Here is a 72,089-nt window from a genome sequence, read left to right as displayed (position 1 = left end):
ATCATGTTTATTTATTCAATTGCATTTTTAACCTAATTTGTGCATTGTATTAATATTTTCCATCATCAAAAGAAGTGCATTGCAGTCAATTAATGGATTAACAGTGTAGCGCATTGAAATCATACAATCAGGTGTTGTGGCTTACAGATTTGACTAACAAATGCCCTTTTGAAAACCAGGAAGCATTGGTGGTATAGTGGTGAGCATAGCTGCCTTCCAAGCATGACCCGGGTTCAATTCCCGGCCAACGCATAGTTTGTATTCAATTTTTAAGATCATAAACTCCTTAGAGAATTATTCTTGTTTTGAAGGAATTAGGAATACACTGACCAAGAAATGCCCTTTCAAAAAACGGGAAGCTTTGTTGGTATGTGTAGCACTGGCCAACGCATGATTTTTCTTGTGTATTCTTTTCATTTTTTAAGATCATAAGCTCCTTAGAGAATGTTTCTTGTTTTGAAGAAATCAGGAATACACTGACCAAGAAATGCCCTTTCAACAAATGGGAAGCTTTCTTGGTATGTGTAGCACTTATGGGGTATGGACAGAGTCATGGCTTTGTCATTCACAGAATACTAGATTTAAGGCATCTTAAAAATATCCAACTCTGAATAGTCTTATGTAAATTAGGCTATTAAATATATTTTCCTATTATCTGCTTTAACATGTGATTCAAATTCTCTTTTCCAAAAGTGCCAAAAAGTGGACTTCAGTGTACATCATGTTTATTTATTCATTTGCATTTTGAACCTAATTTGTGCATTGTATTAATATTTTCCATCATCAAAAGAAGTGCATTGCAGTAAATTAATGGATTAACAGTGTAGAGCATTGAAATCATACAATCAGGTGTTGTGGCTTACAGATTTGACTAACAAATGCCCTTTTGAAAACCGGGAAGCGTTGGTGGTATAGTGGTGAGCATAAGCTCCTTTGAGAATTTTTCTTGTTTTGAAGGAATTAGGAATACACTGACCAAGAAATGCCCTTTCAAAAAACGGGAAGCTTTGTTGGTATGTGTAGCACTGGCCAACGCATGATTTTTCTTGTGTATTCTTTTCATTTTTTAAGATCATAAGCTCCTTAGAGAATGTTTCTTGTTTTGAAGAAATCAGGAATACACTGTCCAAGAAATGCCCTTTCAACAAATGGGAAGCTTTGTTGGTATGTGTAGCACTTATGGGATATGGACAGAGTCATGGCTTTGTCATTCAGAGAATACTAGATTTATGGCATCTTAAAAATATCCAGCTCTGAATAGTCTTATGTAAATTAGGCTATTAAATATATTTTCCTATTATCTGCTTTAGCATGTGATTCAAATTCTCTTTTCCAAAAGTGCCAAAAAGTGGACTTCAGTGTACATCATGTTTATTTATTCAATTGCATTTTTAACCTAATTTGTGCATTGTATTAATATTTTCCATCATCAAAAGAAGTGCATTGCAGTCAATTAATGGATTAACAGTGTAGCGCATTGAAATCATACAATCAGGTGTTGTGGCTTACAGATTTGACTAACAAATGCCCTTTTGAAAACCAGGAAGCATTGGTGGTATAGTGGTGAGCATAGCTGTCTTCCAAAGCAGTTGACCCGGGTTCGGTTCCTGGCCAACGCATAGTTTGTATTCTATTCATTTTTTAAGATTATAATCTCCTTTGAGAATTTTTCTTGTTTTGAAGGAATTAGGAATACACTGACCAAGAAATGCCTTTTCAAAAAACGGGAAGCTTTGTTGGTATGTGTAGCACTGGCCAACGCATGATTTTTCTTGTGTATTGTTTTCATTTTTTAAGATCATAAGCTCCTTAGAGAATGTTTCTTGTTTTGAAGAAATCAGGAATACACTGACCAAGAAATGCCCTTTCAACAAATGGGAAACTTTGTTGGTATGTGTAGCACTTATGGGATATGGACAGAGTCATGGCTTTGTCATTCAGAGAATACTAGATTTATGGCATCTTAAAAATATCCAGCTCTGAATAGTCTTATGTAAATTAGGCTATTAAATATATTTTCCTATTATCTGCTTTAGCATGTGATTCAAATTCTCTTTTCCAAAAGTGCCAAAAAGTGGACTTCAGTGTACATCATGTTTATTTATTCATTTGCATTTTTAACCTAATTTGTGCATTGTATTAATATTTTCCATCATCAAAAGAAGTGCATTGCAGTCAATTAATGGATTAACAGTGTAGCGCATTGAAATCATACAATCAGGTGTTGTGGCTTACAGATTTGACTAATAAATGCCCTTTTGAAAACTGGGAAGCGTTAGTGGTATAGTGGTGCGCATAGCTGCCTTCCAAGCAGTTGACCCGGGTTTGATTCCCTGCTAATGCATAGTTTGTATTCAATTTTTAAGATCATAAACTCCTTAGAGAATTATTCTTGTTTTGAAGGAATTAGGAATACACTGACCAAGAAATGCCCTTTCAAAAACGGGAAGCTTTGTTGGTATGTGTAGCACTGGCCAACGCATGATTTTTCTTGTGTATTCTTTTCATTTTTTAAGATCATAAGCTCCTTAGAGAATGTTTCTTGTTTTGAAGAAATCAGGAATACACTGACCAAGAAATGCCCTTTCAACAAATGGGAAGCTTTGTTGGTATGTGTAGCACTTATGGGATATGGACAGAGTCATGGCTTTGTCATTCAGAGAATACTAGATTTATGGCATCTTAAAAATATCCAGCTCTGAATAGTCTTATGTAAATTAGGCTATTAAATATATTTTCCTATTATCTGCTTTAGCATGTGATTCAAATTCTCTTTTCCAAAAGTGCTAAAAAGTGGACTTCAGTGTACATCATGTATTTATTCATTTGCATTTTTAACCTAATTTGTGCATTGTATTAATATTTTCCATCATCAAAAGAAGTGCATTGCAGGCTATTAATGGATTAACAGTGTAGCGCATTGAAATCATACAATCAGGTGTTGTGGCTTACAGATTTGACTAACAAATGCCCTTTTGAAAACTGGGAAGCGTTGGTGGTATAGTGGTGAGCATAGCTGCCTTCCAAGCATGACCCGGGTTCAATTCCCGGCCAAAGCATAGTTTGTATTCAATTTTTAAGATCATAAACTCCTTAGAGAATTATTCTTGTTTTGAAGGAATTAGGAATACACTGACCAAGAAATGCCCTTTCAAAAAACGGGAAGCTTTGTTGGTATGTGTAGCACTGGCCAACGCATGATTTTTCTTGTGTATTCTTTTCATTTTTTAAGATCATAAGCTCCTTAGAGAATGTTTCTTGTTTTGAAGAAATCAGGAATACACTGACCAAGAAATGCCCTTTCAACAAATGGGAAGCTTTCTTGGTATGTGTAGCACTTATGGGGTATGGACAGAGTCATGGCTTTGTCATTCACAGAATACTAGATTTAAGGCATCTTAAAAATATCTAACTCTGAATAGTCTTATGTAAATTAGGCTATTAAATATATTTTCCTATTATCTGCTTTAAAATGTGATTCAAATTCTCTTTTCCAAAAGTGCCAAAAAGTGGACTTCAGTGTACATCATGTTTATTTATTCATTTGCATTTTGAACCTAATTTGTGCATTGTATTAATATTTTCCTAAATCAAAAGAAGTGCATTGCAGTCAATTAATGGATTAACAGTGTAGCGCATTGAAATCATACAATCAGGTGTTGTGGCTTACAGATTTGACTAACAAATGCCCTTTTGAAAACCGGGAAGCGTTGGTGGTATAGTGGTGAGCATAAGCTCCTTTGAGAATTTTTCTTGTTTTGAAGGAATTAGGAATACACTGACCAAGAAATGTCCTTTCAAAAAACGGGAAGCTTTGTTGGTATGTGTAGCACTGGCCAACACATGATTTTTCTTGTGTATTCTTTTCATTTTTTAAGATCATAAGCTCCTTAGAAATCAGGAATACACTGTCCAAGAAATGCCCTTTCAACAAATGGGAAGCTTTGTTGGTATGTGTAGCACTTATGGGATATAGACAGAGTCATGGCTTTGTCATTCAGAGAATACTAGATTTATGGCATCTTAAAAATATCCAGCTCTGAATAGTCTTATGTAAATTAGGCTATTAAATATATTTTCCTATTATCTGCTTTAGCATGTGATTCAAATTCTCTTTTCCAAAAGTGCCAAAAAGTGGACTTCAGTGTACATCATGTTTATTTATTCATTTGCATTTTTAACCTAATTTGTGCATTGTATTAATATTTTCCATCATCAAAAGAAGTGCATTGCAGTCAATTAATGGATTAACAGTGTAGCGCATTGAAATCATACAATCAGGTGTTGTGGCTTACAGATTTGACTAACAAATGCCCTTTTGAAAACCGGGAAGCATTGGTGGTATAGTGGTGAGCATAGCTGTCTTCCAAAGCAGTTGACCCGGGTTCGATTCCTGGCCAACGCATAGTTTGTATTCTATTCATTTTTTAAGACAATAAGCTCCTTTGAGAATTTTTCTTGTTTTGAAGGAATCAGGAATACACTGTCCAAGAAATGCCCTTTCAACAAATGGGATGCTTTGTTGGTATGTGTAGCACTTATGGGATATGGACAGAGTCATGGCTTTGTCATTCAGAGAATACTAGATTTATGGCATCTTAAAAATATCCAGCTCTGAATAGTCTTATGTAAATTAGGCTATTAAATATATTTTCCTATTATCTGCTTTAGCATGTGATTCAAATTCTCTTTTCCAAAAGTGCCAAAAAGTGGACTTCAGTGTACATCATGTTTATTTATTCATTTGCATTTTTAACCTAATTTGTGCATTGTATTAATATTTTCCATCATCAAAAGAAGTGCATTGCAGTCAATTAATGGATTAACAGTGTAGAGCATTGAAATCATACAATCAGGTGTTGTGGCTTACAGATTTGACTAACAAATGCCCTTTTGAAAACCGGGAAGCGTTGGTGGTATAGTGGTGAGCATAAGCTCCTTTGAGAATTTTTCTTGTTTTGAAGGAATTAGGAATACACTGACCAAGAAATGCCCTTTCAAAAAACGGGAAGCTTTGTTGGTATGTGTAGCTCTGGCCAACACATGATTTTTCTTGTGTATTCTTTTCATTTTTTAAGATCATAAGCTCCTTAGAGAATGTTTCTTGTTTTGAAGAAATCAGGAATACACTGTCCAAGAAATGCCCTTTCAACAAATGGGAAGCTTTGTTGGTATGTGTAGCACTTATGGGATATGGACAGAGTCATGGCTTTGTCATTCAGAGAATACTAGATTTATGGCATCTTAAAAATATCCAGCTCTGAATAGTCTTATGTAAATTAGGCTATTAAATATATTTTCCTATTATCTGCTTTAGCATGTGATTCAAATTCTCTTTTCCAAAAGTGCCAAAAAGTGGACTTCAGTGTACATCATGTTTATTTATTCAATTGCATTTTTAACCTAATTTGTGCATTGTATTAATATTTTCCATCATCAAAAGAAGTGCATTGCAGTCAATTAATGGATTAACAGTGTAGCGCATTGAAATCATACAATCAGGTGTTGTGGCTTACAGATTTGACTAACAAATGCCCTTTTGAAAACCAGGAAGCATTGGTGGTATAGTGGTGAGCATAGCTGTCTTCCAAAGCAGTTGACCCAGGTTCGATTCCTGGCCAACGCATAGTTTGTATTCTATTCATTTTTTAAGATTATAATCTCCTTTGAGAATTTTTCTTGTTTTGAAGGAATTAGGAATACACTGACCAAGAAATGCCTTTTCAAAAAACGGGAAGCTTTGTTGGTATGTGTAGCACTGGCCAACGCATGATTTTTCTTGTGTATTCTTTTCATTTTTTAAGATCATAAGCTCCTTAGAGAATGTTTCTTGTTTTGAAGAAATCAGGAATACACTGACCAAGAAATGCCCTTTCAACAAATGGGAATATTTCTTGGTATGTGTAGCACTTATGGGATATGGACAGAGTCATGGCTTTGTCATTCAGAGAATACTAGACTTATGGCATCTTAAAAATATCCAGCTCTGAATAGTCTTATGTAAAATAGGCTACTAAATATATTTTACTATTATCTGCTTTAGCATGTGATTCAAATTCTCTTTTCCAAAAGTGCCAAAAAGTGGACTTCAGTGTACATTATGTTTATTTATTCATTTACATTTTTAACCTAATTTGTGCATAGTATTAATATTTTCCATCATCAAAAGAAGTGCATTGCAGTCAATTAATGGATTAACAGTGTATTCTTTTCATTTTTTAAGATCATAAGCTCCTTAGAGAATGTTTCTTGTTTTGAAGAAATCAGGAATACACTGACCAAGAAATGCCCTTTCAACAAATGGGAAGCTTTCCTGGTATGTGTAGCACTTATGGGGTATGGACAGAGTCATGGCTTTGTCATTCACAGAATTCTAGATTTATGGCATCTTAAAAATATCCCACTCTGAATAGTCTTATGTAAATTAGGCTATTAAATATATTTTCCTATTATCTGCTTTAACATTTGATTCAAATTCTCTTTTCCAAAAGTGCCAAAAAATGGACTTCAGTGTACATCATGTTTATTTATTCATTTGCATTTTGAACCTAATTTGTGCATTGTATTAATATTTTCCATCATCAAAAGAAGTGCATTGCAGTCAATTAATGGATTAACAGTGTAGAGCATTGAAATCATACAATCAGGTGTTGTGGCTTACATATTTGACTAAAAAAATGCCCTTTTGAAAACCGGGAAGCGTTGGTGGTATAGTGGTGAGCATAAGCTCCTTTGAGAATTTTTCTTGTTTTGAAGGAATTAGGAATACACTGACCAAGAAATGCCCTTTCAAAAAATGGGAAGCTTTGTTGGTATGTGTAGCACTGGCCAACGCATGATTTTTCTTGTGTATTCTTTTCATTTTTTAAGATCATAAGCTCCTTAGAGAATGTTTCTTGTTTTGAAGAAATCAGGAATACACTGTCCAAGAAATGCCCTTTCAACAAATGGGAAGCTTTGTTGGTATGTGTAGCACTTATGGGATATGGACAGAGTCATGGCTTTGTCATTCAGAGAATACTAGATTTATGGCATCTTAAAAATATCCAGCTCTGAATAGTCTTATGTAAATTAGGCTATTAAATATATTTTCTTATTATCTGCTTTAGCATGTGATTCAAATTCTCTTTTCCAAAAGTGCTAAAAAGAGGACTTCAGTGTACATCATGTATTTATTCATTTGCATTTTTAACCTAATTTCTGCATTGTATTAATATTTTCCATCATCAAAAGAAGTGCATTGCAGTCAATTAATGGATTAACAGTGTAGCGCATTGAAATCATACAATCAGGTGTTGTGGCTTACAGATTTGACTAACAAATGCCCTTTTGAAAACTGGGAAGCGTTGGTGGTATAGTGGTGAGCATAGCTGCCTTCCAAACATGACCCGGGTTCAATTCCCGGCCAACGCATAGTTTGTATTCAATTTTTAAGATCATAAACTCCTTAGAGAATTATTCTTGTTTTGAAGGAATTAGGAATACACTGACCAAGAAATGCCTTTTCAAAAAACGGGAAGCTTTGTTGGTATGTGTAGCACTGGCCAACGCATGATTTTTCTTGTGTATTCTTTTCATTTTTTAAGATCATAAGCTCCTTAGAGAATGTTTCTTGTTTTGAAGAAATCAGGAATACACTGACCAAGAAATGCCCTTTCAACAAATGGGAAGCTTTCTTGGTATGTGTAGCACTTATGGGGTATGGACAGAGTCATGGCTTTGTCATTAACAGAATACTAGATTTAAGGCATCTTAAAAATATCCAACTCTGAATAGTCTTATGTAAATTAGGCTATTAAATATATTTTCCTATTATCTGCTTTAACATGTGATTCAAATTCTCTTTTCCAAAAGTGCCAAAAAGTGGACTTCAGTGTACATCATGTTTATTTATTCATTTGCATTTTGAACCTAATTTGTGTATTGTATTAATATTTTCCATCATCAAAAGAAGTGCATTGCAGTCAATTAATGGATTAACAGTGTAGAGCATTGAAATCATACAATCAGGTGTTGTGGCTTACAGATTTGACTAACAAATGCCCTTTTGAAAACCGGGAAGCATTGGTGGTATAGTGGTGAGCATAGCTGTCTTCCAAAGCAGTTGACCCGAGTTCGATTCCTGGCCAACGCATAGATTTTATTCTATTCATTTTTTAAGATTATAAGCTCCTTTGAGAATTTTTCTTGTTTTGAAGGAATTAGGAATACACTGACCAAGAAATGCCTTTTCAAAAAACGGGATGCTTTGTTGGTATGTGTAGCACTGGCCAACGCATGATTTTTCTTGTGTATTCTTTTCATTTTTTAAGATCATAAGCTCCTTAGAGAATGTTTCTTGTTTTGAAGAATTCAGGAATACACTGACCAAGATATGCCCTTTCAACAAATGGGATGCTTTGTTGGTATGTGTAGCACTTATGGGATATGGACAGAGTCATGGCTTTGTCATTCAGAGAATACTAGATTTATGGCATCTTAATAATATCCGGCTCTGAATAGTCTTATGTAAATTAGGCAATTAAATATATTTTCCTATTATCTGCTTTAGCATGTGATTCAAATTCTCTTTTCCAAAAGTGCCAAAAAGTGGACTTCAGTGTACATCATGTTTATTTATTCATTTGCATTTTTAACCTAATTTCTGCATTGTATTAATATTTTCCATCATCAAAAGAAGTGCATTGCAGTCAATTAATGGATTAACAGTGTAGCGCATTGAAATCATACAATCAGGTGTTGTGGCTTACAGATTTGACTAACAAATGCCCTTTTGAAAACTGGGAAGCGTTGGTGGTATAGTGGTGAGCATAGCTGCCTTCCAAGCATGACCCGGGTTCAATTCCCGGCCAACGCATAGTTTGTATTCAATTTTTAAGATCATAAACTCCTTAGAGAATTATTCTTGTTTTGAAGGAATTAGGAATACACTGACCAAGAAATGCCCTTTCAAAAAACGGGAAGCTTTGTTGGTATGTGTAGCACTGGCCAACGCATGATTTTTCTTGTGTATTCTTTTCATTTTTTAAGATCATAAGCTCCTTAGAGAATGTTTCTTGTTTTGAAGAAATCAGGAATACACTGACCAAGAAATGCCCTTTCAACAAATGGGAAGCTTTCTTGGTATGTGTAGCACTTATGGGGTATGGACAGAGTCATGGCTTTGTCATTCACAGAATACTAGATTTAAGGCATCTTAAAAATATCTAACTCTGAATAGTCTTATGTAAATTAGGCTATTAAATATATTTTCCTATTATCTGCTTTAGCATGTGATTCAAATTCTCTTTTCCAAAAGTGCCAAAAAGTGGACTTCAGTGTACATCATGTTTATTTATTCATTTGCATTTTTAACCTAATTTGTGCATTGTATTAATATTTTCCATCATCAAAAGAAGTGCATTGCAGTCAATTAATGGATTAACAGTGTAGCGCATTGAAATCATACAATCAGGTGTTGTGGCTTACAGATTTGACTAACAAATGCCCTTTTGAAAACCGGGAAGCGTTGGTGGTATAGTGGTGAGCATAAGCTCCTTTGAGAATTTTTCTTGTTTTGAAGGAATTAGGAATACACTGACCAAGAAATGTCCTTTCAAAAAACGGGAAGCTTTGTTGGTATGTGTAGCACTGGCCAACGCATGATTTTTCTTGTGTATTCTTTTCATTTTTTAAGATCATAAGCTCCTTAGAGAATGTTTCTTGTTTTGAAGAAATCAGGAATACACTGTCCAAGAAATGCCCTTTCAACAAATGGGAAGCTTTGTTGGTATGTGTAGCACTTATGGGATATGGACAGAGTCATGGCTTTGTCATTCAGAGAATACTAGATTTATGGCATCTTAAAAATATCCAGCTCTGAATAGTCTTATGTAAATTAGGCTATTAAATATATTTTCCTATTATCTGCTTTAGCATGTGATTCAAATTCTCTTTTCCAAAAGTGCCAAAAAGTGGACTTCAGTGTACATCATGTTTATTTATTCATTTGCATTTTTAACCTAATTTGTGCATTGTATTAATATTTTCCATCATCAAAAGAAGTGCATTGCAGTCAATTAATGGATTAACAGTGTAGCGCATTGAAATCATACAATCAGGTGTTGTGGCTTACAGATTTGACTAACAAATGCCCTTTTGAAAACCGGGAAGCATTGGTGGTATAGTGGTGAGCATAGCTGTCTTCCAAAGCAGTTGACCCGGGTTCGATTCCTGGCCAACGCATAGTTTGTATTCTATTCATTTTTTAAGACAATAAGCTCCTTTGAGAATTTTTCTTGTTTTGAAGGAATCAGGAATACACTGTCCAAGAAATGCCCTTTCAACAAATGGGATGCTTTGTTGGTATGTGTAGCACTTATGGGATATGGACAGAGTCATGGCTTTGTCATTCAGAGAATACTAGATTTATGGCATCTTAAAAATATCCAGCTCTGAATAGTCTTATGTAAATTAGGCTATTAAATATATTTTCCTATTATCTGCTTTAGCATGTGATTCAAATTCTCTTTTCCAAAAGTGCCAAAAAGTGGACTTCAGTGTACATCATGTTTATTTATTCATTTGCATTTTTAACCTAATTTGTGCATTGTATTAATATTTTCCATCATCAAAAGAAGTGCATTGCAGTCAATTAATGGATTAACAGTGTAGAGCATTGAAATCATACAATCAGGTGTTGTGGCTTACAGATTTGACTAACAAATGCCCTTTTGAAAACCGGGAAGCATTGGTGGTATAGTGGTGAGCATAGCTGTCTTCCAAAGCAGTTGACCCAGGTTCGATTCCTGGCCAACGCATAGTTTGTATTCTATTCATTTTTTAAGATTATAATCTCCTTTGAGAATTTTTCTTGTTTTGAAGGAATTAGGAATACACTGACCAAGAAATGCCTTTTCAAAAAACGGGAAGCTTTGTTGGTATGTGTAGCACTGGCCAACGCATGATTTTTCTTGTGTATTCTTTTCATTTTTTAAGATCATAAGCTCCTTAGAGAATGTTTCTTGTTTTGAAGAAATCAGGAATACACTGACCAAGAAATGCCCTTTCAACAAATGGGAAGCTTTCTTGGTATGTGTAGCACTTATGGGATATGGACAGAGTCATGGCTTTGTCATTCAGAGAATACTAGACTTATGGCATCTTAAAAATATCCAGCTCTGAATAGTCTTATGTAAAATAGGCTACTAAATATATTTTACTATTATCTGCTTTAGCATGTGATTCAAATTCTCTTTTCCAAAAGTGCCAAAAAGTGGACTTCAGTGTACATCATGTTTATTTATTCATTTACATTTTTAACCTAATTTGTGCATAGTATTAATATTTTCCATCATCAAAAGAAGTGCATTGCAGTCAATTAATGGAATAACAGTGTATTCTTTTCATTTTTTAAGATCATAAGCTCCTTAGAGAATGTTTCTTGTTTTGATGAAATCAGGAATACACTGACCAAGAAATGCCCTTTCAACAAATGGGAAGCTTTCCTGGTATGTGTAGCACTTATGGGGTATGGACAGAGTCATGGCTTTGTCATTCACAGAATTCTAGATTCATGGCATCTTAAAAATATCCCACTCTGAATAGTCTTATGTAAATTAGGCTATTAAATATATTTTCCTATTATCTGCTTTAACATTTGATTCAAATTCTCTTTTCCAAAAGTGCCAAAAAATGGACTTCAGTGTACATCATGTTTATTTATTCATTTGCATTTTGAACCTAATTTGTGCATTGTATTAATATTTTCCATCATCAAAAGAAGTGCATTGCAGTCAATTAATGGATTAACAGTGTAGAGCATTGAAATCATACAATCAGGTGTTGTGGCTTACATATTTGACTAAAAAAATGCCCTTTTGAAAACCGGGAAGCGTTGGTGGTATAGTGGTGAGCATAAGCTCCTTTGAGAATTTTTCTTGTTTTGAAGGAATTAGGAATACACTGACCAAGAAATGCCCTTTCAAAAAATGGGAAGCTTTGTTGGTATGTGTAGCACTGGCCAACGCATGATTTTTCTTGTGTATTCTTTTCATTTTTTAAGATCATAAGCTCCTTAGAGAATGTTTCTTGTTTTGAAGAAATCAGGAATACACTGTCCAAGAAATGCCCTTTCAACAAATGGGAAGCTTTGTTGGTATGTGTAGCACTTATGGGATATGGACAGAGTCATGGCTTTGTCATTCAGAGAATACTAGATTTATGGCATCTTAAAAATATCCAGCTCTGAATAGTCTTATGTAAATTAGGCTATTAAATATATTTTCTTATTATCTGCTTTAGCATGTGATTCAAATTCTCTTTTCCAAAAGTGCTAAAAAGAGGACTTCAGTGTACATCATGTATTTATTCATTTGCATTTTTAACCTAATTTCTGCATTGTATTAATATTTTCCATCATCAAAAGAAGTGCATTGCAGTCAATTAATGGATTAACAGTGTAGCGCATTGAAATCATACAATCAGGTGTTGTGGCTTACAGATTTGACTAACAAATGCCCTTTTGAAAACTGGGAAGCGTTGGTGGTATAGTGGTGAGCATAGCTGCCTTCCAAACATGACCCGGGTTCAATTCCCGGCCAACGCATAGTTTGTATTCAATTTTTAAGATCATAAACTCCTTAGAGAATTATTCTTGTTTTGAAGGAATTAGGAATACACTGACCAAGAAATGCCTTTTCAAAAAACGGGAAGCTTTGTTGGTATGTGTAGCACTGGCCAACGCATGATTTTTCTTGTGTATTCTTTTCATTTTTTAAGATCATAAGCTCCTTAGAGAATGTTTCTTGTTTTGAAGAAATCAGGAATACACTGACCAAGAAATGCCCTTTCAACAAATGGGAAGCTTTCTTGGTATGTGTAGCACTTATGGGGTATGGACAGAGTCATGGCTTTGTCATTAACAGAATACTAGATTTAAGGCATCTTAAAAATATCCAACTCTGAATAGTCTTATGTAAATTAGGCTATTAAATATATTTTCCTATTATCTGCTTTAACATGTGATTCAAATTCTCTTTTCCAAAAGTGCCAAAAAGTGGACTTCAGTGTACATCATGTTTATTTATTCATTTGCATTTTGAACCTAATTTGTGTATTGTATTAATATTTTCCATCATCAAAAGAAGTGCATTGCAGTCAATTAATGGATTATCAGTGTAGAGCATTGAAATCATACAATCAGGTGTTGTGGCTTACAGATTTGACTAACAAATGCCCTTTTGAAAACCGGGAAGCATTGGTGGTATAGTGGTGAGCATAGCTGTCTTCCAAAGCAGTTGACCCGGGTTCGATTCCTGGCCAACGCATAGATTTTATTCTATTCATTTTTTAAGATTATAAGCTCCTTTGAGAATTTTTCTTGTTTTGAAGGAATTAGGAATACACTGACCAAGAAATGCCTTTTCAAAAAACGGGATGCTTTGTTGGTATGTGTAGCACTGGCCAACGCATGATTTTTCTTGTGTATTCTTTTCATTTTTTAAGATCATAAGCTCCTTAGAGAATGTTTCTTGTTTTGAAGGAATCAGGAATACACTGTCCAAGAAATGCCCTTTCAACAAATGGGAAGCTTTGTTGGTATGTGTAGCACTTATGGGATATGGACAGAGTCATGGCTTTGTCATTCAGAGAATACTAGATTTATGGCATCTTAAAAATATCCAGCTCTGAATAGTCTTATGTAAATTAGGCTATTAAATATATTTTCCTATTATCTGCTTTAGCATGTGATTCAAATTCTCTTTTCCAAAAGTGCCAAAAAGTGGACTTCAGTGTACATCATGTTTATTTATTCATTTGCATTTTTAACCTAATTTGTGCATTGTATTAATATTTTCCATCATCAAAAGAAGTGCATTGCAGTCAATTAATGGATTAACAGTGTAGCGCATTGAAATCATACAATCAGGTGTTGTGGCTTACAGATTTGACTAACAAATGCCCTTTTGAAAACTGGGAAGCGTTGGTGGTATAGTGGTGAGCATAGCTGCCTTCCAAGCATGACCCGGGTTCAATTCCCGGCCAACGCATAGTTTGTATTCAATTTTTAAGATCATAAACTCCTTAGAGAATTATTCTTGTTTTGAAGGAATTAGGAATACACTGACCAAGAAATGCCTTTTCCAAAAACGGGAAGCTTTGTTGGTATGTGTAGCACTGGCCAACGCATGATTTTTCTTGTGTATTCTTTTCATTTTTTAAGATCATAAGCTCCTTAGAGAATGTTTCTTGTTTTGAAGAAATCAGGAATACACTGACCAAGATATGCCCTTTCAACAAATGGGAAGCTTTCTTGGTATGTGTAGCACTTATGGGATATGGACAGAGTCATGGCTTTGTCATTCAGAGACTACTAGATTTATGACATCTTAAAAATATCCAGCTCTGAATAGTCTTATGTAAGTTAGGCTATTAAATATATTTTCCTATTATCTGCTTTAGCATGTGATTCAAATTCTCTTTTCCAAAAGTGCCAAAAAGTGGACTTCAGTGTACATCATGTTTATTTATTCATTTGCATTTTTAACCTAATTTGTGCATTGTATTAATATTTATCATCATCAAAAGAAGTGCATTGCAGTCAATTAATGGATTAACAGTGTAGAGCATTGAAATCATACAATCAGGTGTTGTGGCTTACAGATTTGACTAACAAATGCCCTTTTGAAAACCAGGAAGCATTGGTGGTATAGTGGTGAGCATAGCTGTCTTCCAAAGCAGTTGACCCGGGTTCGATTCCTGGCCAACGCATAGTTTGTATTCTATTCATTTTTTAAGATTATAATCTCCTTTGAGAATTTTTCTTGTTTTGAAGGAATTAGGAATACACTGACCAAGAAATGCCTTTTCAAAAAACGGGAAGCTTTGTTGGTATGTGTAGCACTGGCCAACGTATGATTTTTCTTGTGTATTCTTTTCATTTTTTAAGATCATAAGCTCCTTAGAGAATGTTTCTTGTTTTGAAGAAATCAGGAATACACTGACCAAGAAATGCCCTTTCAACAAATGGGAAGCTTTGTTGGTATGTGTAGCACTTATGGGATATGGACAGAGTCATGGCTTTGTCATTCAGAGAATACTAGACTTATGGCATCTTAAAAATATCCAGCTCTGAATAGTCTTATGTAAAATAGGCTACTAAATATATTTTACTATTATCTGCTTTAGCATGTGATTCAAATTCTCTTTTCCAAAAGTGCCAAAAAGTGGACTTCAGTGTACATCATGTTTATTTATTCATTTACATTTTTAACCTAATTTGTGCATTGTATTAATATTTTCCATCATCAAAAGAAGTGCATTGCAGTCAATTAATGGATTAACAGTGTATTCTTTTCATTTTTTAAGATCATAAGCTCCTTAGAGAATGTTTCTTGTTTTGAAGAAATCAGGAATACACTGACCAAGAAATGCCCTTTCAACAAATGGGAAGCTTTCCTGGTATGTGTAGCACTTATGGGGTATGGACAGAGTCATGGCTTTGTCATTCACAGAATTCTAGATTTATGGCATCTTAAAAATATCCCACTCTGAATAGTCTTATGTAAATTAGGCTATTAAATATATTTTCCTATTATCTGCTTTAACATTTGATTCAAATTCTCTTTTCCAAAAGTGCCAAAAAGTGGACTTCAGTGTACATCATGTTTATTTATTCATTTGCATTTTGAACCTAATTTGTGCATTGTATTAATATTTTCCATCATCAAAAGAAGTGCATTGCAGTCAATTAATGGATTAACAGTGTAGAGCATTGAAATCATACAATCAGGTGTTGTGGCTTACATATTTGACTAAAAAAATGCCCTTTTGAAAACCGGGAAGCGTTGGTGGTATAGTGGTGAGCATAAGCTCCTTTGAGAATTTTTCTTGTTTTGAAGGAATTAGGAATACACTGACCAAGAAATGCCCTTTCAAAAAATGGGAAGCTTTGTTGGTATGTGTAGCACTGGCCAACGCATGATTTTTCTTGTGTATTCTTTTCATTTTTTAAGATCATAAGCTCCTTAGAGAATGTTTCTTGTTTTGAAGAAATCAGGAATACACTGTCCAAGAAATGCCCTTTCAACAAATGGGAAGCTTTGTTGGTATGTGTAGCACTTATGGGATATGGACAGAGTCATGGCTTTGTCATTCAGAGAATACTAGATTTATGGCATCTTAAAAATATCCAGCTCTGAATAGTCTTATGTAAATTAGGCTATTAAATATATTTTCTTATTATCTGCTTTAGCATGTGATTCAAATTCTCTTTTCCAAAAGTGCTAAAAAGAGGACTTCAGTGTACATCATGTATTTATTCATTTGCATTTTTAACCTAATTTCTGCATTGTATTAATATTTTCCATCATCAAACGAAGTGCATTGCAGTCAATTAATGGATTAACAGTGTAGCGCATTGAAATCATACAATCAGGTGTTGTGGCTTACAGATTTGACTAACAAATGCCCTTTTGAAAACTGGGAAGCGTTGGTGGTATAGTGGTGAGCATAGCTGCCTTCCAAACATGACCCGGGTTCAATTCCCGGCCAACGCATAGTTTGTATTCAATTTTTAAGATCATAAACTCCTTAGAGAATTATTCTTGTTTTGAAGGAATTAGGAATACACTGACCAAGAAATGCCTTTTCAAAAAACGGGAAGCTTTGTTGGTATGTGTAGCACTGGCCAACGCATGATTTTTCTTGTGTATTCTTTTCATTTTTTAAGATCATAAGCTCCTTAGAGAATGTTTCTTGTTTTGAAGAAATCAGGAATACACTGACCAAGAAATGCCCTTTCAACAAATGGGAAGCTTTCTTGGTATGTGTAGCACTTATGGGGTATGGACAGAGTCATGGCTTTGTCATTAACAGAATACTAGATTTAAGGCATCTTAAAAATATCCAACTCTGAATAGTCTTATGTAAATTAGGCTATTAAATATATTTTCCTATTATCTGCTTTAACATGTGATTCAAATTCTCTTTTCCAAAAGTGCCAAAAAGTGGACTTCAGTGTACATCATGTTTATTTATTCATTTGCATTTTGAACCTAATTTGTGTATTGTATTAATATTTTCCATCATCAAAAGAAGTGCATTGCAGTCAATTAATGGATTAACAGTGTAGAGCATTGAAATCATACAATCAGGTGTTGTGGCTTACAGATTTGACTAACAAATGCCCTTTTGAAAACCGGGAAGCGTTGGTGGTATAGTGGTGAGCATAAGCTCCTTTGAGAATTTTTCTTGTTTTGAAGGAATTAGGAATACACTGACCAAGAAATGCCCTTTGAAAAAATGGGAAGCTTTGTTGGTATGTGTAGCACTGGCCAACGCATGATTTTTCTTGTGTATTCTTTTCATTTTTTAAGATCATAAGCTCCTTAGAGAATGTTTCTTGTTTTGAAGAAATCAGGAATACACTGTCCAAGAAATGCCCTTTCAACAAATGGGAAGCTTTGTTGGTATGTGTAGCACTTATGGGATATGGACAGAGTCATGGCTTTGTCATTCAGAGAATACTAGATTTATGGCATCTTGAAAAAATCCAGCTCTGAATAGTCTTATGTAAATTAGGCTATTAAATATATTTTCCTATTATCTGCTTTAGCATGTGATTCAAATTCTCTTTTCCAAAAGTGCTAAAAAGTGGACTTCAGTGTACATCATGTATTTATTCATTTGCATTTTTAACCTAATTTGTGCATTGTATTAATATTTTCCATCATCAAAAGAAGTGCATTGCAGTCAATTAATGGATTAACAGTGTAGCGCATTGAAATCATACAATCAGGTGTTGTGGCTTACAGATTTGACAAACAAATGCCCTTTTGAAAACTGGGAAGCGTTGGTGGTATAGTGGTGAGCATAGCTGCCTTCCAAGCATGACCCGGGTTCAATTCCCGGCCAACGCATAGTTTGTATTCAATTTTTAAGATCATAAACTCCTTAGAGAATTGTTCTTGTTTTGAAGGAATTAGGAATACACTGACCAAGAAATGCCTTTTCCAAAAACGGGAAGCTTTGTTGGTATGTGTAGCACTGGCCAACGCATGATTTTTCTTGTGTATTCTTTTCATTTTTTAAGATCATAAGCTCCTTAGAGAATGTTTCTTGTTTTGAAGAAATCAGGAATACACTGACCAAGAAATGCCCTTTCAACAAATGGGAAGCTTTCTTGGTATGTGTAGCACTTATGGGGTATGGACAGAGTCATGGCTTTGTCATTCACAGAATACTAGAATTAAGGCATCTTAAAAATATCCAACTCTGAATAGTCTTATGTAAATTAGGCTATTAAATATATTTTCTTATTATCTGCTTTAACATGTGATTCAAATTCTCTTTTCCAAAAGTGCCAAAAAGTGGACTTCAGTGTACATCATGTTTATTTATTCATTTGCATTTTGAACCTAATTTGTGCATTGTATTAATATTTTCCATCATCAAAAGAAGTGCATTGCAGTCAATTAATGGATTAACAGTGTAGAGCATTGAAATCATACAATCTGGTGTTGTGGCTTACAGATTTGACTAACAAATGCCCTTTTGAAAACCGGGAAGCGTTGGTGGTATAGTGGTGAGCATAAGCTCCTTTGAGAATTTTTCTTGTTTTGAAGGAATTAGGAATACACTGACCAAGAAATGCCCTTTCAAAAAACAGGAAGCTTTATTGGTATGTGTAGCACTGGCCAACGCATGATTTTTCTTGTGTATTCTTTTCATTTTTTAAGATCATAAGCTCCTTAGAGAATGTTTCTTGTTTTGAAGAAATCAGGAATACACTGTCCAAGAAATGCCCTTTCAACAAATGGGAAGCTTTGTTGGTATGTGTAGCACTTATGGGATATGGACAGAGTCATGGCTTTGTCATTCAGAGAATACTAGATTTATGGCATCTTAAAAATATCCAGCTCTGAATAGTCTTATGTAAATTAGGCTATTAAATATATTTTCCTATTATCTGCTTTAGCATGTGATTCAAATTCTCTTTTCCAAAAGTGCCAAAAAGTGGACTTCAGTGTACATCATGTTTATTTATTCAATTGCATTTTTAACCTAATTTGTGCATTGTATTAATATTTTCCATCATCAAAAGAAGTGCATTGCAGTCAATTAATGGATTAACAGTGTAGCGCATTGAAATCATACAATCAGGTGTTGTGGCTTACAGATTTGACTAACAAATGCCCTTTTGAAAACCAGGAAGCATTGGTGGTATAGTGGTGAGCATAGCTGTCTTCCAAAGCAGTTGACCCGGGTTCGATTCCTGGCCAACGCATAGTTTGTATTCTATTCATTTTTTAAGATTATAAGATCCTTTGAGAATTTTTCTTGTTTTGAAGGAATTAGGAATACACTGACCAAGAAATGCCTTTTGAAAAAACGGGAAGCTTTGTTGGTATGTGTAGCACTGGCCAACGCATGATTTTTCTTGTGTATTCTTTTCATTTTTTAAGATCATAAGCTCCTTAGAGAATGTTTCTTGTTTTGAAGAAATCAGGAATACACTGACCAAGAAATGCCCTTTCAACAAATGGGAAGCTTTGTTGGTATGTGTAGCACTTATGGGATATGGACAGAGTCATGGCTTTGTCATTCAGAGAATACTAGATTTATGGCATCTTAAAAATATCCAGCTCTGAATAGTCTTATGTAAATTAGGCTATTAAATATATTTTCCTATTATCTGCTTTAACATGTGATTCAAATTCTCTTTTCCAAAAGTGCCAAAAAGTGGACTTCAGTGTACATCATGTTTAATTATTCATTTGCATTTTGAACCTAATTTGTGCATTGTATTAATATTTTCCATCATCAAAAGAATCGCATTGCAGTCAATTAATGGATTAACAGTGTAGAGCATTGAAATCATACAATCAGGTGTTGTGGCTTACAGATTTGACTAACAAATGCCCTTTTGAAAACCGGGAAGCGTTGGTGGTATAGTGGTGAGCATAAGCTCCTTTGAGAATTTTTCTTGTTTTGAAGGAATTAGGAATACACTGACCAAGAAATGCCCTTTCAAAAAACGGGAAGCTTTGTTGGTATGTGTAGCACTGGCCAACGCATGATTTTTCTTGTGTATTCTTTTCATTTTTTAAGATCATAAGCTCCTTAGAGAATGTTTCTTGTTTTGAAGAAATCAGGAATACACTGTCCAAGAAATGCCCTTTCAACAAATGGGAAGCTTTGTTGGTATGTGTAGCACTTATGGGATATGGACAGAGTCATGGCTTTGTCATTCAGAGAATACTAGATTTATGGCATCTTGAAAAAATCCAACTCTGAATAGTCTTATGTAAATTAGGCTATTAAATATATTTTCCTATTATCTGCTTTAGCATGTGATTCAAATTCTCTTTTCCAAAAGTGCCAAAAAGCGGACTTCAGTGTACATCATGTTTATTTATTCATTTGCATTTTTAACCTAATTTGTGCATTGTATTAATATTTTTCATCATCAAAAGAAGTGCATTGCAGTCAATTAATGGATTAACAGTGTAGCGCATTGAAATCATACAATCAGGTGTTGTGGCTTACAGATTTGACTAACAAATGCCCTTTTGAAAACCGGGAAGCATTGGTGGTATAGTGGTGAGCATAGCTGTCTTCCAAAGCAGTTGACCCGGGCTCGATTCCTGGCCAACGCATAGATTGTATTCTATTCATTTTTTAAGATTATAAGCTCCTTTGAGAATTTTTCTTGTTTTGAAGGAATTAGGAATACACTGACCAAGAAATGCCTTTTCAAAAAACGGGAAGCTTTGTTGGTATGTGTAGCACTGGCCAACGCATGATTTTTCTTGTGTATTCTTTTCATTTTTTAAGATCATAAGCTCCTTAGAGAATGTTTCTTGTTTTGAAGAAATCAGGAATACACTGACCAAGAAATGCCCTTTCAACAAATGGGAAGCTTTCTTGGTATGTGTAGCACTTATGGGGTATGGACAGAGTCATGGCTTTGTCATTAACAGAATACTAGATTTAAGGCATCTTAAAAATATCCAACTCTGAATAGTCTTATGTAAATTAGGCTATTAAATATATTTTCCTATTATCTGCTTTAACATGTGATTCAAATTCTCTTTTCCAAAAGTGCCAAAAAGTGGACTTCAGTGTACATCATGTTTATTTATTCATTTGCATTTTGAACCTAATTTGTGTATTGTATTAATATTTTCCATCATCAAAAGAAGTGCATTGCAGTCAATTAATGGATTAACAGTGTAGAGCATTGAAATCATACAATCAGGTGTTGTGGCTTACAGATTTGACTAACAAATGCCCTTTTGAAAACCGGGAAGCGTTGGTGGTATAGTGGTGAGCATAAGCTCCTTTGAGAATTTTTCTTGTTTTGAAGGAATTAGGAATACACTGACCAAGAAATGCCCTTTGAAAAAATGGGAAGCTTTGTTGGTATGTGTAGCACTGGCCAACGCATGATTTTTCTTGTGTATTCTTTTCATTTTTTAAGATCATAAGCTCCTTAGAGAATGTTTCTTGTTTTGAAGAAATCAGGAATACACTGTCCAAGAAATGCCCTTTCAACAAATGGGAAGCTTTGTTGGTATGTGTAGCACTTATGGGATATGGACAGAGTCATGGCTTTGTCATTCAGAGAATACTAGATTTATGGCATCTTGAAAAAATCCAGCTCTGAATAGTCTTATGTAAATTAGGCTATTAAATATATTTTCCTATTATCTGCTTTAGCATGTGATTCAAATTCTCTTTTCCAAAAGTGCTAAAAAGTGGACTTCAGTGTACATCATGTATTTATTCATTTGCATTTTTAACCTAATTTGTGCATTGTATTAATATTTTCCATCATCAAAAGAAGTGCATTGCAGTCAATTAATGGATTAACAGTGTAGCGCATTGAAATCATACAATCAGGTGTTGTGGCTTACAGATTTGACAAACAAATGCCCTTTTGAAAACTGGGAAGCGTTGGTGGTATAGTGGTGAGCATAGCTGCCTTCCAAGCATGACCCGGGTTCAATTCCCGGCCAACGCATAGTTTGTATTCAATTTTTAAGATCATAAACTCCTTAGAGAATTGTTCTTGTTTTGAAGGAATTAGGAATACACTGACCAAGAAATGCCTTTTCCAAAAACGGGAAGCTTTGTTGGTATGTGTAGCACTGGCCAACGCATGATTTTTCTTGTGTATTCTTTTCATTTTTTAAGATCATAAGCTCCTTAGAGAATGTTTCTTGTTTTGAAGAAATCAGGAATACACTGACCAAGAAATGCCCTTTCAACAAATGGGAAGCTTTCTTGGTATGTGTAGCACTTATGGGGTATGGACAGAGTCATGGCTTTGTCATTCACAGAATACTAGAATTAAGGCATCTTAAAAATATCCAACTCTGAATAGTCTTATGTAAATTAGGCTATTAAATATATTTTCTTATTATCTGCTTTAACATGTGATTCAAATTCTCTTTTCCAAAAGTGCCAAAAAGTGGACTTCAGTGTACATCATGTTTATTTATTCATTTGCATTTTGAACCTAATTTGTGCATTGTATTAATATTTTCCATCATCAAAAGAAGTGCATTGCAGTCAATTAATGGATTAACAGTGTAGAGCATTGAAATCATACAATCTGGTGTTGTGGCTTACAGATTTGACTAACAAATGCCCTTTTGAAAACCGGGAAGCGTTGGTGGTATAGTGGTGAGCATAAGCTCCTTTGAGAATTTTTCTTGTTTTGAAGGAATTAGGAATACACTGACCAAGAAATGCCCTTTCAAAAAACGGGAAGCTTTATTGGTATGTGTAGCACTGGCCAACGCATGATTTTTCTTGTGTATTCTTTTCATTTTTTAAGATCATAAGCTCCTTAGAGAATGTTTCTTGTTTTGAAGAAATCAGGAATACACTGTCCAAGAAATGCCCTTTCAACAAATGGGAAGCTTTGTTGGTATGTGTAGCACTTATGGGATATGGACAGAGTCATGGCTTTGTCATTCAGAGAATACTAGATTTATGGCATCTTAAAAATATCCAGCTCTGAATAGTCTTATGTAAATTAGGCTATTAAATATATTTTCCTATTATCTGCTTTAGCATGTGATTCAAATTCTCTTTTCCAAAAGTGCCAAAAAGTGGACTTCAGTGTACATCATGTTTATTTATTCAATTGCATTTTTAACCTAATTTGTGCATTGTATTAATATTTTCCATCATCAAAAGAAGTGCATTGCAGTCAATTAATGGATTAACAGTGTAGCGCATTGAAATCATACAATCAGGTGTTGTGGCTTACAGATTTGACTAACAAATGCCCTTTTGAAAACCAGGAAGCATTGGTGGTATAGTGGTGAGCATAGCTGTCTTCCAAAGCAGTTGACCCGGGTTCGATTCCTGGCCAACGCATAGTTTGTATTCTATTCATTTTTTAAGATTATAAGATCCTTTGAGAATTTTTCTTGTTTTGAAGGAATTAGGAATACACTGACCAAGAAATGCCTTTTGAAAAAACGGGAAGCTTTGTTGGTATGTGTAGCACTGGCCAACGCATGATTTTTCTTGTGTATTCTTTTCATTTTTTAAGATCATAAGCTCCTTAGAGAATGTTTCTTGTTTTGAAGAAATCAGGAATACACTGACCAAGAAATGCCCTTTCAACAAATGGGAAGCTTTGTTGGTATGTGTAGCACTTATGGGATATGGACAGAGTCATGGCTTTGTCATTCAGAGAATACTAGATTTATGGCATCTTAAAAATATCCAGCTCTGAATAGTCTTATGTAAATTAGGCTATTAAATATATTTTCCTATTATCTGCTTTAACATGTGATTCAAATTCTCTTTTCCAAAAGTGCCAAAAAGTGGACTTCAGTGTACATCATGTTTAATTATTCATTTGCATTTTGAACCTAATTTGTGCATTGTATTAATATTTTCCATCATCAAAAGAATCGCATTGCAGTCAATTAATGGATTAACAGTGTAGAGCATTGAAATCATACAATCAGGTGTTGTGGCTTACAGATTTGACTAACAAATGCCCTTTTGAAAACCGGGAAGCGTTGGTGGTATAGTGGTGAGCATAAGCTCCTTTGAGAATTTTTCTTGTTTTGAAGGAATTAGGAATACACTGACCAAGAAATGCCCTTTCAAAAAACGGGAAGCTTTGTTGGTATGTGTAGCACTGGCCAACGCATGATTTTTCTTGTGTATTCTTTTCATTTTTTAAGATCATAAGCTCCTTAGAGAATGTTTCTTGTTTTGAAGAAATCAGGAATACACTGTCCAAGAAATGCCCTTTCAACAAATGGGAAGCTTTGTTGGTATGTGTAGCACTTATGGGATATGGACAGAGTCATGGCTTTGTCATTCAGAGAATACTAGATTTATGGCATCTTGAAAAAATCCAACTCTGAATAGTCTTATGTAAATTAGGCTATTAAATATATTTTCCTATTATCTGCTTTAGCATGTGATTCAAATTCTCTTTTCCAAAAGTGCCAAAAAGCGGACTTCAGTGTACATCATGTTTATTTATTCATTTGCATTTTTAACCTAATTTGTGCATTGTATTAATATTTTTCATCATCAAAAGAAGTGCATTGCAGTCAATTAATGGATTAACAGTGTAGCGCATTGAAATCATACAATCAGGTGTTGTGGCTTACAGATTTGACTAACAAATGCCCTTTTGAAAACCGGGAAGCATTGGTGGTATAGTGGTGAGCATAGCTGTCTTCCAAAGCAGTTGACCCGGGCTCGATTCCTGGCCAACGCATAGATTGTATTCTATTCATTTTTTAAGATTATAAGCTCCTTTGAGAATTTTTCTTGTTTTGAAGGAATTAGGAATACACTGACCAAGAAATGCCTTTTCAAAAAACGGGAAGCTTTGTTGGTATGTGTAGCACTGGCCAATGCATGATTTTTCTTGTGTATTCTTTTCATTTTTTAAGATCATAAGCTCCTTAGAGAATGTTTCTTGTTTAGAAGAAATCAGGAATACACTGACCAAGAAATGCCCTTTCAACAAATGGGAAGCTTTGTTGGTATGTGTAGCACTTATGGGATATGGACAGAGTCATGGCTTTGTCATTCAGAGAATACTAGATTTATGGCATCTTAAAAATATCCAGCTCTGAATAGTCTTATGTAAATTAGGCTATTAAATATATTTTCCTATTATCTGCTTTAGCATGTGATTCAAATTCTCTTTTCCAAAAGTGCCAAAAAGTGGACTTCAGTGTACATCATGTTTATTTATTCATTTGCATTTTTAACCTAATTTGTGCATTGTATTAATATTTTCCATCATCAAAAGAAGTGCATTGCAGTCAATTAATGGATTAACAGTGTAGCGCATTGAAATCATACAATCAGGTGTTGTGGCTTACAGATTTGACTAACAAATGCCCTGTTGAAAACCGGGAAGCATTGGTGGTATAGTGGTGAGCATAGCTGTCTTCCAAAGCAGTTGACCCGGGTTCGATTCCTGGCCAACGCATAGTTTGTATTCTATTCATTTTTTAAGACAATAAGCTCCTTTGAGAATTTTTCTTGTTTTGAAGGAATCAGGAATACACTGTCCAAGAAATGCCCTTTCAACAAATGAGATGCTTTGTTGGTATGTGTAGCACTTATGGGATATGGACAGAGTCATGGCTTTGTCATTCAGAGAATACTAGATTTATGGCATCTTAAAAATATCCAGCTCTGAATAGTCTTATGTAAATTAGGCTATTAAATATATTTTCCTATTATCTGCTTTAGCATGTGATTCAAATTCTCTTTTCCAAAAGTGCCAATAAGTGGACTTCAGTGTACATCATGTTTATTTATTCATTTGCATTTTGAACCTAATTTCTGCATTGTATTAATATTTTCCATCATCAAAAGAAGTGCATTGCAGTCAATTAATGGATTAACAGTGTAGAGCATTGAAATCATACAATCAGGTGTTGTGGCTTACAGATTTGACTAACAAATGCCCTTTTGAAAACCGGGAAGCGTTGGTGGTATAGTGGTGAGCATAAGCTCCTTTGAGAATTTTTCTTGTTTTGAAGGAATTAGGAATACACTGACCAAGAAATGCCCTTTCAAAAAACGGGAAGCTTTGTTGGTATGTGTAGCACTGGCCAACGCATGATTTTTCTTGTGTATTCTTTTCATTTTTTAAGATCATAAGCTCCTTAGAGAATGTTTCTTGTTTTGAAGAAATCAGGAATACACTGTCCAAGAAATGCCCTTTCAACAAATGGGAAGCTTTGTTGGTATGTGTAGCACTTATGGGATATGGACAGAGTCATGGCTTTGTCATTCAGAGCATACTAGATTTATGGCATCTTAAAAATATCCAGCTCTGAATAGTCTTATGTAAATTAGGCTATTAAATATATTTTCCTATTATCTGCTTTAGCATGTGATTCAAATTCTCTTTTCCAAAAGTGCCAAAAAGTGGACTTCAGTGTACATCATGTTTATTTATTCAATTGCATTTTTAACCTAATTTGTGCATTGTATTAATATTTTCCATCATCAAAAGAAGTGCATTGCAGTCAATTAATGGATTAACAGTGTAGCGCATTGAAATCATACAATCAGGTGTTGTGGCTTACAGATTTGACTAACAAATGCCCTTTTGAAAACCAGGAAGCATTGGTGGTATAGTGGTGAGCATAGCTGTCTTCCAAAGCAGTTGACCCAGGTTCGATTCCTGGCCAACGCATAGTTTGTATTCTATTCATTTTTTAAGATTATAATCTCCTTTGAGAATTTTTCTTGTTTTGAAGGAATTAGGAATACACTGACCAAGAAATGCCTTTTCAAAAAACGGGAAGCTTTGTTGGTATGTGTAGCACTGGCCAACGCATGATTTTTCTTGTGTATTCTTTTCATTTTTTAAGATCATAAGCTCCTTAGAGAATGTTTCTTGTTTTGAAGAAATCAGGAATACACTGACCAAGAAATGCCCTTTCAACAAATGGGAAGCTTTCTTGGTATGTGTAGCACTTATGGGATATGGACAGAGTCATGGCTTTGTCATTCAGAGAATACTAGACTTATGGCATCTTAAAAATATCCAGCTCTGAATAGTCTTATGTAAAATAGGCTACTAAATATATTTTACTATTATCTGCTTTAGCATGTGATTCAAATTCTCTTTTCCAAAAGTGCCAAAAAGTGGACTTCAGTGTACATCATGTTTATTTATTCATTTACATTTTTAACCTAATTTGTGCATAGTATTAATATTTTCCATCATCAAAAGAAGTGCATTGCAGTCAATTAATGGAATAACAGTGTATTCTTTTCATTTTTTAAGATCATAAGCTCCTTAGAGAATGTTTCTTGTTTTGAAGAAATCAGGAATACACTGACCAAGAAATGCCCTTTCAACAAATGGGAAGCTTTCCTGGTATGTGTAGCACTTATGGGGTATGGACAGAGTCATGGCTTTGTCATTCACAGAATTCTAGATTCATGGCATCTTAAAAATATCCCACTCTGAATAGTCTTATGTAAATTAGGCTATTAAATATATTTTCCTATTATCTGCTTTAACATTTGATTCAAATTCTCTTTTCCAAAAGTGCCAAAAAATGGACTTCAGTGTACATCATGTTTATTTATTCATTTGCATTTTGAACCTAATTTGTGCATTGTATTAATATTTTCCATCATCAAAAGAAGTGCATTGCAGTCAATTAATGGATTAACAGTGTAGAGCATTGAAATCATACAATCAGGTGTTGTGGCTTACATATTTGACTAAAAAAATGCCCTTTTGAAAACCGGGAAGCGTTGGTGGTATAGTGGTGAGCATAAGCTCCTTTGAGAATTTTTCTTGTTTTGAAGGAATTAGGAATACACTGACCAAGAAATGCCCTTTCAAAAAATGGGAAGCTTTGTTGGTATGTGTAGCACTGGCCAACGCATGATTTTTCTTGTGTATTCTTTTCATTTTTTAAGATCATAAGCTCCTTAGAGAATGTTTCTTGTTTTGAAGAAATCAGGAATACACTGTCCAAGAAATGCCCTTTCAACAAATGGGAAGCTTTGTTGGTATGTGTAGCACTTATGGGATATGGACAGAGTCATGGCTTTGTCATTCAGAGAATACTAGATTTATGGCATCTTAAAAATATCCAGCTCTGAATAGTCTTATGTAAATTAGGCTATTAAATATATTTTCTTATTATCTGCTTTAGCATGTGATTCAAATTCTCTTTTCCAAAAGTGCTAAAAAGAGGACTTCAGTGTACATCATGTATTTATTCATTTGCATTTTTAACCTAATTTCTGCATTGTATTAATATTTTCCATCATCAAAAGAAGTGCATTGCAGTCAATTAATGGATTAACAGTGTAGCGCATTGAAATCATACAATCAGGTGTTGTGGCTTACAGATTTGACTAACAAATGCCCTTTTGAAAACTGGGAAGCGTTGGTGGTATAGTGGTGAGCATAGCTGCCTTCCAAACATGACCCGGGTTCAATTCCCGGCCAACGCATAGTTTGTATTCAATTTTTAAGATCATAAACTCCTTAGAGAATTATTCTTGTTTTGAAGGAATTAGGAATACACTGACCAAGAAATGCCTTTTCAAAAAACGGGAAGCTTTGTTGGTATGTGTAGCACTGGCCAACGCATGATTTTTCTTGTGTATTCTTTTCATTTTTTAAGATCATAAGCTCCTTAGAGAATGTTTCTTGTTTTGAAGAAATCAGGAATACACTGACCAAGAAATGCCCTTTCAACAAATGGGAAGCTTTCTTGGTATGTGTAGCACTTATGGGGTATGGACAGAGTCATGGCTTTGTCATTAACAGAATACTAGATTTAAGGCATCTTAAAAATATCCAACTCTGAATAGTCTTATGTAAATTAGGCTATTAAATATATTTTCCTATTATCTGCTTTAACATGTGATTCAAATTCTCTTTTCCAAAAGTGCCAAAAAGTGGACTTCAGTGTACATCATGTTTATTTATTCATTTGCATTTTGAACCTAATTTGTGTATTGTATTAATATTTTCCATCATCAAAAGAAGTGCATTGCAGTCAATTAATGGATTATCAGTGTAGAGCATTGAAATCATACAATCAGGTGTTGTGGCTTACAGATTTGACTAACAAATGCCCTTTTGAAAACCGGGAAGCATTGGTGGTATAGTGGTGAGCATAGCTGTCTTCCAAAGCAGTTGACCCGGGTTCGATTCCTGGCCAACGCATAGATTTTATTCTATTCATTTTTTAAGATTATAAGCTCCTTTGAGAATTTTTCTTGTTTTGAAGGAATTAGGAATACACTGACCAAGAAATGCCTTTTCAAAAAACGGGATGCTTTGTTGGTATGTGTAGCACTGGCCAACGCATGATTTTTCTTGTGTATTCTTTTCATTTTTTAAGATCATAAGCTCCTTAGAGAATGTTTCTTGTTTTGAAGGAATCAGGAATACACTGTCCAAGAAATGCCCTTTCAACAAATGGGAAGCTTTGTTGGTATGTGTAGCACTTATGGGATATGGACAGAGTCATGGCTTTGTCATTCAGAGAATACTAGATTTATGGCATCTTAAAAATATCCAGCTCTGAATAGTCTTATGTAAATTAGGCTATTAAATATATTTTCCTATTATCTGCTTTAGCATGTGATTCAAATTCTCTTTTCCAAAAGTGCCAAAAAGTGGACTTCAGTGTACATCATGTTTATTTATTCATTTGCATTTTTAACCTAATTTGTGCATTGTATTAATATTTTCCATCATCAAAAGAAGTGCATTGCAGTCAATTAATGGATTAACAGTGTAGCGCATTGAAATCATACAATCAGGTGTTGTGGCTTACAGATTTGACTAACAAATGCCCTTTTGAAAACTGGGAAGCGTTGGTGGTATAGTGGTGAGCATAGCTGCCTTCCAAGCATGACCCGGGTTCAATTCCCGGCCAACGCATAGTTTGTATTCAATTTTTAAGATCATAAACTCCTTAGAGAATTATTCTTGTTTTGAAGGAATTAGGAATACACTGACCAAGAAATGCCTTTTCCAAAAACGGGAAGCTTTGTTGGTATGTGTAGCACTGGCCAACGCATGATTTTTCTTGTGTATTCTTTTCATTTTTTAAGATCATAAGCTCCTTAGAGAATGTTTCTTGTTTTGAAGAAATCAGGAATACACTGACCAAGAAATGCCCTTTCAACAAATGGGAAGCTTTCTTGGTATGTGTAGCACTTATGGGATATGGACAGAGTCATGGCTTTGTCATTCAGAGACTACTAGATTTATGACATCTTAAAAATATCCAGCTCTGAATAGTCTTATGTAAGTTAGGCTATTAAATATATTTTCCTATTATCTGCTTTAGCATGTGATTCAAATTCTCTTTTCCAAAAGTGCCAAAAAGTGGACTTCAGTGTACATCATGTTTATTTATTCATTTGCATTTTTAACCTAATTTGTGCATTGTATTAATATTTATCATCATCAAAAGAAGTGCATTGCAGTCAATTAATGGATTAACAGTGTAGAGCATTGAAATCATACAATCAGGTGTTGTGGCTTACAGATTTGACTAACAAATGCCCTTTTGAAAACCAGGAAGCATTGGTGGTATAGTGGTGAGCATAGCTGTCTTCCAAAGCAGTTGACCCGGGTTCGATTCCTGGCCAACGCATAGTTTGTATTCTATTCATTTTTTAAGATTATAATCTCCTTTGAGAATTTTTCTTGTTTTGAAGGAATTAGGAATACACTGACCAAGAAATGCCTTTTCAAAAAACGGGAAGCTTTGTTGGTATGTGTAGCACTGGCCAACGTATGATTTTTCTTGTGTATTCTTTTCATTTTTTAAGATCATAAGCTCCTTAGAGAATGTTTCTTGTTTTGAAGAAATCAGGAATACACTGACCAAGAAATGCCCTTTCAACAAATGGGAAGCTTTGTTGGTATGTGTAGCACTTATGGGATATGGACAGAGTCATGGCTTTGTCATTCAGAGAATACTAGACTTATGGCATCTTAAAAATATCCAGCTCTGAATAGTCTTATGTAAAATAGGCTACTAAATATATTTTACTATTATCTGCTTTAGCATGTGATTCAAATTCTCTTTTCCAAAAGTGCCAAAAAGTGGACTTCAGTGTACATCATGTTTATTTATTCATTTACATTTTTAACCTAATTTGTGCATTGTATTAATATTTTCCATCATCAAAAGAAGTGCATTGCAGTCAATTAATGGATTAACAGTGTATTCTTTTCATTTTTTAAGATCATAAGCTCCTTAGAGAATGTTTCTTGTTTTGAAGAAATCAGGAATACACTGACCAAGAAATGCCCTTTCAACAAATGGGAAGCTTTCCTGGTATGTGTAGCACTTATGGGGTATGGACAGAGTCATGGCTTTGTCATTCACAGAATTCTAGATTTATGGCATCTTAAAAATATCCCACTCTGAATAGTCTTATGTAAATTAGGCTATTAAATATATTTTCCTATTATCTGCTTTAACATTTGATTCAAATTCTCTTTTCCAAAAGTGCCAAAAAGTGGACTTCAGTGTACATCATGTTTATTTATTCATTTGCATTTTGAACCTAATTTGTGCATTGTATTAATATTTTCCATCATCAAAAGAAGTGCATTGCAGTCAATTAATGGATTAACAGTGTAGAGCATTGAAATCATACAATCAGGTGTTGTGGCTTACATATTTGACTAAAAAAATGCCCTTTTGAAAACCGGGAAGCGTTGGTGGTATAGTGGTGAGCATAAGCTCCTTTGAGAATTTTTCTTGTTTTGAAGGAATTAGGAATACACTGACCAAGAAATGCCCTTTCAAAAAATGGGAAGCTTTGTTGGTATGTGTAGCACTGGCCAACGCATGATTTTTCTTGTGTATTCTTTTCATTTTTTAAGATCATAAGCTCCTTAGAGAATGTTTCTTGTTTTGAAGAAATCAGGAATACACTGTCCAAGAAATGCCCTTTCAACAAATGGGAAGCTTTGTTGGTATGTGTAGCACTTATGGGATATGGACAGAGTCATGGCTTTGTCATTCAGAGAATACTAGATTTATGGCATCTTAAAAATATCCAGCTCTGAATAGTCTTATGTAAATTAGGCTATTAAATATATTTTCTTATTATCTGCTTTAGCATGTGATTCAAATTCTCTTTTCCAAAAGTGCTAAAAAGAGGACTTCAGTGTACATCATGTATTTATTCATTTGCATTTTTAACCTAATTTCTGCATTGTATTAATATTTTCCATCATCAAAAGAAGTGCATTGCAGTCAATTAATGGATTAACAGTGTAGCGCATTGAAATCATACAATCAGGTGTTGTGGCTTACAGATTTGACTAACAAATGCCCTTTTGAAAACTGGGAAGCGTTGGTGGTATAGTGGTGAGCATAGCTGCCTTCCAAACATGACCCGGGTTCAATTCCCGGCCAACGCATAGTTTGTATTCAATTTTTAAGATCATAAACTCCTTAGAGAATTATTCTTGTTTTGAAGGAATTAGGAATACACTGACCAAGAAATGCCTTTTCAAAAAACGGGAAGCTTTGTTGGTATGTGTAGCACTGGCCAACGCATGATTTTTCTTGTGTATTCTTTTCATTTTTTAAGATCATAAGCTCCTTAGAGAATGTTTCTTGTTTTGAAGAAATCAGGAATACACTGACCAAGAAATGCCCTTTCAACAAATGGGAAGCTTTCTTGGTATGTGTAGCACTTATGGGGTATGGACAGAGTCATGGCTTTGTCATTAACAGAATACTAGATTTAAGGCATCTTAAAAATATCCAACTCTGAATAGTCTTATGTAAATTAGGCTATTAAATATATTTTCCTATTATCTGCTTTAACATGTGATTCAAATTCTCTTTTCCAAAAGTGCCAAAAAGTGGACTTCAGTGTACATCATGTTTATTTATTCATTTGCATTTTGAACCTAATTTGTGTATTGTATTAATATTTTCCATCATCAAAAGAAGTGCATTGCAGTCAATTAATGGATTAACAGTGTAGAGCATTGAAATCATACAATCAGGTGTTGTGGCTTACAGATTTGACTAACAAATGCCCTTTTGAAAACCGGGAAGCGTTGGTGGTATAGTGGTGAGCATAAGCTCCTTTGAGAATTTTTCTTGTTTTGAAGGAATTAGGAATACACTGACCAAGAAATGCCCTTTGAAAAAATGGGAAGCTTTGTTGGTATGTGTAGCACTGGCCAACGCATGATTTTTCTTGTGTATTCTTTTCATTTTTTAAGATCATAAGCTCCTTAGAGAATGTTTCTTGTTTTGAAGAAATCAGGAATACACTGTCCAAGAAATGCCCTTTCAACAAATGGGAAGCTTTGTTGGTATGTGTAGCACTTATGGGATATGGACAGAGTCATGGCTTTGTCATTCAGAGAATACTAGATTTATGGCATCTTGAAAAAATCCAGCTCTGAATAGTCTTATGTAAATTAGGCTATTAAATATATTTTCCTATTATCTGCTTTAGCATGTGATTCAAATTCTCTTTTCCAAAAGTGCTAAAAAGTGGACTTCAGTGTACATCATGTATTTATTCATTTGCATTTTTAACCTAATTTGTGCATTGTATTAATATTTTCCATCATCAAAAGAAGTGCATTGCAGTCAATTAATGGATTAACAGTGTAGCGCATTGAAATCATACAATCAGGTGTTGTGGCTTACAGATTTGACAAACAAATGCCCATTTGAAAACTGGGAAGCGTTGGTGGTATAGTGGTGAGCATAGCTGCCTTCCAAGCATGACCCGGGTTCAATTCCCGGCCAACGCATAGTTTGTATTCAATTTTTAAGATCATAAACTCCTTAGAGAATTGTTCTTGTTTTGAAGGAATTAGGAATACACTGACCAAGAAATGCCTTTTCCAAAAACGGGAAGCTTTGTTGGTATGTGTAGCACTGGCCAACGCATGATTTTTCTTGTGTATTCTTTTCATTTTTTAAGATCATAAGCTCCTTAGAGAATGTTTCTTGTTTTGAAGAAATCAGGAATACACTGACCAAGAAATGCCCTTTCAACAAATGGGAAGCTTTCTTGGTATGTGTAGCACTTATGGGGTATGGACAGAGTCATGGCTTTGTCATTCACAGAATACTAGAATTAAGGCATCTTAAAAATATCCAACTCTGAATAGTCTTATGTAAATTAGGCTATTAAATATATTTTCCTATTATCTGCTTTAACATGTGATTCAAATTCTCTTTTCCAAAAGTGCCAAAAAGTGGACTTCAGTGTACATCATGTTTATTTATTCATTTGCATTTTGAACCTAATTTGTGCATTGTATTAATATTTTCCATCATCAAAAGAAGTGCATTGCAGTCAATTAATGGATTAACAGTGTAGAGCATTGAAATCATACAATCTGGTGTTGTGGCTTACAGATTTGACTAACAAATGCCCTTTTGAAAACCGGGAAGCGTTGGTGGTATAGTGGTGAGCATAAGCTCCTTTGAGAATTTTTCTTGTTTTGAAGGAATTAGGAATACACTGACCAAGAAATGCCCTTTCAAAAAACGGGAAGCTTTGTTGGTATGTGTAGCACTGGCCAACGCATGATTTTTCTTGTGTATTCTTTTCATTTTTTAAGATCATAAGCTCCTTAGAGAATGTTTCTTGTTTTGAAGAAATCAGGAATACACTGTCCAAGAAATGCCCTTTCAACAAATGGGAAGCTTTGTTGGTATGTGTAGCACTTATGGGATATGGACAGAGTCATGGCTTTGTCATTCAGAGAATACTAGATTTATGGCATCTTAAAAATATCCAGCTCTGAATAGTCTTATGTAAATTAGGCTATTAAATATATTTTCCTATTATCTGCTTTAGCATGTGATTCAAATTCTCTTTTCCAAAAGTGCCAAAAAGTGGACTTCAGTGTACATCATGTTTATTTATTCAATTGCATTTTTAACCTAATTTGTGCATTGTATTAATATTTTCCATCATCAAAAGAAGTGCATTGCAGTCAATTAATGGATTAACAGTGTAGCGCATTGAAATCATACAATCAGGTGTTGTGGCTTACAGATTTGACTAACAAATGCCCTTTTGAAAACCAGGAAGCATTGGTGGTATAGTGGTGAGCATAGCTGTCTTCCAAAGCAGTTGACCCGGGTTCGATTCCTGGCCAACGCATAGTTTGTATTCTATTCATTTTTTAAGATTATAAGATCCTTTGAGAATTTTTCTTGTTTTGAAGGAATTAGGAATACACTGACCAAGAAATGCCTTTTGAAAAAACGGGAAGCTTTGTTGGTATGTGTAGCACTGGCCAACGCATGATTTTTCTTGTGTATTCTTTTCATTTTTTAAGATCATAAGCTCCTTAGAGAATGTTTCTTGTTTTGAAGAAATCAGGAATACACTGACCAAGAAATGCCCTTTCAACAAATGGGAAGCTTTGTTGGTATGTGTAGCACTTATGGGATATGGACAGAGTCATGGCTTTGTCATTCAGAGAATACTAGATTTATGGCATCTTAAAAATATCCAGCTCTGAATAGTCTTATGTAAATTAGGCTATTAAATATATTTTCCTATTATCTGCTTTAACATGTGATTCAAATTCTCTTTTCCAAAAGTGCCAAAAAGTGGACTTCAGTGTACATCATGTTTAATTATTCATTTGCATTTTGAACCTAATTTGTGCATTGTATTAATATTTTCCATCATCAAAAGAATCGCATTGCAGTCAATTAATGGATTAACAGTGTAGAGCATTGAAATCATACAATCAGGTGTTGTGGCTTACAGATTTGACTAACAAATGCCCTTTTGAAAACCGGGAAGCGTTGGTGGTATAGTGGTGAGCATAAGCTCCTTTGAGAATTTTTCTTGTTTTGAAGGAATTAGGAATACACTGACCAAGAAATGCCCTTTCAAAAAACGGGAAGCTTTGTTGGTATGTGTAGCACTGGCCAACGCATGATTTTTCTTGTGTATTCTTTTCATTTTTTAAGATCATAAGCTCCTTAGAGAATGTTTCTTGTTTTGAAGAAATCAGGAATACACTGTCCAAGAAATGCCCTTTCAACAAATGGGAAGCTTTGTTGGTATGTGTAGCACTTATGGGATATGGACAGAGTCATGGCTTTGTCATTCAGAGAATACTAGATTTATGGCATCTTGAAAAAATCCAACTCTGAATAGTCTTATGTAAATTAGGCTATTAAATATATTTTCCTATTATCTGCTTTAGCATGTGATTCAAATTCTCTTTTCCAAAAGTGCCAAAAAGCGGACTTCAGTGTACATCATGTTTATTTATTCATTTGCATTTTTAACCTAATTTGTGCATTGTATTAATATTTTTCATCATCAAAAGAAGTGCATTGCAGTCAATTAATGGATTAACAGTGTAGCGCATTGAAATCATACAATCAGGTGTTGTGGCTTACAGATTTGACTAACAAATGCCCTTTTGAAAACCGGGAAGCATTGGTGGTATAGTGGTGAGCATAGCTGTCTTCCAAAGCAGTTGACCCGGGTTCGATTCCTGGCCAACGCATAGATTGTATTCTATTCATTTTTTAAGATTATAAGCTCCTTTGAGAATTTTTCTTGTTTTGAAGGAATTAGGAATACACTGACCAAGAAATGCCTTTTCAAAAAACGGGAAGCTTTGTTGGTATGTGTAGCACTGGCCAATGCATGATTTTTCTTGTGTATTCTTTTCATTTTTTAAGATCATAAGCTCCTTAGAGAATGTTTCTTGTTTAGAAGAAATCAGGAATACACTGACCAAGAAATGCCCTTTCAACAAATGGGAAGCTTTGTTGGTATGTGTAGCACTTATGGGATATGGACAGAGTCATGGCTTTGTCATTCAGAGAATACTAGATTTATGGCATCTTAAAAATATCCAGCTCTGAATAGTCTTATGTAAATTAGGCTATTAAATATATTTTCCTATTATCTGCTTTAGCATGTGATTCAAATTCTCTTTTCCAAAAGTGCCAAAAAGCGGACTTCAGTGTACATCATGTTTATTTATTCATTTGCATTTTTAACCTAATTTGTGCATTGTATTAATATTTTCCATCATCAAAAGAAGTGCATTGCAGTCAATTAATGGATTAACAGTGTAGCGCATTGAAATCATACAATCAGGTGTTGTGGCTTACAGATTTGACTAACAAATGCCCTTTTGAAAACCGGGAAGCATTGGTGGTATAGTGGTGAGCATAGCTGTCTTCCAAAGCAGTTGACCCGGGTTCGATTCCTGGCCAACGCATAGATTGTATTCTATTCATTTTTTAAGATTATAAGCTCCTTTGAGAATTTTTCTGCTTTTGAAGGAATTAGGAATACACTGACCAAGAAATGCCTTTTCAAAAAACGGGAAGCTGTGTTGGTATGTGTAGCACTGGCCAATGCATGATTTTTCTTGTGTATTCTTTTCATTTTTTAAGATCATAAGCTCCTTAGAGAATGTTTCTTGTTTTGAAGAAATCAGGAATACACTGTCCAAGAAATGCCCTTTTAAAAAATGGGAAGCTTTGTTGGTATGTGTAGCACTTATGGGATATGGACAGAGTCATGGCTTTGTCATTCAGAGAATACTAGATTTATGGCATCTTAAAAATATCCAGCTCTGAATAGTCTTATTTAAATTAGGCTAATAAATATATTTTCCTATTATCTGCTTTAGCATGTGATTCAAATTCTCTTTTCCAAAAGTGCCAAAAAGTGGACTTCAGTGTACATCATGTTTATTTATTCATTTGCATTTTTAACCTAATTTGTGCATTGTATTAATATTTTCCATCATCAAAAGAAGTGCATTGCAGTCAATTAATGGATTAACAGTGTAGCGCATTGAAATCATACAATCAGGTGTTGTGGCTTACAGATTTGACTAACAAATGCCCTTTTGAAAACCGGGAAGCATTGGTGGTATAGTGGTGAGCATAGCTGTCTTCCAAAGCAGTTGACCCGGGTTCGATTCCTGGCCAACGCATAGATTGTATTCTATTCATTTTTTAAGATTATAAGCTCCTTTGAGAATTTTTCTTGTTTTGAAGGAATTAGGAATACACTAACCAAGAAATGCCTTTTCAAAAAACGGGAAGCTTTGTTGGTATGTGTAGCACTGGCCAACGCATGATTTTTCTTGTGTATTCTTTTCATTTTTTAAGATCATAAGCTCCTTAGAGAATGTTTCTTGTTTTGAAGAAATCAGGAATACACTGACCAAGAAATGCCCTTTCAACAAATGGGAAGCTTTGTTGGTATGTGTAGCACTTATGGGATATGGACAGAGTCATGGCTTTGTCATTCAGAGAATACTAGATTTATGGCATCTTAAAAATATCCAGCTCTGAATAGTCTTATGTAAATTAGGCTATTAAATATATTTTCCTATTATCTGCTTTAGCATGTGATTCAAATTCTCTTTTCCAAAAGTGCCAAAAAGCGGACTTCAGTGTACATCATGTTTATTTATTCATTTGCATTTTTAACCTAATTTGTGCATTGTATTAATATTTTCCATCATCAAAAGAAGTGCATTGCAGTCAATTAATGGATTAACAGTGTAGCGCATTGAAATCATACAATCAGGTGTTGTGGCTTACAGATTTGACTAACAAATGCCCTTTTGAAAACCGGGAAGCATTGGTGGTATAGTGGTGAGCATAGCTGTCTTCCAAAGCAGTTGACCCGGGTTCGATTCCTGGCCAACGCATAGATTGTATTCTATTCATTTTTTAAGATTATAAGCTCCTTTGAGAATTTTTCTTCTTTTGAAGGAATTAGGAATACACTGACCAAGAAATGCCTTTTCAAAAAACGGGAAGCTGTGTTGGTATGTGTAGCACTGGCCAATGCATGATTTTTCTTGTGTATTCTTTTCATTTTTTAAGATCATAAGCTCCTTAGAGAATGTTTCTTGTTTTGAAGAAATCAGGAATACACTGTCCAAGAAATGCCCTTTTAAAAAATGGGAAGCTTTGTTGGTATGTGTAGCACTTATGGGATATGGACAGAGTCATGGCTTTGTCATTCAGAGAATACTAGATTTATGGCATCTTAAAAATATCCAGCTCTGAATAGTCTTATTTAAATTAGGCTAATAAATATATTTTCCTATTATCTGCTTTAGCATGTGATTCAAATTCTCTTTTCCAAAAGTGCCAAAAAGTGGACTTCAGTGTACATCATGTTTATTTATTCATTTGCATTTTTAACCTAATTTGTGCATTGTATTAATATTTTCCATCATCAAAAGAAGTGCATTGCAGTCAATTAATGGATTAACAGTGTAGCGCATTGAAATCATACAATCAGGTGTTGTGGCTTACAGATTTGACTAACAAATGCCCTTTTGAAAACCGGGAAGCATTGGTGGTATAGTGGTGAGCATAGCTGTCTTCCAAAGCAGTTGACCCGGGTTCGATTCCTGGCCAACGCATAGATTGTATTCTATTCATTTTTTAAGATTATAAGCTCCTTTGAGAATTTTTCTTGTTTTGAAGGAATTAGGAATACACTAACCAAGAAATGCCTTTTCAAAAAACGGGAAGCTTTGTTGGTATGTGTAGCACTGGCCAACGCATGATTTTTCTTGTGTATTCTTTTCATTTTTTAAGATCATAAGCTCCTTAGAGAATGTTTCTTGTTTTGAAGAAATCAGGAATACACTGACCAAGAAATGCCCTTTCAACAAATGGGAAGCTTTGTTGGTATGTGTAGCACTTATGGGATATGGACAGAGTCATGGCTTTGTCATTCAGAGAATACTAGATTTATGGCATCTTAAAAATATCCAGCTCTGAATAGTCTTATGTAAATTAGGCTATTAAATATATTTTCCTATTATCTGCTTTAGCATGTGATTCAAATTCTCTTTTCCAAAAGTGCCAAAAAGCGGACTTCAGTGTACATCATGTTTATTTATTCATTTGCATTTTTAACCTAATTTGTGCATTGTATTAATATTTTCCATCATCAAAAGAAGTGCATTGCAGTCAATTAATGGATTAACAGTGTAGCGCATTGAAATCATACAATCAGGTGTTGTGGCTTACAGATTTGACTAACAAATGCCCTTTTGAAAACCGGGAAGCATTGGTGGTATAGTGGTGAGCATAGCTGTCTTCCAAAGCAGTTGACCCGGGTTCGATTCCTGGCCAACGCATAGATTGTATTCTATTCATTTTTTAAGATTATAAGCTCCTTTGAGAATTTTTCTTCTTTTGAAGGAATTAGGAATACACTGACCAAGAAATGCCTTTTCAAAAAACGGGAAGCTGTGTTGGTATGTGTAGCACTGGCCAATGCATGATTTTTCTTGTGTATTCTTTTCATTTTTTAAGATCATAAGCTCCTTAGAGAATGTTTCTTGTTTTGAAGAAATCAGGAATACACTGTCCAAGAAATGCCCTTTTAAAAAATGGGAAGCTTTGTTGGTATGTGTAGCACTTATGGGATATGGACAGAGTCATGGCTTTGTCATTCAGAGAATACTAGATTTATGGCATCTTAAAAATATCCAGCTCTGAATAGTCTTATTTAAATTAGGCTAATAAATATATTTTCCTATTATCTGCTTTAGCATGTGATTCAAATTCTCTTTTCCAAAAGTGCCAAAAAGTGGACTTCAGTGTACATCATGTTTATTTATTCATTTGCATTTTTAACCTAATTTGTGCATTGTATTAATATTTTCCATCATCAAAAGAAGTGCATTGCAGTCAATTAATGGATTAACAGTGTAGCGCATTGAAATCATACAATCAGGTGTTGTGGCTTACAGATTTGACTAACAAATGCCCTTTTGAAAACCGGGAAGCATTGGTGGTATAGTGGTGAGCATAGCTGTCTTCCAAAGCAGTTGACCCGGGTTCGATTCCTGGCCAACGCATAGATTGTATTCTATTCATTTTTTAAGATTATAAGCTCCTTTGAGAATTTTTCTTGTTTTGAAGGAATTAGGAATACACTAACCAAGAAATGCCTTTTCAAAAAACGGGAAGCTTTGTTGGTATGTGTAGCACTGGCCAACGCATGATTTTTCTTGTGTATTCTTTTCATTTTTTAAGATCATAAGCTCCTTAGAGAATGTTTCTTGTTTTGAAGAAATCAGGAATACACTGACCAAGAAATGCCCTTTCAACAAATGGGAAGCTTTGTTGGTATGTGTAGCACTTATGGGATATGGACAGAGTCATGGCTTTGTCATTCAGAGAATACTAGATTTATGGCATCTTAAAAATATCCAGCTCTGAATAGTCTTATGTAAATTAGGCTATTAAATATATTTTCCTATTATCTGCTTTAGCATGTGATTCAAATTCTCTTTTCCAAAAGTGCCAAAAAGCGGACTTCAGTGTACATCATGTTTATTTATTCATTTGCATTTTTAACCTAATTTGTGCATTGTATTAATATTTTCCATCATCAAAAGAAGTGCATTGCAGTCAATTAATGGATTAACAGTGTAGCGCATTGAAATCATACAATCAGGTGTTGTGGCTTACAGATTTGACTAACAAATGCCCTTTTGAAAACCGGGAAGCATTGGTGGTATAGTGGTGAGCATAGCTGTCTTCCAAAGCAGTTGACCCGGGTTCGATTCCTGGCCAACGCATAGATTGTATTCTATTCATTTTTTAAGATTATAAGCTCCTTTGAGAATTTTTCTTCTTTTGAAGGAATTAGGAATACACTGACCAAGAAATGCCTTTTCAAAAAACGGGAAGCTGTGTTGGTATGTGTAGCACTGGCCAATGCATGATTTTTCTTGTGTATTCTTTTCATTTTTTAAGATCATAAGCTCCTTAGAGAATGTTTCTTGTTTTGAAGAAATCAGGAATACACTGTCCAAGAAATGCCCTTTTAAAAAATGGGAAGCTTTGTTGGTATGTGTAGCACTTATGGGATATGGACAGAGTCATGGCTTTGTCATTCAGAGAATACTAGATTTATGGCATCTTAAAAATATCCAGCTCTGAATAGTCTTATTTAAATTAGGCTAATAAATATATTTTCCTATTATCTGCTTTAGCATGTGATTCAAATTCTCTTTTCCAAAAGTGCCAAAAAGTGGACTTCAGTGTACATCATGTTTATTTATTCATTTGCATTTTTAACCTAATTTGTGCATTGTATTAATATTTTCCATCATCAAAAGAAGTGCATTGCAGTCAATTAATGGATTAACAGTGTAGCGCATTGAAATCATACAATCAGGTGTTGTGGCTTACAGATTTGACTAACAAATGCCCTTTTGAAAACCGGGAAGCATTGGTGGTATAGTGGTGAGCATAGCTGTCTTCCAAAGCAGTTGACCCGGGTTCGATTCCTGGCCAACGCATAGATTGTATTCTATTCATTTTTTAAGATTATAAGCTCCTTTGAGAATTTTTCTTGTTTTGAAGGAATTAGGAATACACTAACCAAGAAATGCCTTTTCAAAAAACGGGAAGCTTTGTTGGTATGTGTAGCACTGGCCAACGCATGATTTTTCTTGTGTATTCTTTTCATTTTTTAAGATCATAAGCTCCTTAGAGAATGTTTCTTGTTTTGAAGAAATCAGGAATACACTGACCAAGAAATGCCCTTTCAACAAATGGGAAGCTTTGTTGGTATGTGTAGCACTTATGGGATATGGACAGAGTCATGGCTTTGTCATTCAGAGAATACTAGATTTATGGCATCTTAAAAATATCCAGCTCTGAATAGTCTTATGTAAATTAGGCTATTAAATATATTTTCCTATTATCTGCTTTAGCATGTGATTCAAATTCTCTTTTCCAAAAGTGCCAAAAAGCGGACTTCAGTGTACATCATGTTTATTTATTCATTTGCATTTTTAACCTAATTTGTGCATTGTATTAATATTTTCCATCATCAAAAGAAGTGCATTGCAGTCAATTAATGGATTAACAGTGTAGCGCATTGAAATCATACAATCAGGTGTTGTGGCTTACAGATTTGACTAACAAATGCCCTTTTGAAAACCGGGAAGCATTGGTGGTATAGTGGTGAGCATAGCTGTCTTCCAAAGCAGTTGACCCGGGTTCGATTCCTGGCCAACGCATAGATTGTATTCTATTCATTTTTTAAGATTATAAGCTCCTTTGAGAATTTTTCTTCTTTTGAAGGAATTAGGAATACACTGACCAAGAAATGCCTTTTCAAAAAACGGGAAGCTGTGTTGGTATGTGTAGCACTGGCCAATGCATGATTTTTCTTGTGTATTCTTTTCATTTTTTAAGATCATAAGCTCCTTAGAGAATGTTTCTTGTTTTGAAGAAATCAGGAATACACTGTCCAAGAAATGCCCTTTTAAAAAATGGGAAGCTTTGTTGGTATGTGTAGCACTTATGGGATATGGACAGAGTCATGGCTTTGTCATTCAGAGAATACTAGATTTATGGCATCTTAAAAATATCCAGCTCTGAATAGTCTTATTTAAATTAGGCTAATAAATATATTTTCCTATTATCTGCTTTAGCATGTGATTCAAATTCTCTTTTCCAAAAGTGCCAAAAAGTGGACTTCAGTGTACATCATGTTTATTTATTCATTTGCATTTTTAACCTAATTTGTGCATTGTATTAATATTTTCCATCATCAAAAGAAGTGCATTGCAGTCAATTAATGGATTAACAGTGTAGCGCATTGAAATCATACAATCAGGTGTTGTGGCTTACAGATTTGACTAACAAATGCCCTTTTGAAAACCGGGAAGCATTGGTGGTATAGTGGTGAGCATAGCTGTCTTCCAAAGCAGTTGACCCGGGTTCGATTCCTGGCCAATGCATAGATTGTATTCTATTCATTTTTTAAGATTATAAGCTCCTTTGAGAATTTTTCTTGTTTTGAAGGAATTAGGAATACACTAACCAAGAAATGCCTTTTCAAAAAACGGGAAGCTTTGTTGGTATGTGTAGCACTGGCCAACGCATGATTTTTCTTGTGTATTCTTTTCATTTTTTAAGATCATAAGCTCCTTAGAGAATGTTTCTTGTTTTGAAGAAATCAGGAATACACTGACCAAGAAATGCCCTTTCAACAAATGGGAAGCTTTGTTGGTATGTGTAGCACTTATGGGATATGGACAGAGTCATGGCTTTGTCATTCAGAGAATACTAGATTTATGGCATCTTAAAAATATCCAGCTCTGAATAGTCTTATGTAAATTAGGCTATTAAATATATTTTCCTATTATCTGCTTTAGCATGTGATTCAAATTCTCTTTTCCAAAAGTGCCAAAAAGCGGACTTCAGTGTACATCATGTTTATTTATTCATTTGCATTTATAACCTAATTTGTGCATTGTATTAATATTTTCCATCATCAAAAGAAGTGCATTGCAGTCAATTAATGGATTAACAGTGTAGCGCATTGAAATCATACAATCAGGTGTTGTGGCTTACAGATTTGACTAACAAATGCCCTTTTGAAAACCGGGAAGCATTGGTGGTATAGTGGTGAGCATAGCTGTCTTCCAAAGCAGTTGACCCGGGTTCGATTCCTGGCCAACGCATAGATTGTATTCTATTCATTTTTTAAGATTATAAGCTCCTTTGAGAATTTTTCTTCTTTTGAAGGAATTAGGAATACACTGACCAAGAAATGCCTTTTCAAAAAACGGGAAGCTGTGTTGGTATGTGTAGCACTGGCCAATGCATGATTTTTCTTGTGTATTCTTTTCATTTTTTAAGATCATAAGCTCCTTAGAGAATGTTTCTTGTTTTGAAGAAATCAGGAATACACTGTCCAAGAAATGCCCTTTTAAAAAATGGGAAGCTTTGTTGGTATGTGTAGCACTTATGGGATATGGACAGAGTCATGGCTTTGTCATTCAGAGAATACTAGATTTATGGCATCTTAAAAATATCCAGCTCTGAATAGTCTTATTTAAATTAGGCTAATAAATATATTTTCCTATTATCTGCTTTAGCATGTGATTCAAATTCTCTTTTCCAAAAGTGCCAAAAAGTGGACTTCAGTGTACATCATGTTTATTTATTCATTTGCATTTTTAACCTAATTTGTGCATTGTATTAATATTTTCCATCATCAAAAGAAGTGCATTGCAGTCAATTAATGGATTAACAGTGTAGCGCATTGAAATCATACAATCAGGTGTTGTGGCTTACAGATTTGACTAACAAATGCCCTTTTGAAAACCGGGAAGCATTGGTGGTATAGTGGTGAGCATAGCTGTCTTCCAAAGCAGTTGACCCGGGTTCGATTCCTGGCCAACGCATAGATTGTATTCTATTCATTTTTTAAGATTATAAGCTCCTTTGAGAATTTTTCTTGTTTTGAAGGAATTAGGAATACACTAACCAAGAAATGCCTTTTCAAAAAACGGGAAGCTTTGTTGGTATGTGTAGCACTGGCCAACGCATGATTTTTCTTGTGTATTCTTTTCATTTTTTAAGATCATAAGCTCCTTAGAGAATGTTTCTTGTTTTGAAGAAATCAGGAATACACTGACCAAGAAATGCCCTTTCAACAAATGGGAAGCTTTGTTGGTATGTGTAGCACTTATGGGATATGGACAGAGTCATGGCTTTGTCATTCAGAGAATACTAGATTTATGGCATCTTAAAAATATCCAGCTCTGAATAGTCTTATGTAAATTAGGCTATTAAATATATTTTCCTATTATCTGCTTTAGCATGTGATTCAAATTCTCTTTTCCAAAAGTGCCAAAAAGCGGACTTCAGTGTACATCATGTTTATTTATTCATTTGCATTTTTAACCTAATTTGTGCATTGTATTAATATTTTCCATCATCAAAAGAAGTGCATTGCAGTCAATTAATGGATTAACAGTGTAGCGCATTGAAATCATACAATCAGGTGTTGTGGCTTACAGATTTGACTAACAAATGCCCTTTTGAAAACCGGGAAGCATTGGTGGTATAGTGGTGAGCATAGCTGTCTTCCAAAGCAGTTGACCCGGGTTCGATTCCTGGCCAACGCATAGATTGTATTCTATTCATTTTTTAAGATTATAAGCTCCTTTGAGAATTTTTCTTCTTTTGAAGGAATTAGGAATACACTGACCAAGAAATGCCTTTTCAAAAAACGGGAAGCTTTGTTGGTATGTGTAGCACTGGCCAACGCATGATTTTTCTTGTGTATTCTTTTCATTTTTTAAGATCATAAGCTCCTTAGAGAATGTTTCTTGTTTTGAAGAAATCAGGAATACACTGTCCAAGAAATGCCCTTTTAAAAAATGGGAAGCTTTGTTGGTATGTGTAGCACTTATGGGATATGGACAGAGTCATGGCTTTGTCATTCAGAGAATACTAGATTTATGGCATCTTAAAAATATCCAGCTCTGAATAGTCTTATTTAAATTAGGCTAATAAATATATTTTCCTATTATCTGCTTTAGCATGTGATTCAAATTCTCTTTTCCAAAAGTGCCAAAAAGTGGACTTCAGTGTACATCATGTTTATTTATTCATTTGCATTTTTAACCTAATTTGTGCATTGTATTAATATTTTCCATCATCAAAAGAAGTGCATTGCAGTCAATTAATGGAATAACAGTGTAGCGCATTGAAATCATACAATCAGGTGTTGTGGCTTACAGATTTGACTAACAAATGCCCTTTTGAAAACCGGGAAGCATTGGTGGTATAGTGGTGAGCATAGCTGTCTTCCAAAGCAGTTGACCCGGGTTCGATTCCTGGCCAACGCATAGATTGTATTCTATTCATTTTTTAAGATTATAAGCTCCTTTGAGAATTTTTCTTGTTTTGAAGGAATTAGGAATACACTAACCAAGAAATGCCTTTTCAAAAAACGGGAAGCTTTGTTGGTATGTGTAGCACTGGCCAACGCATGATTTTTCTTGTGTATTCTTTTCATTTTTTAAGATCATAAGCTCCTTAGAGAATGTTTCTTGTTTTGAAGAAATCAGGAATACACTGACCAAGAAATGCCCTTTCAACAAATGGGAAGCTTTGTTGGTATGTGTAGCACTTATGGGATATGGACAGAGTCATGGCTTTGTCATTCAGAGAATACTAGATTTATGGCATCTTAAAAATATCCAGCTCTGAATAGTCTTATGTAAATTAGGCTATTAAATATATTTTCCTATTATCTGCTTTAGCATGTGATTCAAATTCTCTTTTCCAAAAGTGCCAAAAAGCGGACTTCAGTGTACATCATGTTTATTTATTCATTTGCATTTTTAACCTAATTTGTGCATTGTATTAATATTTTCCATCATCAAAAGAAGTGCATTGCAGTCAATTAATGGATTAACAGTGTAGCGCATTGAAATCATACAATCAGGTGTTGTGGCTTACAGATTTGACTAACAAATGCCCTTTTGAAAACCGGGAAGCATTGGTGGTATAGTGGTGAGCATAGCTGTCTTCCAAAGCAGTTGACCCGGGTTCGATTCCTGGCCAACGCATAGATTGTATTCTATTCATTTTTTAAGATTATAAGCTCCTTTGAGAATTTTTCTTCTTTTGAAGGAATTAGGAATACACTGACCAAGAAATGCCTTTTCAAAAAATGGGAAGCTTTGTTGGTATGTGTAGCACTGGCCAACGCATGATTTTTCTTGTGTATTCTTTTCATTTTTTAAGATCATAAGCTCCTTAGAGAATGTTTCTTGTTTTGAAGAAATCAGGAATACACTGTCCAAGAAATGCCCTTTTAAAAAATGGGAAGCTTTGTTGGTATGTGTAGCACTTATGGGATATGGACAGAGTCATGGCTTTGTCATTCAGAGAATACTAGATTTATGGCATCTTAAAAATATCCAGCTCTGAATAGTCTTATTTAAATTAGGCTAATAAATATATTTTCCTATTATCTGCTTTAGCATGTGATTCAAATTCTCTTTTCCAAAAGTGCCAAAAAGTGGACTTCAGTGTACATCATGTTTATTTATTCATTTGCATTTTTAACCTAATTTGTGCATTGTATTAATATTTTCCATCATCAAAAGAAGTGCATTGCAGTAAATTAATGGAATAACAGTGTAGCGCATTGAAATCATACAATCAGGTGTTGTGGCTTACAGATTTGACTAACAAATGCCCTTTTGAAAACCGGGAAGCATTGGTGGTATAGTGGTGAGCATAGCTGTCTTCCAAAGCAGTTGACCCGGGTTCGATTCCTGGTCAACGCATATTTTGTATTCTATTCATTTTTTAAGATTATAAACTCCTTTGAGAATTTTTCTTGTTTTGAAGGAATTAGGAATACACTGACCAAGAAATGCCTTTTCAAAAAACGGGAAGCTTTCCTGGTATGTGTAGCACTTATTGGGTATGGACAGAGTCATGGCTTTGTCATTCACAGAATTCTAGATTTATGGCATCTTAAAAATATCCAACTCTGAATAGTCTTATGTAAATTAGGCTATTAAATATATTTTCCTATTATCTGCTTTAACATTTGATTCAAATTCTCTTTTCCAAAAGTGCCAAAAAGTGGACTTCAGTGTACATCATGTTTATTTATTCATTTGCATTTTTAACCTAATTTGTGCATTGTATTAATATTTTCCATCATCAAAAGAAGCGCATTGCAGTCAATTAATGGATTAACAGTGTAGAGCATTGAAATCATACAATCAGGTGTTGTGGCTTACAGATTTGACTAACAAATGCCCTTTTGAAAACCGGGAAGCGTTGGTGGTATAGTGGTGAGCATAAGCTCCTTTGAGAATTTTTCTTGTTTTGAAGGAATTAGGAATACACTGACCAAGAAATGCCCTTTCAAAAAACGGGAAGCTTTGTTGGTATGTGTAGCACTGGCCAACGCATGATTTTTCTTGTGTATTCTTTTCATTTTTTAAGATCATAAGCTCCTTAGAGAATGTTTCTTGTTTTGAAGAAATCAGGAATACACTGTCCAAGAAATGCCCTTTCAACAAATGGGAAGCTTTGTTGGTATGTGTAGCACTTATGGGATATGGACAGAGTCATGGCTTTGTCATTCAGAGAATACTAGATTTATGGCATCTTAAAAATATCCAGCTCTGAATAGTCTTATGTAAATTAGGCTATTAAATATATATTCCTATTATCTGCTTTAGCATGTGATTCAAATTCTCTTTTCCAAAAGTGCTAAAAAGTGGACTTCAGTGTACATCATGTATTTATTCATTTGCATTTTTAACCTAATTTGTGCATTGTATTAATATTTTCCATCATCAAAAGAAGTGCATTGCAGTCAGTTAATGGATTAACAGTGTAGCGCATTGAAATCATACAATCAGGTGTTGTGGCTTACAGATTTGACTAACAAATGCCCTTTTGAAAACTGGGAAGCGTTGGTGGTATAGTGGTGAGCATAGCTGCCTTCCAAGCATGACCCGTGTTCAATTCCTGGCCAACGCATAGTTTGTATTCAATTTTTAAGATCATAAACTCCTTAGAGAATTATTCTTGTTTTGAAGGAATTAGGAATACACTGACCAAGAAATGCCCTTTCAAAAAACGGGAAGCTTTGTTGGTATGTGTAGCACTGGCCAACGCATGATTTTTCTTGTGTATTCTTTTCATTTTTTAAGATCATAAGCTCCTTAGAGAATGTTTCTTGTTTTGAAGAAATCAGGAATACACTGACCAAGAAATGCCCTTTCAACAAATGGGAAGCTTTGTTGGTATGTGTAGCACTTATGGGATATGGACAGAGTCATGGCTTTGTCATTCAGAGAATACTAGATTTATGGCATCTTAAAAATATCCAGCTCTGAATAGTCTTATGTAAATTAGGCTTTTAAATATATTTTCCTATTATCTGCTTTAGCATGTGATTCAAATTCTCTTTTCCAAAAGTGCCAAAAAGTGGACTTCAGTGTACATCATGTTTATTTATTCATTTGCATTTTTAACCTAATTTGTGCATTGTATTAATATTTTCCATCATCAAAAGAAGTGCATTGCAGTCAATTAATGGATTAACAGTGTAGAGCATTGAAATCATACAATCAGGTGTTGTGGCTTACAGATTTGACTAACAAATGCCCTTTTGAAAACTGGGAAGCGTTGGTGGTATAGTGGTGAGCATAAGCTCCTTTGAGAATTTTTCTTGTTTTGAAGGAATTAGGAATACACTGACCAAGAAATGCCCTTTCAAAAAACGGGAAGCTTTGTTGGTATGTGTAGCACTGGCCAACGCATGATTTTTCTTGTGTATTCTTTTCATTTTTTAAGATCATAAGCTCCTTAGAGAATGTTTCTTGTTTTGAAGAAATCAGGAATACACTGACCAAGAAATGCCCTTTCAACAAATGGGAAGCTTTGTTGGTATGTGTAGCACTTATGGGATATGGACAGAGTCATGGCTTTGTCATTCAGAGAATACTAGATTAATGGCATCTTAAAAATATCCAGCTCTGAATAGTCTTATGTAAATTAGGCTATTAAATATATTTTCCTATTATCTGCTTTAACATGTGATTCAAATTCTCTTTTCCAAAAGTGCCAAAAAGTGGACTTCAGTGTACATCATGTTTATTTATTCATTTGCATTTTTAACCTAATGTGTGCATTGTATTAATATTTTCCATCATCAAAAGAAGTGCATTGCAGTCAATTAATGGATTAACAGTGTAGAGCATTGAAATCATACAATCAGGTGTTGTGGCTTACAGATTTGACTAACAAATGCCCTTTTGAAAACCGGGAAGCGTTGGTGGTATAGTGGTGAGCATAAGCTCCTTTGAGAATTTTTCTTGTTTTGAAGGAATTAGGAATACACTGACCAAGAAATGCCCTTTCAAAAAACGGGAAGCTTTGTTGGTATGTGTAGCACTGGCCAACGCATGATTTTTCTTGTGTATTCTTTTCATTTTTTCAGATCATAAGCTCCTTAGAGAATGTTTCTTGTTTTGAAGAAATCAGGAATACACTGTCCAAGAAATGCCCTTTCAACAAATGGGAAGCTTTGTTGGTATGTGTAGCACTTATGGGATATGGACAGAGTCATGGCTTTGTCATTCAGAGAATATTAGATTTATGGCATCTTAAAAATATCCAGCTCTGAATAGTCTTATGTAAATTAGGCTATTAAATATATTTTCCTATTATCTGCTTTAGCATGTGATTCAAATTCTCTTTTCCAAAAGTGCCAAAAAGTGGACTTCAGTGTACATCATGTTTATTTATTCATTTGCATTTTTAACCTAATTTGTGCATTGCATTAATATTTTCCATCATCAAAAGAAGTGCATTGCAGTCAATTAATGGATTAACAGTGTAGAGCATTGAAATCATACAATCAGGTCTTGTGGCTTACAGATTTGACTAACAAATGCCCTTTTGAAAACAGGGAAGCATTGGTGGTATAGTGGTGAGCATAGCTGCCTTCCAAGCAGTTGACCCGGGTTCGATTTCCGGCCAACGCATAGTTTGTATTCAATTTTTAAGATCATAAACTCCTTAGAGAATTATTCTTGTTTTGAAGGAATTAGGAATACACTGACCAAGAAATGCCCTTTCAAAAAACGGGAAGCTTTGTTGGTATGTGTAGCACTGGCCAACGCATGATTTTTCTTGTGTATTCTTTTCATTTTTTAAGATCATAAGCTCCTTAGAGAATGTTTCTTGTTTTGAAGAAATCAGGAATACACTGACCAAGAAATGCCCTTTCAACAAATGGGAAGCTTTCTTGGTATGTGTAGCACTTATGGGATATGGACAGAGTCATGGCTTTGTCATTCAGAGAATACTAGATTTATGGCATCTTAAAAATATCCAACTCTGAATAGTCTTATGTAAATTAGGCTATTAAATATATTTTCCTATTATCTGCTTTAACATTTGATTCAAATTCTCTTTTCCAAAAGTGCCAAAAAGTGGACTTCAGTGTACATCATGTTTATTTATTCATTTGCATTTTGAACCTAATTTGTGCATTGTATTAATATTTTCCATCATCAAAAGAAGTGCATTGCAGTCAATTAATGGATTAACAGTGTAGAGCATTGAAATCATACAATCAGGTGTTGTGGCTTACAGATTTGACTAACAAATGCCCTTTTGAAAACTGGGAAGCGTTGGTGGTATAGTGGTGAGCATAAGCTCCTTTGAGAATTTTTCTTGTTTTGAAGGAATTAGGAATACACTGACCAAGAAATGCCCTTTCAAAAAACGGGAAGCTTTGTTGGTATGTGTAGCACTGGCCAACGCATGATTTTTCTTGTGTATTCTTTTCATTTTTTAAGATCATAAGCTCCTTAGAGAATGTTTCTTGTTTTGAAGAAATCAGGAATACACTGACCAAGAAATGCCCTTTCAACAAATGGGAAGCTTTGTTGGTATGTGTAGCACTTATGGGATATGGACAGAGTCATGGCTTTGTCATTCAGAGAATATTAGATTTATGGCATCTTAAAAATATCCAGCTCTGAATAGTCTTATGTAAATTAGGCTATTAAATATATTTTCCTATTATCTGCTTTAGCATGTGATTCAAATTCTCTTTTCCAAAAGTGCCAAAAAGTGGACTTCAGTGTACATCATGTTTATTTATTCATTTGCATTTTGAACCTAATTTGTGCATTGTATTAATATTTTCCATCATCAAAAGAAGTGCATTGCAGTCAATTAATGGATTAACAGTGTAGAGCATTGAAATCATACAATCAGGTGTTGTGGCTTACATATTTGACTAAAAAAATGCCCTTTTGAAAACCGGGAAGCGTTGGTGGTATAGTGGTGAGCATAAGCTCCTTTGAGAATTTTTCTTGTTTTGAAGGAATTAGGAATACACTGACCAAGAAATGCCCTTTCAAAAAATGGGAAGCTTTGTTGGTATGTGTAGCACTGGCCAACGCATGATTTTTCTTGTGTATTCTTTTCATTTTTTAAGATCATAAGCTCCTTAGAGAATGTTTCTTGTTTTGAAGAAATCAGGAATACACTGTCCAAGAAATGCCCTTTCAACAAATGGGAAGCTTTGTTGGTATGTGTAGCACTTATGGGATATGGACAGAGTCATGGCTTTGTCATTCAGAGAATACTAGATTTATGGCATCTTAAAAATATCCAGTTCTGAATAGTCTTATGTAAATTAGGCTATTAAATATATTTTCTTATTATCTGCTTTAGCATGTGATTCAAATTCTCTTTTCCAAAAGTGCTAAAAAGAGGACTTCAGTGTACATCATGTATTTATTCATTTGCATTTTTAACCTAATTTCTGCATTGTATTAATATTTTCCATCATCAAAAGAAGTGCATTGCAGTCAATAAATGGATTAACAGTGTAGCGCATTGAAATCATACAATCAGGTGTTGTGGCTTACAGATTTGACTAACAAATGCCCTTTTGAAAACTGGGAAGCGTTGGTGGTATAGTGGTGAGCATAGCTGCCTTCCAAACATGACCCGGGTTCAATTCCCGGCCAACGCATAGTTTGTATTCAATTTTTAAGATCATAAACTCCTTAGAGAATTATTTTTGTTTTGAAGGAATTAGGAATACACTGACCAAGAAATGCCTTTTCCAAAAACGGGAAGCTTTGTTGGTATGTGTAGCACTGGCCAACGCATGATTTTTCTTGTGTATTCTTTTCATTTTTTAAGATCATAAGCTCCTTAGAGAATGTTTCTTGTTTTGAAGAAATCAGGAATACACTGACCAAGAAATGCCCTTTCAACAAATGGTAAGCTTTCTTGGTATGTGTAGCACTTATGGGGTATGGACAGAGTCATGGCTTTGTCATTAACAGAATACTAGATTTAAGGCATCTTAAAAATATCCAACTCTGAATAGTCTTATGTAAATTAGGCTATTAAATATATTTTCCTATTATCTGCTTTAACATGTGATTCAAATTCTCTTTTCCAAAAGTGCCAAAAAGTGGACTTCAGTGTACATCATGTTTATTTATTCATTTGCATTTTGAACCTAATGTGTGCATTGTATTAATATTTTCCATCATCAAAAGAAGTGCATTGCAGTCAATTAATGGATTAACAGTGTAGAGCATTGAAATCATACAATCAGGTGTTGTGGCTTACAGATTTGACTAACAAATGCCCTTTTGAAAACCGGGAAGCGTTGGTGGTATAGTGGTGAGCATAAGCTCCTTTGAGAATTTTTCTTGTTTTGAAGGAATTAGGAATACACTGACCAAGAAATGCCCTTTCAAAAAACGGGAAGCTTTGTTGGTATGTGTAGCACTGGCCAACGCATGATTTTTCTTGTGTATTCTTTTCATTTTTTCAGATCATAAGCTCCTTAGAGAATGTTTCTTGTTTTGAAGAAATCAGGAATACACTGTCCAAGAAATGCCCTTTCAACAAATGGGAAGCTTTGTTGGTATGTGTAGCACTTATGGGATATGGACAGAGTCATGGCTTTGTCATTCAGAGAATATTAGATTTATGGCATCTTAAAAATATCCAGCTCTGAATAGTCTTATGTAAATTAGGCTATTAAATATATTTTCCTATTATCTGCTTTAGCATGTGATTCAAATTCTCTTTTCCAAAAGTGCCAAAAAGTGGACTTCAGTGTACATCATGTTTATTTATTCATTTGCATTTTTAACCTAATTTGTGCATTGCATTAATATTTTCCATCATCAAAAGAAGTGCATTGCAGTCAATTAATGGATTAACAGTGTAGAGCATTGAAATCATACAATCAGGTCTTGTGGCTTACAGATTTGACTAACAAATGCCCTTTTGAAAACAGGGAAGCATTGGTGGTATAGTGGTGAGCATAGCTGCCTTCCAAGCAGTTGACCCGGGTTCGATTCCCGGCCAACGCATAGTTTGTATTCAATTTTTAAGATCATAAACTCCTTAGAGAATTATTCTTGTTTTGAAGGAATTAGGAATACACTGACCAAGAAATGCCCTTTCAAAAAACGGGAAGCTTTGTTGGTATGTGTAGCACTGGCCAACGCATGATTTTTCTTGTGTATTCTTTTCATTTTTTAAGATCATAAGCTCCTTAGAGAATGTTTCTTGTTTTGAAGAAATCAGGAATACACTGACCAAGAAATGCCCTTTCAACAAATGGGAAGCTTTCTTGGTATGTGTAGCACTTATGGGATATGGACAGAGTCATGGCTTTGTCATTCAGAGAATACTAGATTTATGGCATCTTAAAAATATCCAACTCTGAATAGTCTTATGTAAATTAGGCTATTAAATATATTTTCCTATTATCTGCTTTAACATTTGATTCAAATTCTCTTTTCCAAAAGTGCCAAAAAGTGGACTTCAGTGTACATCATGTTTATTTATTCATTTGCATTTTGAACCTAATTTGTGCATTGTATTAATATTTTCCATCATCAAAAGAAGTGCATTGCAGTCAATTAATGGATTAACAGTGTAGAGCATTGAAATCATACAATCAGGTGTTGTGGCTTACAGATTTGACTAACAAATGCCCTTTTGAAAACTGGGAAGCGTTGGTGGTATAGTGGTGAGCATAAGCTCCTTTGAGAATTTTTCTTGTTTTGAAGGAATTAGGAATACACTGACCAAGAAATGCCCTTTCAAAAAACGGGAAGCTTTGTTGGTATGTGTAGCACTGGCCAACGCATGATTTTTCTTGTGTATTCTTTTCATTTTTTAAGATCATAAGCTCCTTAGAGAATGTTTCTTGTTTTGAAGAAATCAGGAATACACTGACCAAGAAATGCCCTTTCAACAAATGGGAAGCTTTGTTGGTATGTGTAGCACTTATGGGATATGGACAGAGTCATGGCTTTGTCATTCAGAGAATATTAGATTTATGGCATCTTAAAAATATCCAGCTCTGAATAGTCTTATGTAAATTAGGCTATTAAATATATTTTCCTATTATCTGCTTTAGCATGTGATTCAAATTCTCTTTTCCAAAAGTGCCAAAAAGTGGACTTCAGTGTACATCATGTTTATTTATTCATTTGCATTTTGAACCTAATTTGTGCATTGTATTAATATTTTCCATCATCAAAAGAAGTGCATTGCAGTCAATTAATGGATTAACAGTGTAGAGCATTGAAATCATACAATCAGGTGTTGTGGCTTACATATTTGACTAAAAAAATGCCCTTTTGAAAACCGGGAAGCGTTGGTGGTATAGTGGTGAGCATAAGCTCCTTTGAGAATTTTTCTTGTTTTGAAGGAATTAGGAATACACTGACCAAGAAATGCCCTTTCAAAAAATGGGAAGCTTTGTTGGTATGTGTAGCACTGGCCAACGCATGATTTTTCTTGTGTATTCTTTTCATTTTTTAAGATCATAAGCTCCTTAGAGAATGTTTCTTGTTTTGAAGAAATCAGGAATACACTGTCCAAGAAATGCCCTTTCAACAAATGGGAAGCTTTGTTGGTATGTGTAGCACTTATGGGATATGGACAGAGTCATGGCTTTGTCATTCAGAGAATACTAGATTTATGGCATCTTAAAAATATCCAGTTCTGAATAGTCTTATGTAAATTAGGCTATTAAATATATTTTCTTATTATCTGCTTTAGCATGTGATTCAAATTCTCTTTTCCAAAAGTGCTAAAAAGAGGACTTCAGTGTACATCATGTATTTATTCATTTGCATTTTTAACCTAATTTCTGCATTGTATTAATATTTTCCATCATCAAAAGAAGTGCATTGCAGTCAATAAATGGATTAACAGTGTAGCGCATTGAAATCATACAATCAGGTGTTGTGGCTTACAGATTTGACTAACAAATGCCCTTTTGAAAACTGGGAAGCGTTGGTGGTATAGTGGTGAGCATAGCTGCCTTCCAAACATGACCCGGGTTCAATTCCCGGCCAACGCATAGTTTGTATTCAATTTTTAAGATCATAAACTCCTTAGAGAATTATTTTTGTTTTGAAGGAATTAGGAATACACTGACCAAGAAATGCCTTTTCCAAAAACGGGAAGCTTTGTTGGTATGTGTAGCACTGGCCAACGCATGATTTTTCTTGTGTATTCTTTTCATTTTTTAAGATCATAAGCTCCTTAGAGAATGTTTCTTGTTTTGAAGAAATCAGGAATACACTGACCAAGAAATGCCCTTTCAACAAATGGTAAGCTTTCTTGGTATGTGTAGCACTTATGGGGTATGGACAGAGTCATGGCTTTGTCATTAACAGAATACTAGATTTAAGGCATCTTAAAAATATCCAACTCTGAATAGTCTTATGTAAATTAGGCTATTAAATATATTTTCCTATTATCTGCTTTAACATGTGATTCAAATTCTCTTTTCCAAAAGTGCCAAAAAGTGGACTTCAGTGTACATCATGTTTATTTATTCATTTGCATTTTTAACCTAATGTGTGCATTGTATTAATATTTTCCATCATCAAAAGAAGTGCATTGCAGTCAATTAATGGATTAACAGTGTAGAGCATTGAAATCATACAATCAGGTGTTGTGGCTTACAGATTTGACTAACAAATGCCCTTTTGAAAACCGGGAAGCGTTGGTGGTATAGTGGTGAGCATAAGCTCCTTTGAGAATTTTTCTTGTTTTGAAGGAATTAGGAATACACTGACCAAGAAATGCCCTTTCAAAAAACGGGAAGCTTTGTTGGTATGTGTAGCACTGGCCAACGCATGATTTTTCTTGTGTATTCTTTTCATTTTTTCAGATCATAAGCTCCTTAGAGAATGTTTCTTGTTTTGAAGAAATCAGGAATACACTGTCCAAGAAATGCCCTTTCAACAAATGGGAAGCTTTGTTGGTATGTGTAGCACTTATGGGATATGGACAGAGTCATGGCTTTGTCATTCAGAGAATATTAGATTTATGGCATCTTAAAAATATCCAGCTCTGAATAGTCTTATGTAAATTAGGCTATTAAATATATTTTCCTATTATCTGCTTTAACATGTGATTCAAATTCTCTTTTCCAAAAGTGCCAAAAAGTGGACTTCAGTGTACATCATGTTTATTTATTCATTTGCATTTTTAACCTAATGTGTGCATTGTATTAATATTTTCCATCATCAAAAGAAGTGCATTGCAGTCAATTAATGGATTAACAGTGTAGAGCATTGAAATCATACAATCAGGTGTTGTGGCTTACAGATTTGACTAACAAATGCACTTTTGAAAACCGGGAAGCGTTGGTGGTATAGTGGTGAGCATAAGCTCCTTTGAGAATTTTTCTTGTTTTGAAGGAATTAGGAATACACTGACCAAGAAATGCCCTTTCAAAAAACGGGAAGCTTTGTTGGTATGTTTAGCACTGGCCAACGCATGATTTTTCTTGTGTATTCTTTTCATTTTTTCAGATCATAAGCTCCTTAGAGAATGTTTCTTGTTTTGAAGAAATCAGGAATACACTGTCCAAGAAATGCCCTTTCAACAAATGGGAAGCTTTGTTGGTATGTGTAGCACTTATGGGATATGGACAGAGTCATGGCTTTGTCATTCAGAGAATATTAGATTTATGGCATCTTAAAAATATCCAGCTCTGAATAGTCTTATGTAAATTAGGCTATTAAATATATTTTCCTATTATCTGCTTTAGCATGTGATTCAAATTCTCTTTTCCAAAAGTGCCAAAAAGTGGACTTCAGTGTACATCATGTTTATTTATTCATTTGCATTTTGAACCTAATTTGTGCATTGTATTAATATTTTCCATCATCAAAAGAAGTGCATTGCAGTCAATTAATGGATTAACAGTGTAGAGCATTGAAATCATACAATCAGGTGTTGTGGCTTACATATTTGACTAAAAAAATGCCCTTTTGAAAACCGGGAAGCGTTGGTGGTATAGTGGTGAGCATAAGCTCCTTTGAGAATTTTTCTTGTTTTGAAGGAATTAGGAATACACTGACCAAGAAATGCCCTTTCAAAAAATGGGAAGCTTTGTTGGTATGTGTAGCACTGGCCAACGCATGATTTTTCTTGTGTATTCTTTTCATTTTTTAAGATCATAAGCTCCTTAGAGAATGTTTCTTGTTTTGAAGAAATCAGGAATACACTGTCCAAGAAATGCCCTTTCAACAAATGGGAAGCTTTGTTGGTATGTGTAGCACTTATGGGATATGGACAGAGTCATGGCTTTGTCATTCAGAGAATACTAGATTTATGGCATCTTAAAAATATCCAGTTCTGAATAGTCTTATGTAAATTAGGCTATTAAATATATTTTCTTATTATCTGCTTTAGCATGTGATTCAAATTCTCTTTTCCAAAAGTGCTAAAAAGAGGACTTCAGTGTACATCATGTATTTATTCATTTGCATTTTTAACCTAATTTCTGCATTGTATTAATATTTTCCATCATCAAAAGAAGTGCATTGCAGTCAATAAATGGATTAACAGTGTAGCGCATTGAAATCATACAATCAGGTGTTGTGGCTTACAGATTTGACTAACAAATGCCCTTTTGAAAACTGGGAAGCGTTGGTGGTATAGTGGTGAGCATAGCTGCCTTCCAAACATGACCCGGGTTCAATTCCCGGCCAACGCATAGTTTGTATTCAATTTTTAAGATCATAAACTCCTTAGAGAATTATTTTTGTTTTGAAGGAATTAGGAATACACTGACCAAGAAATGCCTTTTCCAAAAACGGGAAGCTTTGTTGGTATGTGTAGCACTGGCCAACGCATGATTTTTCTTGTGTATTCTTTTCATTTTTTAAGATCATAAGCTCCTTAGAGAATGTTTCTTGTTTTGAAGAAATCAGGAATACACTGACCAAGAAATGCCCTTTCAACAAATGGTAAGCTTTCTTGGTATGTGTAGCACTTATGGGGTATGGACAGAGTCATGGCTTTGTCATTAACAGAATACTAGATTTAAGGCATCTTAAAAATATCCAACTCTGAATAGTCTTATGTAAATTAGGCTATTAAATATATTTTCCTATTATCTGCTTTAACATGTGATTCAAATTCTCTTTTCCAAAAGTGCCAAAAAGTGGACTTCAGTGTACATCATGTTTAATTATTCATTTGCATTTTGAACCTAATTTGTGCATTGTATTAATATTTTCCATCATCAAAAGAAGTGCATTGCAGTCAATTAATGGATTAACAGTGTAGAGCATTGAAATCATACAATCAGGTGTTGTGGCTTACAGATTTGACTAACAAATGCCCTTTTGAAAACCGGGAAGCGTTGGTGGTATAGTGGTGAGCATAAGCTCCTTTGAGAATTTTTCTTGTTTTGAAGGAATTAGGAATACACTGACCAAGAAATGCCCTTTCAAAAAACGGGAAGCTTTGTTGGTATGTGTAGCACTGGCCAACGCATGATTTTTCTTGTGTATTCTTTTCATTTTTTAAGATCATAAGCTCCTTAGAGAATGTTTCTTGTTTTGAAGAAATCAGGAATACACTGTCCAAGAAATGCCCTTTCAACAAATGGGAAGCTTTGTTGGTATGTGTAGCACTTATGGGATATGGACAGAGTCATGGCTTTGTCATTCAGAGAATACTAGATTTATGGCATCTTGAAAAAATCCAACTCTGAATAGTCTTATGTAAATTAGGCTATTAAATATATTTTCCTATTATCTGCTTTAGCATGTGATTCAAATTCTCTTTTCCAAAAGTGCCAAAAAGCGGACTTCAGTGTACATCATGTTTATTTATTCATTTGCATTTTTAACCTAATTTGTGCATTGTATTAATATTTTCCATCATCAAAAGAAGTGCATTGCAGTCAATTAATGGATTAACAGTGTAGCGCATTGAAATCATACAATCAGGTGTTGTGGCTTACAGATTTGACTAACAAATGCCCTTTTGAAAACCGGGAAGCATTGGTGGTATAGTGGTGAGCATAGCTGTCTTCCAAAGCAGTTGACCCGGGTTCGATTCCTGGCCAACGCATAGATTGTATTCTATTCATTTTTTAAGATTATAAGCTCCTTTGAGAATTTTTCTTGTTTTGAAGGAATTAGGAATACACTAACCAAGAAATGCCTTTTCAAAAAACGGGAAGCTTTGTTGGTATGTGTAGCACTGGCCAACGCATGATTTTTCTTGTGTATTCTTTTCATTTTTTAAGATCATAAGCTCCTTAGAGAATGTTTCTTGTTTTGAAGAAATCAGGAATACACTGACCAAGAAATGCCCTTTCAACAAATGGGAAGCTTTGTTGGTATGTGTAGCACTTATGGGATATGGACAGAGTCATGGCTTTGTCATTCAGAGAATACTAGATTTATGGCATCTTAAAAATATCCAGCTCTGAATAGTCTTATGTAAATTAGGCTATTAAATATATTTTCCTATTATCTGCTTTAGCATGTGATTCAAATTCTCTTTTCCAAAAGTGCCAAAAAGCGGACTTCAGTGTACATCATGTTTATTTATTCATTTGCATTTTTAACCTAATTTGTGCATTGTATTAATATTTTCCATCATCAAAAGAAGTGCATTGCAGTCAATTAATGGATTAACAGTGTAGCGCATTGAAATCATACAATCAGGTGTTGTGGCTTACAGATTTGACTAACAAATGCCCTTTTGAAAACCGGGAAGCATTGGTGGTATAGTGGTGAGCATAGCTGTCTTCCAAAGCAGTTGACCCGGGTTCGATTCCTGGCCAACGCATAGATTGTATTCTATTCATTTTTTAAGATTATAAGCTCCTTTGAGAATTTTTCTTCTTTTGAAGGAATTAGGAATACACTGACCAAGAAATGCCTTTTCAAAAAACGGGAAGCTTTGTTGGTATGTGTAGCACTGGCCAATGCATGATTTTTCTTGTGTATTCTTTTCATTTTTTAAGATCATAAGCTCCTTAGAGAATGTTTCTTGTTTTGAAGAAATCAGGAATACACTGTCCAAGAAATGCCCTTTTAAAAAATGGGAAGCTTTGTTGGTATGTGTAGCACTTATGGGATATGGACAGAGTCATGGCTTTGTCATTCAGAGAATACTAGATTTATGGCATCTTAAAAATATCCAGCTCTGAATAGTCTTATTTAAATTAGGCTAATAAATATATTTTCCTATTATCTGCTTTAGCATGTGATTCAAATTCTCTTTTCCAAAAGTGCCAAAAAGTGGACTTCAGTGTACATCATGTTTATTTATTCATTTGCATTTTTAACCTAATTTGTGCATTGTATTAATATTTTCCATCATCAAAAGAAGTGCATTGCAGTCAATTAATGGATTAACATTGTAGCGCATTGAAATCATACAATCAGGTGTTGTGGCTTACAGATTTGACTAACAAATGCCCTTTTGAAAGCCGGGAAGCATTGGTGGTATAGTGGTGAGCATAGCTGTCTTCCAAAGCAGTTGACCCGGGTTCGATTCCTGGCCAACGCATAGATTGTATTCTATTCATTTTTTAAGATTATAAGCTCCTTTGAGAATTTTTCTTGTTTTGAAGGAATTAGGAATACACTAACCAAGAAATGCCTTTTCAAAAAACGGGAAGCTTTGTTGGTATGTGTAGCACTGGCCAACGCATGATTTTTCTTGTGTATTCTTTTCATTTTTTAAGATCATAAGCTCCTTAGAGAATGTTTCTTGTTTTGAAGAAATCAGGAATACACTGACCAAGAAATGCCCTTTCAACAAATGGGAAGCTTTGTTGGTATGTGTAGCACTTATGGGATATGGACAGAGTCATGGCTTTGTCATTCAGAGAATACTAGATTTATGGCATCTTAAAAATATCCAGCTCTGAATAGTCTTATGTAAATTAGGCTATTAAATATATTTTCCTATTATCTGCTTTAGCATGTGATTCAAATTCTCTTTTCCAAAAGTGCCAAAAAGCGGACTTCAGTGTACATCATGTTTATTTATTCATTTGCATTTTTAACCTAATTTGTGCATTGTATTAATATTTTCCATCATCAAAAGAAGTGCATTGCAGTCAATTAATGGATTAACAGTGTAGCGCATTGAAATCATACAATCAGGTGTTGTGGCTTACAGATTTGACTAACAAATGCCCTTTTGAAAACCGGGAAGCATTGGTGGTATAGTGGTGAGCATAGCTGTCTTCCAAAGCAGTTGACCCGGGTTCGATTCCTGGCCAACGCATAGATTGTATTCTATTCATTTTTTAAGATTATAAGCTCCTTTGAGAATTTTTCTTCTTTTGAAGGAATTAGGAATACACTGACCAAGAAATGCCTTTTCAAAAAACGGGAAGCTTTGTTGGTATGTGTAGCACTGGCCAACGCATGATTTTTCTTGTGTATTCTTTTCATTTTTTAAGATCATAAGCTCCTTAGAGAATGTTTCTTGTTTTGAAGAAATCAGGAATACACTGTCCAAGAAATGCCTTTTCAAAAAACGGGAAGCTTTCCTGGTATGTGTAGCACTTATTGGGTATGGACAGAGTCATGGCTTTGTCATTCACAGAATTCTAGATTTATGGCATCTTAAAAATATCCAACTCTGAATAGTCTTATGTAAATTAGGCTATTAAATATATTTTCCTATTATCTGCTTTAACATTTGATTCAAATTCTCTTTTCCAAAAGTGCCAAAAAGTGGACTTCAGTGTACATCATGTTTGTTTATTCATTTGCATTTTTAACCTAATTTGTGCATTGTATTAATATTTTCCATCATCAAAAGAAGCGCATTGCAGTCAATTAATGGATTAACAGTGTAGAGCATTGAAATCATACAATCAGGTGTTGTGGCTTACAGATTTGACTAACAAATGCCCTTTTGAAAACCGGGAAGCGTTGGTGGTATAGTGGTGAGCATAAGCTCCTTTGAGAATTTTTCTTGTTTTGAAGGAATTAGGAATACACTGACCAAGAAATGCCCTTTCAAAAAACGGGAAGCTTTGTTGGTATGTGTAGCACTGGCCAACGCATGATTTTTCTTGTGTATTCTTTTCATTTTTTAAGATCATAAGCTCCTTAGAGAATGTTTCTTGTTTTGAAGAAATCAGGAATACACTGTCCAAGAAATGCCCTTTCAACAAATGGGAAGCTTTGTTGGTATGTGTAGCACTTATGGGATATGGACATAGTCATGGCTTTGTCATTCAGAGAATACTAGATTTATGGCATCTTAAAAATATCCAGCTCTGAATAGTCTTATGTAAATTAGGCTATTAAATATATATTCCTATTATCTGCTTTAGCATGTGATTCAAATTCTCTTTTCCAAAAGTGCTAAAAAGTGGACTTCAGTGTACATCATGTATTTATTCATTTGCATTTTTAACCTAATTTGTGCATTGTATTAATATTTTCCATCATCAAAAGAAGTGCATTGCAGTCAGTTAATGGATTAACAGTGTAGCGCATTGAAATCATACAATCAGGTGTTGTGGCTTACAGATTTGACTAACAAATGCCCTTTTGAAAACTGGGAAGCGTTGGTGGTATAGTGGTGAGCATAGCTGCCTTCCAAGCATGACCCGTGTTCAATTCCTGGCCAACGCATAGTTTGTATTCAATTTTTAAGATCATAAACTCCTTAGAGAATTATTCTTGTTTTGAAGGAATTAGGAATACACTGACCAAGAAATGCCCTTTCAAAAAACGGGAAGCTTTGTTGGTATGTGTAGCACTGGCCAACGCATGATTTTTCTTGTGTATTCTTTTCATTTTTTAAGATCATAAGCTCCTTAGAGAATGTTTCTTGTTTTGAAGAAATCAGGAATACACTGACCAAGAAATGCCCTTTCAACAAATGGGAAGCTTTGTTGGTATGTGTAGCACTTATGGGATATGGACAGAGTCATGGCTTTGTCATTCAGAGAATACTAGATTTATGGCATCTTAAAAATATCCAGCTCTGAATAGTCTTATGTAAATTAGGCTTTTAAATATATTTTCCTATTATCTGCTTTAGCATGTGATTCAAATTCTCTTTTCCAAAAGTGCCAAAAAGTGGACTTCAGTGTACATCATGTTTATTTATTCATTTGCATTTTTAACCTAATGTGTGCATTGTATTAATATTTTCCATCATCAAAAGAAGTGCATTGCAGTCAATTAATGGATTAACAGTGTAGAGCATTGAAATCATACAATCAGGTGTTGTGGCTTACAGATTTGACTAACAAATGCACTTTTGAAAACCGGGAAGCGTTGGTGGTATAGTGGTGAGCATAAGCTCCTTTGAGAATTTTTCTTGTTTTGAAGGAATTAGGAATACACTGACCAAGAAATGCCCTTTCAAAAAACGGGAAGCTTTGTTGGTATGTTTAGCACTGGCCAACGCATGATTTTTCTTGTGTATTCTTTTCATTTTTTCAGATCATAAGCTCCTTAGAGAATGTTTCTTGTTTTGAAGAAATCAGGAATACACTGTCCAAGAAATGCCCTTTCAACAAATGGGAAGCTTTGTTGGTATGTGTAGCACTTATGGGATATGGACAGAGTCATGGCTTTGTCATTCAGAGAATATTAGATTTATGGCATCTTAAAAATATCCAGCTCTGAATAGTCTTATGTAAATTAGGCTATTAAATATATTTTCCTATTATCTGCTTTAGCATGTGATTCAAATTCTCTTTTCCAAAAGTGCCAAAAAGTGGACTTCAGTGTACATCATGTTTATTTATTCATTTGCATTTTGAACCTAATTTGTGCATTGTATTAATATTTTCCATCATCAAAAGAAGTGCATTGCAGTCAATTAATGGATTAACAGTGTAGAGCATTGAAATCATACAATCAGGTGTTGTGGCTTACATATTTGACTAAAAAAATGCCCTTTTGAAAACCGGGAAGCGTTGGTGGTATAGTGGTGAGCATAAGCTCCTTTGAGAATTTTTCTTGTTTTGAAGGAATTAGGAATACACTGACCAAGAAATGCCCTTTCAAAAAATGGGAAGCTTTGTTGGTATGTGTAGCACTGGCCAACGCATGATTTTTCTTGTGTATTCTTTTCATTTTTTAAGATCATAAGCTCCTTAGAGAATGTTTCTTGTTTTGAAGAAATCAGGAATACACTGTCCAAGAAATGCCCTTTCAACAAATGGGAAGCTTTGTTGGTATGTGTAGCACTTATGGGATATGGACAGAGTCATGGCTTTGTCATTCAGAGAATACTAGATTTATGGCATCTTAAAAATATCCAGTTCTGAATAGTCTTATGTAAATTAGGCTATTAAATATATTTTCTTATTATCTGCTTTAGCATGTGATTCAAATTCTCTTTTCCAAAAGTGCTAAAAAGAGGACTTCAGTGTACATCATGTATTTATTCATTTGCATTTTTAACCTAATTTCTGCATTGTATTAATATTTTCCATCATCAAAAGAAGTGCATTGCAGTCAATAAATGGATTAACAGTGTAGCGCATTGAAATCATACAATCAGGTGTTGTGGCTTACAGATTTGACTAACAAATGCCCTTTTGAAAACTGGGAAGCGTTGGTGGTATAGTGGTGAGCATAGCTGCCTTCCAAACATGACCCGGGTTCAATTCCCGGCCAACGCATAGTTTGTATTCAATTTTTAAGATCATAAACTCCTTAGAGAATTATTTTTGTTTTGAAGGAATTAGGAATACACTGACCAAGAAATGCCTTTTCCAAAAACGGGAAGCTTTGTTGGTATGTGTAGCACTGGCCAACGCATGATTTTTCTTGTGTATTCTTTTCATTTTTTAAGATCATAAGCTCCTTAGAGAATGTTTCTTGTTTTGAAGAAATCAGGAATACACTGACCAAGAAATGCCCTTTCAACAAATGGTAAGCTTTCTTGGTATGTGTAGCACTTATGGGGTATGGACAGAGTCATGGCTTTGTCATTAACAGAATACTAGATTTAAGGCATCTTAAAAATATCCAACTCTGAATAGTCTTATGTAAATTAGGCTATTAAATATATTTTCCTATTATCTGCTTTAACATGTGATTCAAATTCTCTTTTCCAAAAGTGCCAAAAAGTGGACTTCAGTGTACATCATGTTTAATTATTCATTTGCATTTTGAACCTAATTTGTGCATTGTATTAATATTTTCCATCATCAAAAGAAGTGCATTGCAGTCAATTAATGGATTAACAGTGTAGAGCATTGAAATCATACAATCAGGTGTTGTGGCTTACAGATTTGACTAACAAATGCCCTTTTGAAAACCGGGAAGCGTTGGTGGTATAGTGGTGAGCATAAGCTCCTTTGAGAATTTTTCTTGTTTTGAAGGAATTAGGAATACACTGACCAAGAAATGCCCTTTCAAAAAACGGGAAGCTTTGTTGGTATGTGTAGCACTGGCCAACGCATGATTTTTCTTGTGTATTCTTTTCATTTTTTAAGATCATAAGCTCCTTAGAGAATGTTTCTTGTTTTGAAGAAATCAGGAATACACTGTCCAAGAAATGCCCTTTCAACAAATGGGAAGCTTTGTTGGTATGTGTAGCACTTATGGGATATGGACAGAGTCATGGCTTTGTCATTCAGAGAATACTAGATTTATGGCATCTTGAAAAAATCCAACTCTGAATAGTCTTATGTAAATTAGGCTATTAAATATATTTTCCTATTATCTGCTTTAGCATGTGATTCAAATTCTCTTTTCCAAAAGTGCCAAAAAGCGGACTTCAGTGTACATCATGTTTATTTATTCATTTGCATTTTTAACCTAATTTGTGCATTGTATTAATATTTTCCATCATCAAAAGAAGTGCATTGCAGTCAATTAATGGATTAACAGTGTAGCGCATTGAAATCATACAATCAGGTGTTGTGGCTTACAGATTTGACTAACAAATGCCCTTTTGAAAACCGGGAAGCATTGGTGGTATAGTGGTGAGCATAGCTGTCTTCCAAAGCAGTTGACCCGGGTTCGATTCCTGGCCAACGCATAGATTGTATTCTATTCATTTTTTAAGATTATAAGCTCCTTTGAGAATTTTTCTTGTTTTGAAGGAATTAGGAATACACTAACCAAGAAATGCCTTTTCAAAAAACGGGAAGCTTTGTTGGTATGTGTAGCACTGGCCAACGCATGATTTTTCTTGTGTATTCTTTTCATTTTTTAAGATCATAAGCTCCTTAGAGAATGTTTCTTGTTTTGAAGAAATCAGGAATACACTGACCAAGAAATGCCCTTTCAACAAATGGGAAGCTTTGTTGGTATGTGTAGCACTTATGGGATATGGACAGAGTCATGGCTTTGTCATTCAGAGAATACTAGATTTATGGCATCTTAAAAATATCCAGCTCTGAATAGTCTTATGTAAATTAGGCTATTAAATATATTTTCCTATTATCTGCTTTAGCATGTGATTCAAATTCTCTTTTCCAAAAGTGCCAAAAAGCGGACTTCAGTGTACATCATGTTTATTTATTCATTTGCATTTTTAACCTAATTTGTGCATTGTATTAATATTTTCCATCATCAAAAGAAGTGCATTGCAGTCAATTAATGGATTAACAGTGTAGCGCATTGAAATCATACAATCAGGTGTTGTGGCTTACAGATTTGACTAACAAATGCCCTTTTGAAAACCGGGAAGCATTGGTGGTATAGTGGTGAGCATAGCTGTCTTCCAAAGCAGTTGACCCGGGTTCGATTCCTGGCCAACGCATAGATTGTATTCTATTCATTTTTTAAGATTATAAGCTCCTTTGAGAATTTTTCTTCTTTTGAAGGAATTAGGAATACACTGACCAAGAAATGCCTTTTCAAAAAACGGGAAGCTTTGTTGGTATGTGTAGCACTGGCCAATGCATGATTTTTCTTGTGTATTCTTTTCATTTTTTAAGATCATAAGCTCCTTAGAGAATGTTTCTTGTTTTGAAGAAATCAGGAATACACTGTCCAAGAAATGCCCTTTTAAAAAATGGGAAGCTTTGTTGGTATGTGTAGCACTTATGGGATATGGACAGAGTCATGGCTTTGTCATTCAGAGAATACTAGATTTATGGCATCTTAAAAATATCCAGCTCTGAATAGTCTTATTTAAATTAGGCTAATAAATATATTTTCCTATTATCTGCTTTAGCATGTGATTCAAATTCTCTTTTCCAAAAGTGCCAAAAAGTGGACTTCAGTGTACATCATGTTTATTTATTCATTTGCATTTTTAACCTAATTTGTGCATTGTATTAATATTTTCCATCATCAAAAGAAGTGCATTGCAGTCAATTAATGGATTAACATTGTAGCGCATTGAAATCATACAATCAGGTGTTGTGGCTTACAGATTTGACTAACAAATGCCCTTTTGAAAGCCGGGAAGCATTGGTGGTATAGTGGTGAGCATAGCTGTCTTCCAAAGCAGTTGACCCGGGTTCGATTCCTGGCCAACGCATAGATTGTATTCTATTCATTTTTTAAGATTATAAGCTCCTTTGAGAATTTTTCTTGTTTTGAAGGAATTAGGAATACACTAACCAAGAAATGCCTTTTCAAAAAACGGGAAGCTTTGTTGGTATGTGTAGCACTGGCCAACGCATGATTTTTCTTGTGTATTCTTTTCATTTTTTAAGATCATAAGCTCCTTAGAGAATGTTTCTTGTTTTGAAGAAATCAGGAATACACTGACCAAGAAATGCCCTTTCAACAAATGGGAAGCTTTGTTGGTATGTGTAGCACTTATGGGATATGGACAGAGTCATGGCTTTGTCATTCAGAGAATACTAGATTTATGGCATCTTAAAAATATCCAGCTCTGAATAGTCTTATGTAAATTAGGCTATTAAATATATTTTCCTATTATCTGCTTTAGCATGTGATTCAAATTCTCTTTTCCAAAAGTGCCAAAAAGCGGACTTCAGTGTACATCATGTTTATTTATTCATTTGCATTTTTAACCTAATTTGTGCATTGTATTAATATTTTCCATCATCAAAAGAAGTGCATTGCAGTCAATTAATGGATTAACAGTGTAGCGCATTGAAATCATACAATCAGGTGTTGTGGCTTACAGATTTGACTAACAAATGCCCTTTTGAAAACCGGGAAGCATTGGTGGTATAGTGGTGAGCATAGCTGTCTTCCAAAGCAGTTGACCCGGGTTCGATTCCTGGCCAACGCATAGATTGTATTCTATTCATTTTTTAAGATTATAAGCTCCTTTGAGAATTTTTCTTCTTTTGAAGGAATTAGGAATACACTGACCAAGAAATGCCTTTTCAAAAAACGGGAAGCTTTGTTGGTATGTGTAGCACTGGCCAACGCATGATTTTTCTTGTGTATTCTTTTCATTTTTTAAGATCATAAGCTCCTTAGAGAATGTTTCTTGTTTTGAAGAAATCAGGAATACACTGTCCAAGAAATGCCTTTTCAAAAAACGGGAAGCTTTCCTGGTATGTGTAGCACTTATTGGGTATGGACAGAGTCATGGCTTTGTCATTCACAGAATTCTAGATTTATGGCATCTTAAAAATATCCAACTCTGAATAGTCTTATGTAAATTAGGCTATTAAATATATTTTCCTATTATCTGCTTTAACATTTGATTCAAATTCTCTTTTCCAAAAGTGCCAAAAAGTGGACTTCAGTGTACATCATGTTTGTTTATTCATTTGCATTTTTAACCTAATTTGTGCATTGTATTAATATTTTCCATCATCAAAAGAAGCGCATTGCAGTCAATTAATGGATTAACAGTGTAGAGCATTGAAATCATACAATCAGGTGTTGTGGCTTACAGATTTGACTAACAAATGCCCTTTTGAAAACCGGGAAGCGTTGGTGGTATAGTGGTGAGCATAAGCTCCTTTGAGAATTTTTCTTGTTTTGAAGGAATTAGGAATACACTGACCAAGAAATGCCCTTTCAAAAAACGGGAAGCTTTGTTGGTATGTGTAGCACTGGCCAACGCATGATTTTTCTTGTGTATTCTTTTCATTTTTTAAGATCATAAGCTCCTTAGAGAATGTTTCTTGTTTTGAAGAAATCAGGAATACACTGTCCAAGAAATGCCCTTTCAACAAATGGGAAGCTTTGTTGGTATGTGTAGCACTTATGGGATATGGACATAGTCATGGCTTTGTCATTCAGAGAATACTAGATTTATGGCATCTTAAAAATATCCAGCTCTGAATAGTCTTATGTAAATTAGGCTATTAAATATATATTCCTATTATCTGCTTTAGCATGTGATTCAAATTCTCTTTTCCAAAAGTGCTAAAAAGTGGACTTCAGTGTACATCATGTATTTATTCATTTGCATTTTTAACCTAATTTGTGCATTGTATTAATATTTTCCATCATCAAAAGAAGTGCATTGCAGTCAGTTAATGGATTAACAGTGTAGCGCATTGAAATCATACAATCAGGTGTTGTGGCTTACAGATTTGACTAACAAATGCCCTTTTGAAAACTGGGAAGCGTTGGTGGTATAGTGGTGAGCATAGCTGCCTTCCAAGCATGACCCGTGTTCAATTCCTGGCCAACGCATAGTTTGTATTCAATTTTTAAGATCATAAACTCCTTAGAGAATTATTCTTGTTTTGAAGGAATTAGGAATACACTGACCAAGAAATGCCCTTTCAAAAAACGGGAAGCTTTGTTGGTATGTGTAGCACTGGCCAACGCATGATTTTTCTTGTGTATTCTTTTCATTTTTTAAGATCATAAGCTCCTTAGAGAATGTTTCTTGTTTTGAAGAAATCAGGAATACACTGACCAAGAAATGCCCTTTCAACAAATGGGAAGCTTTGTTGGTATGTGTAGCACTTATGGGATATGGACAGAGTCATGGCTTTGTCATTCAGAGAATACTAGATTTATGGCATCTTAAAAATATCCAGCTCTGAATAGTCTTATGTAAATTAGGCTTTTAAATATATTTTCCTATTATCTGCTTTAGCATGTGATTCAAATTCTCTTTTCCAAAAGTGCCAAAAAGTGGACTTCAGTGTACATCATGTTTATTTATTCATTTGCATTTTTAACCTAATTTGTGCATTGTATTAATATTTTCCATCATCAAAAGAAGTGCATTGCAGTCAATTAATGGATTAACAGTGTAGAGCATTGAAATCATACAATCAGGTGTTGTGGCTTACAGATTTGACTAACAAATGCCCTTTTGAAAACTGGGAAGCGTTGGTGGTATAGTGGTGAGCATAAGCTCCTTTGAGAATTTTTCTTGTTTTGAAGGAATTAGGAATACACTGACCAAGAAATGCCCTTTCAAAAAACGGGAAGCTTTGTTGGTATGTGTAGCACTGGCCAACGCATGATTTTTCTTGTGTATTCTTTTCATTTTTTAAGATCATAAGCTCCTTAGAGAATG

The 72,089-nt window shown here is 34.6% G+C and overlaps 5 non-coding genes across 5 annotated transcripts; all 5 read left to right on the top strand.

Annotated features, from left to right (window-relative positions):
• Window positions 1-5,553: 5,553 nt before the first annotated feature.
• TRNAW-CCA (transfer RNA tryptophan (anticodon CCA)) lies at window positions 5,554-5,626 on the top strand. Its single transcript has one exon. It is a non-coding gene; the product is annotated as a tRNA-Trp (tRNA).
• A 5,100-nt stretch (window positions 5,627-10,726) lies between these two features.
• Window positions 10,727-10,799, top strand: TRNAW-CCA (transfer RNA tryptophan (anticodon CCA)). The gene has a single exon. It is a non-coding gene; the product is annotated as a tRNA-Trp (tRNA).
• Window positions 10,800-26,619: 15,820 nt separating this feature from the next.
• Window positions 26,620-26,692, top strand: TRNAW-CCA (transfer RNA tryptophan (anticodon CCA)). Its single transcript has one exon. It is a non-coding gene; the product is annotated as a tRNA-Trp (tRNA).
• Window positions 26,693-43,719: 17,027 nt separating this feature from the next.
• Window positions 43,720-43,792, top strand: TRNAW-CCA (transfer RNA tryptophan (anticodon CCA)). The gene has a single exon. It is a non-coding gene; the product is annotated as a tRNA-Trp (tRNA).
• A 10,887-nt stretch (window positions 43,793-54,679) lies between these two features.
• TRNAG-UCC (transfer RNA glycine (anticodon UCC)) lies at window positions 54,680-54,751 on the top strand. Its single transcript has one exon. It is a non-coding gene; the product is annotated as a tRNA-Gly (tRNA).
• The last annotated feature ends 17,338 nt before the right edge of the window (window positions 54,752-72,089 follow it).

This window comes from Taudactylus pleione, unplaced genomic scaffold (assembly GCF_031769625.1).
Source record: "Taudactylus pleione unplaced genomic scaffold, aTauple2 ptg000050l, whole genome shotgun sequence".
In the NCBI taxonomy this organism is placed as follows: Eukaryota; Metazoa; Chordata; class Amphibia; order Anura; family Myobatrachidae; genus Taudactylus; species Taudactylus pleione.
Note: the sequence above shows the minus strand (reverse complement) of the source record. Positions and strands in the feature narration are given on the sequence as shown.